Source organism: Pygocentrus nattereri, chromosome 9 (genome assembly GCF_015220715.1).
Source record: "Pygocentrus nattereri isolate fPygNat1 chromosome 9, fPygNat1.pri, whole genome shotgun sequence".
Taxonomy (NCBI): domain Eukaryota; kingdom Metazoa; phylum Chordata; class Actinopteri; order Characiformes; family Serrasalmidae; genus Pygocentrus; species Pygocentrus nattereri.
This window is the reverse complement of record NC_051219.1, coordinates 27,707,929-27,780,017: the sequence shown is the minus strand read 5'-3', so window position 1 is coordinate 27,780,017 and position 72,089 is coordinate 27,707,929. Positions and strand designations below refer to the sequence as shown.

General features: G+C 40.2%; 1 protein-coding gene across 1 annotated transcript; it reads left to right on the top strand.

The window, feature by feature from the left end:
• The first annotated feature begins 43,361 nt into the window (after nucleotides 1–43,361).
• On the top strand, nucleotides 43,362–71,313 carry LOC108427744 (EMILIN-3). The gene is made up of 6 exons (XM_017698191.2): nucleotides 43,362–43,403; nucleotides 43,791–44,220; nucleotides 63,960–64,082; nucleotides 65,543–65,868; nucleotides 66,487–67,022; nucleotides 68,592–71,313. Exons 2-6 carry the CDS (start codon nucleotides 44,054–44,056, stop codon nucleotides 69,894–69,896), a joined length of 2,457 nt encoding a protein of 818 aa, XP_017553680.2. The 5' UTR covers nucleotides 43,362–43,403; nucleotides 43,791–44,053; the 3' UTR covers nucleotides 69,897–71,313.
• Nucleotides 71,314–72,089: the final 776 nt, after the last annotated feature.

The following is a 72,089-nucleotide window of genomic DNA, read 5'->3' as shown; positions in this document are numbered from 1 at the left end:
AGGAAAAGATGTTGCTTGAATGGCAGCATATGTTGCCTCAAAACCTGTAGTAACCTTTCAGCATTAATGGTGCCATTACAGATGTGCAAGTTACCCCATGCCATGGGCACTAACACACCCCCATACCATCACAGATGCTGGCTTTTGAACTTTGCGCTGATGACAATCAGGACAGTCCTTTTCCTCTTTGACCTGGAGGACACGACGTCCATGATTTCCAAAAACAATCTGAAATGTGGACTCGTCAGACCACAGGACACTTTTCCACTTTGCGTCAGTCCATCTCAGATGAGCTCTGGCCCAGAGAAGCTGGCAGTGTTTCTGGGTGTTGTTGATATATGGCTTTCGCTTTGCATGGCAGAGTTTTAACTTGCACTTGTAGATGGAGCGACGAACTGTGTTCACTGACGATGGTTTTCTGAAGTGTTCCTGAGCCCATGTGGTAATATCCGTTACAGAATGATGTCGGTTTTTAATGCAGTGCCACCTGAGGGATCGAAGGTCACGGGCATTCAATGTTGGTTTTCTGCCTTGCCGCTTGCAGAGATTTCTCCAGATTCTCTGAATCTTTTGATGATATTATGGACTGTAGATGATGAAATCCCTAAATTCCTTGCAATTGCATATTGAGAAACATTGTTCTTAAACTGTTGGACTATTTGCTCACACAGTTATTCACAGAGTGGTGAACCTCGCCCCATCCTTGCTTGTGAAAGACTGAACCTTTCAGGGATGCTCCCTTTATACCCAATCATGATACTCACCTGTTTCCAATTAACCTGTTCATCTGTGGAATGTTCTGAACAGGTCTTTTTTGAACATTCCTCAACTTTCCCAGGCTTTTGTTGCCCCTGTCCCAACTTCTTTGGAACGTGTTGCAGGCATCAAATTCAAAATGAGTGAATATTTGCAAAAAACAATAAAGTTTATCCGTTTGAACATTAAATATCTTGTCTTTGTAGTGTATTCAATTGAATACAGGTTGAAAAGGATTTGCAAATCATTGTATTCTGTTTTTATTTATGTTTTACACAACGTCCCAACTTCATTGGAATTGGGGTTGTACTTTTAATGTAAGTCAATGAAACCAGATATTTTCTCCAAGTCATTTTAGGCTGTTTCTTTTAGTCCATTCATCAAGGCATTTTCAAACTAAAACAAATTATGTAATAGATAGATAGATAGATAGATAGATAGATAGATAGATAGATAGATAGATAGATAGATAGATAGATAGATAGATAGATAGATACTATATTGCAAACTGGAAGGTTGCCGGTTCAATCCCCTTGGCTGACAGTCCATGACTGAAGTATCCTTGAGCAAGGCACCTAGCCCCCAATTGCTCCCCGGGCGCCGTGGATAGGGTTGCCCACTGCTCTGGGCAAGTGTGCTAACTGCCCCCTAGTGTGTGTGTGTGTGTGTGTGTTCACTAGTGTGGGTGTTTCACTGCACGGATGGGTTAGATGCAGAGGTCTAATTTCACAGTGTGCAAAACACAGTGACAAATGGTTATTAATTCTAAAAAGTATTTCTGTATGCCTTCAATATGGAATTGAGTGAGATCCCATCCTTTTTTTTTTTTTCATTTTTCCCCATTTTTTCCCCAATTTAGTCATTTACAATTCCACTTAGGACTCCCCCAGTCACACGATACTATCAACACAGGCTCGCACTAACACGGATTGCCAGGCGGAGAAGTCTCCACTGCTCTTGAGTCCAGTGGCGGCGTTTTACACCACTGCATTCAACGCTTTGCATTGCGCTTGGTGATTTAAGTCCGATCACGGTACCACACTGGAATTCACTGAGTTCCTGAGAGCGACCCATTCTTTCACAAATGTTTGCAGAAACAGTCTGCAGGCCTAGGTGCTTGTATATGTTGAGTGAATACCTTTGGAAATATAGATAGATAGAACTGTATTGGAAAATATAGTGTGTATATATTTATATATCTAAAGTTAGCTTGACAGGATGTTTTTGCTTGTGAAATCACCACAATTTTAGGAAAAAAGCAAATAAACATAAATACAGTAAAGGGAAACAAGATCCCAGCCATGAGATTTGTATTTCTTTTTTGTAAAAAAATCTGTATTTGTAAGTCACCAGCACACTTGATCAGTGAAGAAGTATTGATTACCCCAAACGAGGCATTGGACTACAAATAATACCTGGCTTCCTTGAGGAGATGTTTTGAAATGGTTAATTGAACACATTGACATGCTTACGATTACTACTTTCTGTATTAATATTATTTGTATTGTAATAGCATTTTTCTGAGCACATAAATGCACTACTACCAAGATAAATAACTATCGAATAAAATCTAATTTTCTTTTTCACAGTACTCCACATCCTCAAAAGTTAGAAAAACAAACTTGTACGCGTGTCTGTGTGACTATGAGCTTTGGTGTAGGGAAGTTTGGAAAACCCACTACAACATCTGCTAATGATTTGGCAGATGTGAAAAGGTGGGGAGGGGGCCTTTCCCGGACAACAGGAGCCGTATTGTGTTGAGTTTAATTTGCGCGCTACGTTGGGCTTTTTTTTTTTTTTTTGGCTCGCAGCGTCGAGGCGTGTTCAGCGTTTGATGGCTCGTGCTGAAGGCCTCTGACAACAGCCTCAGAGCCGCACACTGTTGTTGTAGCCTTTGAACCTTTTCTCACTCCGCTCTCAAAATCCTATTCATATAGTTTAAGGTCGAAGGTCAGCTCTGTGGCTCAGCCTGACAGGCTGTTGTAAATAGCACTGCACTCCCGAAAATGAAATATAATGAAAGCTAAAGCCAACTTTCTGACAAAACATCACGCTTAATGTTTTATGTTTGAGCTACTTTCACTGTGTGCTATGATCTAAAGTAGTTACGGGAATGCGTCACACAAAAATGTGTTTGTTGCGCTCTCGTTCTTTCATTTTCTCTTTATGTGGTTAGAAATAAATGACAGCTAGCATGGGCCGGTTAGCCTGATCTCATTTAAATCATGCTAACTGACCCCTACTTACTTTCAGCCATGATTTGCAACATTAACATTTTTATGTGAAGTTAGACCATATTTTTTATCAACTGCTTAACAAAAAAAAAAAACTCTTAAATTAATGTGTCTATTTAAGATGATGCTAACTGACCCGGACCAGCTTTGGAATGTTTGCGTTTTTGTGTGAGATTTTTGGTCAGACCATGTGGCCTCATTAAAAAAAGCACTATGGAAATAACTTCTGGAACAATACCCCACGTTTTTTACATATAGGTATGTATGGGCCAGAGGTTAGGGAACCGGCCCTGTGACTGGAAGGTTGCCAGTTCAATCCTGAGAGCTGACAGCACATGACTGAGGTGTCTTTGAGCAAGGCACCTAACCCCCAACTGCTCCCCGGGTGCTGCGGATAGGGCTGCCCACTGCTCTCACTAGCATGTATGTGGTGTCTCACTTCACGGATGGGTTAAATGTGGAGGTGAAATTTTCCTGTTGTGGGTCTGATAAGGGTCACTTAATCTAAATCTTAGTCTTAATAATTTGTGCTTGTAGTGAAGTTTTTGCTCAAATCAAGTGGTCTGGTGAAAACCACTATGGGTTGTGGGGGGTGCTGGAGCCTATCCCAGTATTCATTGGGTGGAAGGCAGGAAACACCCTGGACAGGCCAGCTGTCCGTCATAGGACATACACATTCTCACACACACACTCACACCTAGGGGCAATTTGGCATTTTCAATTGGTCTGACTGCATGGCTTTGGACTGTGGGAGGAAACCAGAGCACCCCCACACAGACACAGGGAGAGCATGCTCCACACAGAGCAGACCCTGGTCGCCGGCCAGGGAGGAAACAACTTCTGAAACTCCAAATTTGCTTCATGTAGATATAATGCTAGCTGACAATATCTGAAAAACATCTCTGGAAAACATCTGAAGATACCTGAAGCAGTACTCCTTCTAATTCTACACTTTTACTGTGTATTATTTATGTGTATCATTAACTGACCTCCACTCGCTTTAATCACTGCTAGCACTAGCATTTTTGGGTGTCTCAGCCCATGTTGTAATGTTTCTTTATAAACTGTTGTGGGAAATTGCATCTGAAACAATGCCCTAAATTGGTCTCATGTCAGTGAATTAGAAGAAAACCATCAGTCAGGCCTATTCAGTGAAAGACGTTGAAGAGGAGGATAAAGAGGACTGCGAATGGTCGAAAGGGGAGTGGACGCATTGCTGAACTCTAGTGTCATGATGAGCATGACTGCCTCGAAGGACATTGGAGCCCCTCTCATTTGCATGATGATGGTGACGTTTAAGCTTTTTCCTTCTCGTTGGGTCAAAGGCCCATTGTGTCACACTGTGTTGAATATGGGGGTCAAAGAGTTGGCACAGAACTTTTCTGCTGTTTCTCATGAGAATGTCATTGCTGCCAATATAGACCAATAGGAATGGTCCAAATTACTTAAAAATGTCTCATTACATTAAAGTTATAATTAATGAGGAATTCAGCTTTCTACATTTATGCATAGTTCAAAAAATGAGATTGAGAGTCATTCAGAGTAGTCTGATGTGATATGGTCCATTATAGAGAAACATACTTGGGCTCAAATTTCATTACAGTGGTGGTGATAGGAAGCAGACATCCCCCTGTCTAATACAGCCACAAATATATGCATTATATATACTTTCCAAAATGACCAGTGAACCAAATGTGTCTTCTGAGTTTTTGTATGTAATGTTTATGAAGGCAAAATCTGAAAAATAAGTTTTCTTTCAGAATTATTTTTGCCTCATTACCTCTCCACCATGAATTGACTTTCCCAAAGATGTTCTATTGGGTTGAGGTCAGGACTCTGTGTAGGCCAGTCAAGTTCTTCCACACCAAACTCACCCAGCCATGCCTTTATGGACCTTGATTTGTGCACTGGGTCAATGTCATGCTGGAACAGAAAAAGGCCTTCCCCAAACTTCCCACAAAGTTGGAGGCATAGAATTGTCCAAAATGTACTGGTCTGCTGAAGCATTAAGATTTCCCTTCAATGCAACTAAGAGGCCTCGACCAACCTCTGAAAAAAGACCTCATAGCATTATCCCTCCTCCACCAAATAAAGTGTTTGTGTATGGGGACTGCAGGCTATGTGCTTAATTTTATCCACCCATTAGCAACAGGTGAAAAACCTAAACTTAATATTAACGAGGTATGTCCCAATACCTATTGCCTAATGGATTTAGATCATTGGAATGTCTATTTGGGATTTGAGCATCAGGGCAGTTACTAAACATCTGTGTGCTTGTCCTACAGGGCACCTTTGAAGCCAGACAAGCAAAGTTGGTGTTTCTTGGACAAAGATGAAGAGTGAGCTCAAGTCTCTTTCAGGGGTAAAATCATCCAAACCTGATACCTTTTAATGGTGCTTTTTGAAGTTATGAAGTCTCATTTTTCATGGAGGTCAAAGATTTTAGCTTAAACAAACAAACAGATGTGCACACCCTCTGCAAAGTGGTGGTGTTTTGGAAGTAAATATTGTGTTATATTTTTCTGATTTGTCCAAGGCCAATATTATACATTCTTTATTCAGTGTCTACTTTTTTCCTACAATTCAAATAGAATTTTGTTCCCGCCTGGGCAGGGACTCTATGTGCATTTGCGAATGTCTGTGCATGCTTGTGTATGTGCAGAACTGACTCTGGAGTACACACAGGTGCTTCAGGTGTAAAAACACATTCTCCAATGGAATAATGCTATTTTCCTGCTACCTGCTGAGACAGGATAATTGCCCCAAGCTGGTTAGCCTGGCTTTTTTCATGTACAAAGCAGTGCCATTAAAAGTGAAGTCATAACTGGACATTTCATTCAAGCCTGTGTTACTGCTTCCACTAAGCTCAAGGCAAAGTTACTACTGAGCATATTTTTAATGGTGTACTATTCCTACATCTGTATGTTAGTGTGCTGCACTCTCAGTGCCAGAGGGCCTCCTAATTACAGTTCAGTGCTTTAGTACACCTGATCAGCTACAGTAATTATCAGGTTGTGCCAGGTTTATCCAGCTTTAGAGGCCAAGTTTCTCCGCAGATCTTAAAATTGACTTTTCTTTTTGGAACATTAGGTCTTCCAAATAATGTTTCAGTTTTACATTTACAGGTAGATCCATATATATTTAGATATTTGGACATTGACAAGGTTGTCATTGTTTCAGCTATCTACCACTGTATATAGGAGATTAAATTAAGTAATGAACATGAGCTCAAAGAAAGCAGTTTCAGCTTTAATTTGTAATATTTTCATCCATATTAGGAGAACTGTATAGGAAGCCATTCTCCTGAATAGCACATGAATAGCTTTCTATTTTTAGGAGCTAAAATTGATGAAACAGTTGGCTGCCCAGGTGTTCTATGACCAAATATGTGTTATTCCCCCACATTTCACTTACAAGTAAGCAGATATAAGGGGTGGGGAATTGATTTCAAATGTGACATTTGCATTTGAAAACCGCTGTTTTCAATATAAAGTCTAAAAAGCTGTCGCTGCCTGTGCAGCAAATCATCAGGCTGACAAATCACAACAAACCCCTTAGAGAGAGAACAAAAACAATACATGTAGCCAAATCTGATAACTCAGAACTAAATGATACATTAGTAACAAAAAAGACTGGACTGGTGAACTCAGAAACTCCAAAACAACAAATGTTTTCTCCAGTGTATTAAACATTTGTAGACACAAAATCTGAGTTGCTTCATGTGTTCCTGAGTGATGCAGTGGACTGAGCCATCTACCCAAAAGGAGATTGTGAGTTTGAGCCCCAGCGATGCCATAGCTATCCATGAGTGTGTACTCAATGTCTCGCAGGATGGTGTTATGGAGAGAGTCTTGGCTGGTGAAGAAGTTGAGTATAAAAAAAAGTTCATTTTATTTACATAACTGAGATGCAGTACTACAAGCTTTAACATAACTTTTGACCCAACTAAGAAATTTGAGTTGTGTGTCCTCGACTTGAGTCAACTCAAGAAAAGCCATGTAATCAGTTACTATATCATTTTGAGTTGAGCTGACCTCAAATCTTTTACAGTGTGGCAAGCATCAAAATAAGGGAGACTAAATTAAAGTTTGCCATTAAAATATTTAAAAAGGCCTGGACAGTTCTGGAACAACATCTTTGGTAAGATGAGACAAAGATCAACTTCTTTCAGAATGATGGGAGGAGAAGAGTATAGGCACAAATCATGATACAAAGCATCCCACCTCATCTGTAGTGGCATGTATGACTGCCAATGGAACTGGTTACCTTCAATTTATTGATGATGTGGCATTTGACAAAAGCAGCAGTTAGAATTCCGAAGTCTGTGAAGCTATATTATGCTTCAGTACACAATGGGATACTACAGAGTTAAATGACATTTTGAATCAATCAATCAACCTCAACCCAAACCCTAAATTTAACTCTTACCCTGGTTTTAATCTTACTGTGTTTCTTTATGTCAGTGCAAACAGCAGAGAAAACAGCAGCAATAAGCAGTTCCATGTTTGTTTATTTGTGCATCCTAGTAACAAGAGTTCACATGATGTTCATGCAGGTTCAATGAGTTCCTTTTGGTTCAGCATCAGCTTAAAAGTGGAGTACTGTGTAATCCCTAATCGTTTAGTGTGCGATCCCCAATATTTTAGTCAGCCAAAAAAATCTGCAACAAATAATTGGATTGTGTAAGATGCCCAGTCTGCTTATAATCTGAGAGCAAAGTGGCCTTTTTCTCCTTCCCAGGCAACAACAACTGAAGCTAACAAAGCAAGAGGGTAACCCTTCTGAATTCTGACCACATTGTCCTTAATAAGGTCTTACAGACTCACTCCTTCCCTGTTTGGTCTTGCATTCTGTAATGTTGGAGATGAGGAGGTGGGATGCAAGTGCGAATTGCTTATTTAAAAGCAAATTTTACAGGAACTGAGTAGCAGGGCTTGGTACAACAGACAAGTCCATAATGAAAAAAAAAACCTATTAACAAGATCAAAGAAACCAAGCAATGGGGTAACATCCACAATGCAAGACAAAGAGACTGAAAAAACGCAGGGATATAAATGCACTGAGGGGAAACAAGAAACACATGGGACCAATGAGAGGGTGGAGCTACAGCTAGGTGAAGCAGATAAAAAGGGGGCAGGACCAGGGAAGAAACACAGAACAAAACAACAACAAAAGCACACGGCACACAAGAAGAAAGTCTACAACACAGGGAAAGAAACACACATTGAGAGGGACAATGGGGAAACAGTGACAGTTATACTGAGTACTGCTGGTGGTGTCAGAATGATCCATTATAAACAATGCAATATTTGGCAAATGCAGCGCAATGGGCTAATGTTGTCATTATAGATCTATTTAAATATGCATCGATTGGCTTTATTAATGTTCTTTGAGATCAAATTGAGATGTTCCCTGGAGTTGCCCTAAATTCAACAGTGCCTTCCAGGACTGGTAGTAAAGAAAAACACACATCTGTGACATTAGAGACAGCTGTTGAGTTCCATGACCAATTTAATTCTTTTTGGTGTTTTGCCTTCATCAACAGGCCAGTACTATGTCAACATGGCTTTGCTGGCTTCCACCTCAGCCCTCTGCCTTAGCCTAGCTGTGGCGTTGTAGAACTGCTAAGTAAAAGTCAAACATTTGCAGCTGTGAACCGCCCTGAAATAGAGTCAATGAGCGGAGCTTTTTGCAAACCTTTAGACTAGATGGATTAGATTGTTAAACATGCGCTTTGAAAGCTCATATGAAAGAGTACAGAGTAGGAAAAACCATACATAGCACTCCATCACAGTTTAAATTAGAACAGATAATTCTGCCTTTCCTTTTCAATAAAATTCTGACTGCATTATGGCTAATGCGTGTTAAATTGCATATTTCTGCGTGTTTTCTGACCCAAAATAGACCACCTAAGTTATGTTATAAAATGTATGGTCTGTCTGCAGTGCTGGCGTTAGTAACACTGCATTAGTTCCTTTGTTCGCAAACTGGATAAAGACATGCACTTTGTGGAGTCTGTGCAACAGCCATGTAATGACAGCCATTCTAGTCCCCCCATTAATATCACTAAACCTCAGACAGTTGTTATGGTTGCCAGATTTTGCACTTTGTGGTAAGGTTTAGGATCCCATCAGCTGCTGGCACTACACGCTTAATGTAGGCTGCTGTGCCGCACTCTCTTTTCTTAAATTTGATCGTCAGCCACAGAGATGACAAATGATGCCACATGCAGAGAGGAAAGAGAAAAAGCAGCCACATGTGCTTTACAGGTCTGAGAGGAATTGTGTAGCCCTATTTATATTCTAGGGTTTACTAGCCTGGACCCCAGGGGGAGAAGGAGAGTGGACCGTGTGGTCCAGTGGACTCCCATATGTGTAAATCATACCAGAGCTGTTCTTTTGTTAATACCTACAAGACAGCATACAAGCTATTGCAGTTACTCAGATAAAACAGGGAATCAATGCAGTTATGCTCATCAGCCCAAGGCGAAAGGTTCACTAGACTAGATTAGAGCCATGGCATGTCCTCTGGCTGCGGACAGGGGTGTAGTTTTGGTTTTGTTGGGGTCTTCAGATGAAAAGGTATTATATTTGTGTTGTATTTTGTAATATAACATGAAAACTTATATCAAGATATTTCATTTTCAAAGGCGTATATAGGTGCAAAAACAGCAAAGAGCCAATATTTCTTTACACACGTTTTTTACTGAAAACATCTCCTATTACCATTTTCCCACCTGCTCTGCATCCTTCAGAAATAAATAAACTGTTTTTAATTACTGTAACTTTAAGACTAAAATATGTAAATGAGCACTGTTCTGATTGGCTGTGCTGTACTGTGTGTTATTCAAAAAGCAGTCTAGGCTGAAAGACTCTATATAGCTTCAGTGTGAATCAATGCAGGGGCATATGTGTAGAGTTCATTTTCAAAAATCAATGCCATCCTTTAAAAAATGACCTGACTGTTGTGAGTTATTCCTAACACATTGCACATTCTGAGCCCTAAATATGTTTATTCACAAAAGCTGTCCTCATGAAAGCATTGCAAGCTCACGTTTTACAGCAAAAACAGTCAAATATCAGCGCTGTTTTTGAACAAAATCCATGAAATCCATTCAGCGAATCAGCGAACAGCATTGCGGTCAGGTGACGCAGCACTGCCACAAACTGTTTTAGGTAGAATCTCCCATGGCTCCTTTCTCTCTACAAAGTGCAGCATGACTTAGCCTGAATCTCAAAAGGCTCACTGCTCCTTATAAGTGCACTATGTGAATTGTGAAAATTTGGCTTTTACACCTAAATATTGCACTTTGTGTCTGGTGTGAATTGTGCTCACATGGCTGAATCTAAAGTGGCTCTTGTTAGACACACTGAGCTCTATTTAGGTTTAGGTGCAGAAGCTCAATGTATAACAAAGTATATATAGTATATATGTAGCATAATACAATAGTATAATGTTGCCCATTAATGGGCTGTTTCTGTTGCCATTTTTCATGTTACAGAATGTTAAATGTTGCACTTAAAAGAAACTTCCATTCCATTCCTTTGTTTAACTCATAAAATAGCCATTGGAGGTGTCTGCTTTTGCCGAAAAAAACTCAATTTAAAAAATCAATAGTGTAACTTTGTATGATACCTGTTTTTTATTTTTGCTTATTCAAAACAAATCAATTGCAGTTTTATAGATATTACCTGTAATACACAATAAAAAATATGAATTATGAATTCATTAACTGATATGTAGATTGTACAGACTTGGGAGTGAGTGGTACATTGAGAAGCTTTAACAATGCTTACATACTACATCAAGCTCTTTTATGTAAAACAACATTGTTTTCCATTATGTGGGTCATTGCCAAGCTTTTTTATGCTAATGCCAACGAACCCACTTATGATTGACGTGCTGGAGATGGATTTTCATCAATTAGCCCATGTTAAAATTAGCCCAACTGTATCATCTATATTACCAGAACTAGATGACAAGAATTTATCTACCCTGTTTTTTGGCCTAGTTAACTTTTAAAGTGTGGGGTTTTGAAATGTAGGGGTGACACTTATCCAGTCTTGACAAATTAAGTGTTTTCCAAATGTTACTACACAATGTTCAACAAAACTATCTAGTGAGGCCTTGATATGAATTTAATAAGGAACAATACAGTCAAAAGTTTAAAAACCTCAGTCAAAATTTTGTTGAATTTCTAAGGGAAAGTCAACACATCTAAAGCTTGGATATGAATTTTTCTTCAGGTTTTAGTGCAAATCTTCTATTTATTTGCTGAGCTTAACTTCTTGAAAAAATAAATATGTATTCATGCAATATAAATGTGCCATAAATGTGCCACAGGCCACACTTTATATTTGACTTTTTCTCCAAGTACGGTAAAATCAGTAAATAAAAAGTAATTGTGCATTAAAATGTGCAGAAGTCTGTGCTCTGTATGTGTTTAGGTATTTTCATTTAGAAAACCAACAAATCAGGGGAATCCAAACTTTTGCACACAACTGTACAAGATTTGTACTAGATAATGCCAGATTTTTATAATTACTGTATGAGGCTGTGTAAGTGTCCATATCTCGCATAGTCTAAGAAAGAAAGACACAGAGTGGGCAGTTGGGTATAGGACAGAGGTCCAGACATCTGGAAAAAGTGATGGAAAATGAACGATGAGTGCCAAGATTGGCTGGTTATATAGAAATATGCCTGGTCTCAGTGGGACTGACCACTGGGACTCTGCTTTACTGGGCAGTGCAGGGCTAAACATTTTACTACATCCCCTCTCTCACCTCATTTAGAAAAGTTGGATTTGCCATTTGGTTCACTTCATGCACAGGGAGGCAGGCCTGTGTCAGGTCTAAGCCATTCAGCAGCCATTTAAAAACACATCGGAAACACCTGCAAGGGGCCAGTGGAAAGCGCACATGACTGACAGTAAGTGCACATCTGTGTGAGTGAATTACATCATAGTTGCTCATAATGGCTAGATGCTGAAATTGCACAATGCTTGTTACAGTGAAATGAATGAGACACAGAGTTATAATAATATAATAATAAAACCTTTCAAATTGTTCAGTGGCCATTACTTCAAACATAGTCCTCCAGGAAATCACTTTGTCTGCATAAAGCATTGGTTTCTAACTGGAGTAGCCCTTAAAAAAACTGAAATATGACCAATAACAGGAGAGGTGAAGGACGTGTTTATTTGATTTGTTTATTTTGTCTCTGGTTACCAGACCTAACGTCCAACTAACCAGCTAATTAACAAGTTCTTCCTCAGCTGAGAGCAGAGCAGAGGGAACACTCAAATATGCCGAACAGCAGAACACCTGGACCAGGATTGGGAACCAATGTATATTGGTTATATAGAATGACTTTGGCTATATGTAGCCAAAGTAATTCTCTAGGGGGGTCCCAAAACTTCTCATGCCAGTGTATGTCCCAATCCCACCAGACTGTTTATTAAGGTAAATGTAATTATAATATCCTGGCAACACTATTTTGAGTAGTTCTTTGTGGATGATTATTAAATTCAATAGAGTTTTAGTTACATATCAGTGAGGTAGCAGTGGTGAAGCATGCGCATACACTGAGGTCATCTTGAAGATACTTCTGTACTGTTGATACAGTACTTACATTAAATGTGGCGTGCTGGGTAGTGCTGTCGCCTCACAGCGAGGAGGGCCTGGGTTCGATTCCCAGGCCGGGCTGCCAGGGTTCTCTCTGTGTGGAGTTTGCATGTTCTCCCCGTGTCTGCGTGGGTTTCCTCCGGGTTCTCCGGGTTTCCTCTCACAGTCCAAAAGACATGCAGTCAGGCCAATTGGACATGCTAAATGCCCCTAGGTGTGAGTGTGAGTGACTGTCTGTGTCTGTCTGTCTGCCCTGCGATGGACTGGCGACCTGTCCAGGGTGTATCCTGCCTTCCGCCCGATGACTGCTGGGATAGGCTCCAGCACCCCCGCGACCCTGACGGAGAAGCGGCTTAGAAAGTGAATGGATGGATGGATGGATGGATGGATGGATGGATGTTGCTTCCAGTTAAGCAAAATCTAACCTTCCCAAACATACATAAACTTAACCCTAACCATTGCCCTAATGTTAACCTCAACCCAAAATCTAACCCTAAATCTCACTTTAGCCCTAATCCTAACCCTAACCTTGACTTCAACCCCAAACCTAATCATAACCCTCACCCTGGCCCCAATCCTAACCTTAACCTAAAACCTAATCCTAACCGACACCCTGGCTCTAATTCTAAACCTAACCTTAACCTCAGCCCAAAACCTAATCCTAAATCTCACCTTGGCCCTAATCCTAAACCTAACCCTGGCCCTAATCCTGATCCTAGCCTTAGTCTCAACCCAAAAACCAATCCCTAACCCTCATTCTGACCCTAATCTTAATGTAACACCTACACTATTACATATAGTGGAATCCAAACGCTTGAGACCACTATTCTGCATTCTTTTCTAATTTAATGCAATGTTTTAATTACAAATACTGTTTGCTTACCAATCTGAGTGAAAAGTAGATTTGGTAACATTTTATGTATATGTACTTTCTTTAAACTATTGCTATATCTTATAACACTGACATAACCATTCCAATTCCATGTCATAGAAAATGCCATATGTTTTCATGAGTTGTCATGATAGATGTTGTTCAGTAATATATATTCAATAATAATCTTTAAAATGCAATAACATGAATCTTAGAGTTTCTTAGTGTTTGGAAAATTTTGTCCCCCTTTAACTCTAATGACAGTATGGCAAGAAAGCTGGAGGATTCTGTGAAGCTGGTCATGATGCGAGTGACAAACAGCAGAATGTTGTACTCCTAATAGCATGTAGCTCACAGAAAGCTGCAGAACAATAGCATCAAAGCTTTGAGCACTGCAACTGCACAGCACTCAATGCAGAAAGCACAATTGCCATTTGTGCACACAGGAGCGCTCTGCATAATGCATGTGATTCTATATATACATGGTTTTCCAACTGTGGGTCACTGATCTGGTGGACCAAAATAAAGGACCATATGGCTGCCCATCCTGATCTGGACCTGCACCTGAGCTGGGGACAGCTACTTCTACTAGGCCTAGTAGGCTGACCTAGGCTATTCCATTTTCTCCTACGACCAGGTCTGATCCAGACCACCTTTTCTTCTTATTGCTGCTTGTGCTGCTTCCGTAAGTGAGTTTATACTCTCTTTGGCTCCTGTTGGTCGTTTGAAGCTTTGCCTTGACTTCCTGCCTTTACTCCCTCAGGTATGCCGACCTGGCATTCCAGGAAGTCTCAGTTCGGATTGTAGCCCATATGAGCTTGCTTTATAAGGCTTCACTCCACAGGAAATTGAGAAAACCTCTTCGCTACGTCTCCCTGCAATGGGGCTGTTTTGATAACTTTCATGAGGCTCTTCCTCTCTGTAACTTGGAAGGGTTTTCTTTTCCTGCAGTTTGAGCACATCACCTGTTCAAGGTCTATACTGACTCCCTGAGGGAGTCTATACTGACTCCCTCACTCTGAGAGAATGTCACCATTTCTTATGGCTTGCATGCTCCAAGGTTGATTCAAGAGTTGTTGAGCAAATTGCATTCACACAGTAGCACAACGCTAATACACTTTAGGTTAACTGACTAGCAAGACACATCTTCAAAGTGATTTCAAATGAAATGATAATTGTTTAGAGAGGCAGAAAGATATTTAGCTTGGATTATTGTAGACACCATGACTTTCTGACTCTTTGCTTGTCCATGAATTGTAAGGCATTCTCTCCGTTCCTCTCTGTTTTGGAAGAGGAGTCCAGGCAAACATACCTGATAGAATTGCTGGAGCTGAACATCCGTGGCCAAGGACTTTGGGTAACACTTTACTTGAAGGGTGTCTACATAACACATTCATAAAATCATACATAAACACTTAACAACATGAATGAATGTCTAAATCAACATTTATAAAGGATGCATGTTTTACATGACATTAATATGGACTGCTATGTCATTTTAGGCATGTTTTACCTATTCTTTCAACTTCTAGCCATGTTTACATGCAGCCTGATAATCGGTCTAGTCTAACTGAGGCCATTTAAAAAAAAAAAAAAAACAGTAACCATGTAAACACTTGTATCTAATTACATACTCAGTTGGAAAGTCTAAGGACGTTCTGTGAATGTGCGTCAGATCATTGTGAAAGTATATAATGTTCAATATGGCAGGAGCAGAAACTGGTCTGCAGAGGAGATGAAATTTATGCTCTGATCTTTAAAAGACGATGGTGGAACGGGCGTCCAGCTAATGTGTCTCAAAACAAGAAGTCTTCCTCTCGGCCTTCTTTAATAAGTACATGTGAAGTACATTTTCAGAGTCTGACATCATTTTAAAGTAATGAAAAACACACTGCTTACTGCTGCTCATCTCACTCTGACTGGACTCACGCGATGCTCGTTGTCTACACTAAGTGGTACTCTATGCATGTGCATGATATTGGATATGATTTCTTGTAGTTTGCATGTAAATGGAGATTTTCCATCAGATTGTTGAGTAGAGTGAACATATATACACCTCAATCTCAGAATGTCTTCGATCGGATTGGCAAAAATCTTTGCATGTAAACACTGTCAATAAGGTCATTTTGTAATCATTTTGTACACAAGCTCTAGCTTGGCAAATAGATGGTACTGCTCTAGCTTCTTCAGCAGCTTTGGAGTCAAACCCTCTGTTTATCAGATAGCGTAGGAGAACAAAGTTCTGGAAGCTATGACAGAACATGCCATTGAGCAGATTTCTCTTTGAGGAGACTCCAACCATGATCCCTGCCAAAGGGGTTGGTTTTGCTCTTCAGCTGTGAGCTTCATGACTGCTTAACCCGGGTTAATGGTTGGGGCACCTTGGGTGGCAACCCTCCATTGAAATTGCTTAAGTAGCTTTGCTGGTTGGTCAAAGACTACAATAGAAGAAAGGCGACTGGGGGGTAAAATCCACCCATCTTGGAATCAGAGACGAAGACTTGGAGGTCAGATGGCAAAAAGACTTGGCATTGATCTCTAAAGTGGTGGGGAAAAAAACGCTACTAACTGGCAGTGAGAAGAAAGCCTGTCCAGGCCAATAAGGGGAATTAATTCAGTGCGGTTAAAAGATGCTCTTGGGAGCTCTGACAGTATTGCCAGGACCAAAGCTGGAACAAGTTTTCTTCCAGTTAGCATAACATTAAGATGTTTCCACAATCTGGTCTCACCCCAGTTCACCCACGGTGGTATCTGGTGGCAGAACTTTAGCTTGATTGTACCGCTCCAAGACCTGGTCCCTAAAAACCACAAAACAAGCAAACCCACACAACAAACCCATTGTGTGTTGCTGATAAGATAGCCAAGCCGCTATCAGACCAAATGCTGGTCTTTTTGTGTATTTTTTTTTCTCTAATGTTAGATAGCATAATCGTAATGATTACATTAATCAAAACACAGCAGCTATCTTTTGGTTTGCAATGTGGTTTCCAAGGCTGCAGTTGGGGAGGTGCAGATTTTGAGTCATGACTTGGACTCATTTAGAAGATTGTCCTCTGTGTACTATAATTACAGCTACTACCGCTTGGTAACAGTGGTTTGAACCACTTTGAAGGATTTTAAGGGGCTGTGGAGTCACATTAAGAGCTACGCTCGCACTCATCAATAACATTTCCGATGTTATTGCAGGACTTTGATGTTGATGTTTTTTGGCACCGGGGGCTTTGATTCATTGTCAACTCACTGTTCTTCTGAAACGATGCAGAAAATAGATACTGTGTGGTTTATTGCTGTCACTTTTTTTTAACCTTTTTCACTCTGTGTTGCTTTTACCTTATTTTGATACTTCTATGACTTTACTGTATACTCAGCACAGCTTAGAGTTCATCCCATATGTCTCTGCACTACTCAGCACTCGCTGTCAAATCTACTGTTATCCTTTGATTCGAAGTCAGCTTTAGTATCCTCAAGTCAAAACAAACTCACCTTACTCATATCAGCAAGGTTGGTGAGATATTGGCCCGGTGATTGAAATAATATTTTGCCTCATAATATTCATTGCATGAAACATTTGTTAGAGGTATGATGGAGAATAACATTGACTTTTAAGCACAGGAGTTCTAGATTGGCCCTCCTTGTTTCATTCTGGAAGGTCTACCATAGCAGTGTTCCAAAACTCTCTTGGGAAAGGAGATCGACGTGTAAGAGTGGGCGATATGGCAAAAAAATACAACATCATAACTAGGTCCATACCTGGTGATGGTGAACTGAGTTACTGTGATAAAAGCCCCCAGTGATGATAAACACTTTACACTTTTCTAAAACCCCACTTTAAAGGAAAAAAAATTTGAAGCATTAATTTGTTGTATATGTTTTAGGACATTCATACCACATCATCAGATTTCAGATATCAGAAAAGCAGCTTCAGGTCTCAGACAAAACATGTTTACATGCACTTAAAAATCTGATAACAGCAGAATATCAGATAATGGGGAAACCCTCATAGTAAATTGGATTTCAGCTCTGCAACTGGCCCATACTGCAAAGAAGACATGACATAAACTTCATGTAAAACTTAAATGCTGTGTCATTTTTTTGAACGTTGTGCCATTTTACCTAAAAACATGAACTTGCATCATCTAGAAGATGAAGAAAATTGAAGTCCTTCATTTCATCAAGTATGTAGTTGATATCAGTGTTGCTTCAAAAGTGGTCTTTCGCCATCTTGCGACAGTACTGCTCGTTTACTTCAGGTACCGCAGTCTGTTTTTGCAAATGCACAGACTGAGAAATCTGAAAGAAAGCAGAGTAAGAGTTTACATTTACTAAGAATTCTGACAAATCATAGACAACAATATACTATAACCTATAACCAATATACTGTAACCTATAAGCTGTGTGATTATTATGTTCTTTTATTTAGCAAAGATTAAAGGTGAATTCAACTGATTCTTGAGATCGTTGAGTCATTCAGAGTGGTTTTATGTGAGATGGTTCATTGTAGAGGCTCACTGTACAGACTGTTGGCATTTCTTTATAGTGGTGGTGATAGGAACCAGGGGTCACCATGATTACAACACAACAATAGCCATTTTACTTACTGTCATTTACTACCAAAAGCACCAGTGAAACTATACTGTAAACTTAAATTAGTTGACTGAAAAAATCACGCAATCTTATTGCCTCGAGAAAATGAAGTCAATTATCAGATTCAAGCCAAACAACATTATATATGAATTATATTTACTTTCTAATTTTCAGTGATCCACACTTCTGAAGCAAGTAAGCCCAATAATTATAAGCGGTTGAATCTTGAATCAAATACTCTTTGTTGTGTATTGAAATAGCATCAATGATAATAATTACAATACATTAAATGGACTGTTTCATGATATAATGAATAAATGGCTTATATAAGACTAGAAAATACCTATTTCTGAAGACTCCATCCATCCATCCATCAATCATCTTCTGCTTCTCCAGGGTTCGGGTCACGGGGGCAGCATCCTGAGCAATGAGGCCCAGACCTCCCTTTCCCCAGCCACTTCCACTAGCTCCCTCGGAAGGATTCCGAGGCGCTCCCAGGCCAGCTGGGCGATATAGTCACGCCAGCGTGTCCTGGGTCTTCCCCGGGGTCTCCTCCCCGGTGGACTTGCCTGTGACACCTCCCAAGGGGGGCGTCCAGGAGGCATCCTAACCAGATGCCCGAACAACTTCAACTGGCTCCTCTCGACGTGGAGAAGCAGCGGCTCTACTTTGAGTTCCTCCCGGATGACCGAACTTCTCACCCTATCTCTAAGGGAGAGTCCAGACACCCTGCGGAGGAAACTCATTTCGGCTGCTTGTATTCGCGATCTCGTTCTTTCGGTCATTACCCAAAGCTCATGACCATAGGTGAGGGTGGGAACGTAGATCGACCAGTAAATCGAGAGCCTTGCCTTATGGATCAGCTCTTTCTTTACCACAACAGACCGGTAAAGAGCCCACATCACTGCTGACCCAGCACGGATCCGCCTGTCAATCTACCGCTCCCTTGTACCATCACTCGTGAACAAGACCCCGAGATACTTGAACTCCTCCACTTGAGGCAAGAGCTCATCCCCAACCCAGAGAGGGCTCTCCACCCTTTCCCGCGTGAGAACCATGGCCTCGGATTTGGAGGTACTGATCCTCATCCCAGCCGCTTCACACTCGGCTGCAAACCGATCCAGTGAAAGCTGAAGTTCACGGCCTGATGTCCCCAATAGGACCACATCATCTGCAAACAGCAGCGATGTGACCCTGAGGTCACCAAACCGGACACCCTCCATCCCCTGACTGCGCCTAGAAATTCTATCCATAAAAATTATGAATAGAATCGGTGACAAAGGGCAGCCCTGACGGAGTCCAACTCTCACTGGGAACAAGTCTGACTTACTGCCGGCCATGCGAACCAAATTCCTGCTTTGTTTGTACAGGGCTTGAATGGCTCGTAGCAAAGAGCCATGTACTCCGTACTCCCAAAGCACCTCCCACAGAATACCCCGGGGAACACAGTCGAATGCCTTCTCCAAATCCACAAAGCAAATGTGGACTGGTTGGGCAAACTGCCATGAACCCTCCAGAATCCTGGAGAGGGTAAAGAGTTGGTCCAGTGTTCCACGACCAGGGCGGAACACACACTGCTCCTCCTGAATCCGAGGACTCTAATAGCTAAAAGCATAGTTGCCCTTCTGTTAGCATTCATGGCTCTAGGCTGAAGTATAAACTTGAACACAAAACACCACTGTAGGGACAGTAACAATCACATGTAAAGTGCATCTAGACTTCACATTTAGCATTATGCTATAATGCACAAGTATCATTTTGCAAAAGCAATTACATTCATGAATTAGAAAAATAAGAGTTAATTAAGAGACACTAACGAAAGCTTTTTGGGCACAGGACTCATCGGTCTATACAGCTACGTCCACATTAGGGGCTGAAGTGGCACAAGTCTGAAGTTTTACCCCACTGTGACTATGTGGACACACAAATCTGATCTTTTTAATCCATCCTTAACCACTTTCATATGTGGTACTAGATTGGATATGTATCTAATCCGTGGACATGCGACCTTAATAAGTCAGCATTACCAAGGCAGCAGCGCCAAACAGGAGTTAAAGTCTGTAAATGGTGGAAAAGCAACACATCTCATCTTTTTCACCTTCATCTCGTTCTAATAATGAACAGTTGAGAGCTGTTCAGAGTTAACTGTCTTTGGACATGAGGCTTGTTCTGCTCATTAGTTAGTTTGTTGTTCATGATGCATGTGATTCGTTCACTGACTGATTAAGATGTGTACATGTAGGTCAGTTCAGGATGCTGGCTTGTTCACATTAATGACTGGTTTGAACTACTTACCTAAAGGAATGTGAACCATATCAGATGGATCAGATCTGAGCAAAAATCGGATTTGAGCAGTGAGGCTTGTAATATGAATGTAGCCAATGACTTCTCCAAATGAACTGTTTTAGCTCATTAACCAAGGATTATACAAAAATAGCATGTGCAAGTGTGCAAATTCGATGTTCTAAAAGTCCTGCTTATGATATGAAGAATGACATAATCCATCGTCTTAGCAAAATCATATTGTTATTTTGCCTTCCCCTTTGTATATGCAAATGCAATAAAGGACTAATAAAATGATCAAAGGGCCCAAGAAATAAATACTATATGTATTATTTGTCTACATTCATATGTTTTTAAAAGAGTGAAATTTATTTTAGTGTAGAAAGGTACCTGTTCAGACTTTTGCACCCCAAAGACACTATCTTTCATTTTCACTTGGTAATGAAAACCACATCTTATTTGGTGAGCACTGATGTCTCTCATCCACAAAAAAACATCTTTATTTCAGATTCTCAGAAAACAGAGTGCCAGTAGTGTCTTGCATTTTTGCAGTCAATCTACAAAGACAGTGGAAGAAATAACAGCATTATTGGACCCATATGCATATAAGCTATAGGCTATTTAACAGGCAGTAGTGACAGATTAAAGACCCAGTGTTTCATTGCCAAGTTTCTGGGCAATTCTCTGCCAAAAGACGTTCTTTACTGTGCTTTTGTAGTCTTTGCAATGTTTTTATTGTGCAGGTTTTTGTAGACATGCATTCTAAACCAGTCAGCAACCATTTTAATTCTAAACGATGTGAGTGTGAGCAGTTTAGTTCATTTGTTGTTTAGTTTGTTTTAGCAGATCAGTTTTCAATGCATTTGGTCACATAGTTATGCAGCGTTGCAGGAGGGCGAGAATTGCCCTGAGCACTGGAGCCCTCTAAGTCCACACTTTGATAATTTCAACAATGTGTGGACATAGAGAGCAATAGACCTCTGCAGTGCTGTGCTTAAAAGCATGCATTTGAGACAGACTGTTGCACCACACTGGCTAAGTTATGTTACAAACCCTACATGTTCTTCTTAAATTAGCAACTTTGCTCATGTATGGTGGCTTAATATAGATGATAAGCATAGTGCAGCTCAAACACAAAAGAAACATCTCAGGAAATTTAGAGTAACAGGCCACTCCTGAGTCCACATCGATATCTCCAGAGTGCTCTAAGGGCGATTAAACAGGGTTCATTAGTGCCCTTCTGAATGCTAAAATTGGGACACTCTGTGGCCTCGCAGGCACGTGCAAATGAGGTCTGCATGTGTGCCAAATGGGAACTTCTGCAGCCAAGTTGCCATGGAAGCAGCACGCTTTCAATTTGAATTTCCGTCACATGAATTTTTTGGTATGTAAATTACAACAGGATTGTGCAAAGGCCTTCGAGTCAGGCGGCTATAATCTGCAGGCCTGTATGCTTGCGTCAGTGAGCAGGATCTAAGCAGGATCTAAGGGTCTCACCTGTAAAAAACCTTTTTAATTGTGTTTGAGAGCAGGACTCATAAACATACCTCGGCTCACAAAACAAGGGCTTCGTTGTAGCTCCATGTGCATCTTAACGTACCTCATATTTCCAGCATGTCGCTCCGTCTCCCAGCCAACAGAGCCGGGGTCCACATTAAGCACTACAACAGGCCAAGCAACTGAAATGACAAGCATGTGTGCAACTTTAAGGCTAGCCTATACATAATGGAATGCAGCGCTGTTACAATTGAATTTATTGCTTGATGACTCAAGTAGAAGTAAAGGTAGCAAAATACCTTGATTAAATAATTCTCAGGTTTGTACTTCTGAAGTAATGAGTTCCAGCTTGCTTTACACAGTGAAACTTACATGCAACTAGTTGCATGTTAAGAGTTGCCTGCAGCACAATTTCCATGCAATTCGTGGAAAAAAAAGTGGCATGCAACACATTCCATTACACCACAAGTTAGCCAAATAAAAAAAGGTTATAAATGTGTTATGTCAAAGATGGTTCTTCTTTGCAGAAACATTTGGTGGTCATATGCAACATCAGTCATAATACTTTGCATGCAAAAAGAATGAAAAAGAATGCTTTACTATCTACAAAAAAATATAGCTATTTTTGCCATATTACCTACTTTTTGCATGATACCTAATGCAGTTGTTGTGTTCATTTGGTAAAATAATGTGCTCTAACAAAGCCATAAATTCATTTTGTGTCACAAACTACCATTTTAAACAAGAAAACAGATTAGTAGAAATGTAAATTGTACATCAGTCATGCTTTATTATTAATATAATGAAAAGAAACATCAATGGCCATGTTTACCTTTAGCCTAACAATCCATTAATAATCCAACTAATAGCACAATTGGAATTGACTATGTACAAGTATACATTTCAATCAGAATAGGCTATTGCGACTAAGGCCATTCGGAGTATAATTTCAATCTGATTGAACGAGGTGGGAAATCTTGTAAATAATCTGGTTAAGAGAAAAATAATAACCATGTAAATGCCTGTATCTGATTACATTCCCAATCAGAAAGTTGTTATGTTCTGCGCATGTGCGTCATGTCATAGCAGGAGTGTATAACATTCAACATGGCGGGAGCAGAAACTGGTCTTCAAGGGAGACAAAGTTTGTGCTTTGAACTTTAAAAGATGGCAGTGCGACGGGCGTCCAGCTTATGTGCCTCAAAACATGACATGCTTTTTTAATAAGAACATGTGAAGTATGTTGTAGAGCTGCGACAATTTTAAAGCAATTAAAAACCAAAAAATGCAGCTCACTGCTGCTCTTCTCGCTCTGACTGGACTCAAATGATGCTTGTTCTCATGGTAATGTCTACAATAAGCGGTGCTCTACGCATGCATGTAAATTTGGATCTGATCACTTGTATTGCGCATGTAAACAAAGATTTTCCATCAGATTGTTGAATAGAGAGAGCAAATAAACACTTCAGCCTTCATCTATAATCAGAATGTCTTCAATCAGATTGGTAAAAAATCTTGGCATGTAAACATCGCGAATAAGGTGTGTTCCCTGACATCCACTGTGTATTTTGTACACAAGCTGTAGCTTGGCAGATTGATGTTAAACCCTCTATTTATCAGATAACGTAGAAGAACAAAGTTCTGGAAGTTATGACAGGACATGCCGTTGAGTGGATTTCTCTTCGTGGAGACTCCAACCATATAAACACAACCAATAATAAGCTCTTGCTGAACTGCACTCTAAATGAGCTTGCATATTGGCTTGAACAAAATAGCACATTCAACAATAAAGGAAGCCTTGTGCATCTTTTACACAGTGATAGGAAACATGGCAGCTCACAGAAAGCTCTGCTTCTGCACATTGAGCTTCATCAAATAAATTTACTGTTAACAGGGATGTGTGTACACGGCAGTCTTTCTTTTCTTTTTTGGGCCTTGCACCAGGCTGTGGATGATTCATGTGGTTAATTTTGGTCAGGCAAGATGTGGGTTAAAAGGCCATGACAATAAAACAAATAGAGTAATTGAATGTATAAATAATAGCGGCTTGTGGGGGCCCTTGGTGGCTCCTAAGTGATTACTTACACCACTTATAGCTAGAAACTCACTCACTTCTGTGGCATTGCTCCAAAGAATGCTTTTTGGCACCTTTATTTTTAAGAGTGCAGCTGTTGCAGAGATTGCTGAAGTGAGAGGGTTTTAGCTGCAGGAGGGAAAACATAAAGTGAGGGGGCTTGGATGAGACAGGGACAGAAAATAGTAGATGGTTTAGGGCTTCTTTTTATTTCTCGCTCATCCAGGGGTTTGGAGAGAGAGCAGAGGGAGCGGTGGGTGAGGACTGGGGGGTTAAATGAAGAGAGCCATTGTCTTGGAGCTTGTGTGGAGGTCTATGATGAAGCTTGAGTTGAGTGCGCGTAAAGTTTGGGATAGTAATTATGGCCAGATGTTTTGCAGCTCAGCACTGTATACCCACGAGGATCAATGTATATATATATATATATATATATATATATATATGTATGTGTGTGTGTGTGTGTGTGTGTGTGTGTGTGTGTGTGTGTGTGTGTGTGTGTGTGCGCGTGGTGTGTATGTGTGTTATGTGTGCATGTACGTTTGTGTGGAACTGAAGAGACAACTTTGATTAAAAATCCAGTATAACCTCTTCTAGCTTGAACTATAGTGGCATAAGACAAATGTACTGCTGGATACATGATGATCTCATCCTTCATATGGATTGCATAGAATAACTGTACTGTTTGTAAGAGCCTGGCCAGGACACACACACACAGGCTGCAGTGATGCATGCATGCCTGCTATTCATGCCATTGGACGAGAGAGCCAGATTTTATTTTCTCCACAGTGAGCTGGACTCCATAAGCCATCTGGTTATTGTACACTTCAGGACTGAGCATGGTTTAGTTTTAAGAGCCACAACCTTCACGCTGAGCAATAGTCCTGCCAAAAATCTAATATACTGATCAGCCAAGACATGTTTGGTGTCTGAAGTTTGTATCTTTAGTTTTGCGCTGGAGATGTGAAAGTAATGTAGCTAATACCCTGCTCACACACCAGCACAGACCAGCATGTAGTCATTTATTCTGGACTGGTGCTGATTAGTGGTCAAATAGTGTGATCATGCTGCCTGACCAGCATAACATCCACGAAGCTACTGAAGTCAATAGTCACCCAAATCTTTTCCATAAATACATTCATGAAACCTCTCTCAAACAGCTCAAACTGGATCCAGCATTTTGCTAAGGTTGCACAGGCTTGTCCATGTAGTTTAGCACACAGCATGACTTTTTGTAAACTATGAAGCTGAGAAACTTCACTGTGTCGCTGAGTGCAGCCGGTAGCCTTTTTTTGACAGGTCTAGTGCTGAATTCGGATTCCTCAAAGGCTCTAATGATCTAAAAAACTGAAAAACAACAAAAATGGAGACATTAGGTTTTGTTCCAACATGTAATGCTGGGTTTCCGAATCAGACACATGCAGATAAAGATGAGCCTGGAAGATTTACTCAAATGGAGATGAGTGGGGTTAACACCAGACCAGATCAATAACCAGAATAGCCAAACACAATTTCTTAAGAGGGTCGTAACTAGAGAAACACATACACGAAACAACAAAGCCAAAATGGGAGCAATAATTGTAAATGGGAGAAAAAAAATGCAAGGTCAAACACAGAACAGCAATCAAAAAATCAAACTTAACCTGTCAAACTTAACCTCTGAAAGGGCTGTATCAAAAAATCTCAGCAAATCCGCGAGTCAGCTGTGCTTTTATTTTTACTTAACGTTTTGCTATGACCCCAAGTGGCTGTTGTTTATTCTGAAATCACAGTGGCAAAAAATAGGTACTGAATACTTGAATGATACAAAATTAATTTGTTTCATATAAAAAAATTACATTAGCTGTGGATAACTGTTAAACCTCTGTAAATGTCGCCAGTGTACAGCAGGCTTTTATAAACTGCCCATTCACTTGAACTAGACACCTTTTAATTTATTTATGTACTTATTTAATTTTGTGGCCCTGTCCCATAGACTGTTGTATTGGGAGGGGGTGGGACCACACATTATGTTGCAGTGCATGCCGGGAACTGTAGTGCAGCTGGTGGTGAAATGGACTAATATTAAACAGAAAATCAAAATATATTTGTGGGCCATGGATTGTGCCATGGGTCTGACTTGGCAGGCCTTGTGTTTGGCACATTAACATGTGTTTTGTGTCTAGATCATATCTGGATAAGCTTTGGCTGAATTAATTTTACACTTTCCTCTAAAATGCATCCCCAGTGTGACCATGATATCTGATCGCCTTTTTCCCATGTGAAAAGCGCATCAGTGCATTTTACTTTTATTTTCTTTTTCTCAAGTCAGCGAGTCTGTGTCAATGGCTGAAAGTGCAAGAAGGAATTTGGTTTGTAGCAAACTTCATTTTTGTGTATCCTCCATAATTTGTTTCATTGTTTATCTTCTCACCTGCTGATAAGATAATTGTACACAGATAATGTGGTCAAAATGCATCTCAGACCACCTCAGACTATGGTTTGAATGCCTTTCTAGAAAAATCAGCATAGATCAGCATGCCTGGTCACCAGCAAAACCAGCATATGTTGTGCTAACGCTGCACTGAACAAGCTGTACAGTGCTATCAGCGACCTCCAGAACACAAACCCAGATGGACTATTTATTGTTTCTGGAGATTTTAACCATGCCAATCTGAAGTCAGTACTCCGCAAATTTCATCAGTATGTGGACTTTGCAACCCGTGAGGCTAACGTGCTGGATCTTGTTTACACAAACATCTCCAGCGCGTGCAGGGCCGAGCCCCGCCTCCACTACGGCTACTTGGACCACATCTCTGTGATGCTCATCCCAGCATACAGACCGCTCATCAGACATGCCAAACCAGACCAGAAGCAAGTGATAACCTGGCCGCCAGGAGCAAACTCTGCTCTTCAGTACTTTTTTTTTTGAGCACACTGACTGGGAAATGTTCAGAGTAGCAGCAATTACCGGTGACTCCATCAACCTGGAGCAGTACACAGAATCAGTGTCTGGCTACATCAGCAAGTGCATTGATGATGTTACTGCCTCCAAACCCGTCACAACTCACCCCAACCAGGAAACATGGATTACTGCAGAGGTGCGCATGTTGCTGAGAACCCGTGACAAGGCTTTCAAGTCAAGGGACAAAGCAAGCCTCAGGGTGACAAGAGCCAAGCTCTCGGGCCATCAAAGATGCTAAGTGTGCCTACTCAAAGAAAATCCATGATCATTTTCAAAACACTGCTGACACAGGGCGCATGTGGCAGGGCATCCAGGCCATCACCAACTACAAGTCACCTCCACCTGCTTATGACAGTGATGCCTCCCTTCCAAACATACTTAACAACTTCCATGCTCAGTTTGAGGCACAGAACGGCACGACGGTGAGGAAAACCACACCTCCTTCAAGTGAACAGGTACTGTGTCTGTCCACTGCTGATGTGCGGAAAACTCTACACAGAGTCAACCCATGAAAAGCACCAGGATCCGACAGCACACCAGGCAGAGTGCTCAGAGAATGCACTGAACAGCTGGCTGATGTTCTCACAGACATATTCTCTCTCTGAGCACTGCAGTCGTTCCAATGTGCTTCAAGTCTACCATCACCATCCCTGTGCCGAAGAAGTCTCCGGTGTCCTGCCTCAATGACTACCGTCCCGTTGCCCTCACTCCCATCATCATGAAGTGCTTCGAGAGGCTTGTCATGAGGCAGCTTCCTCCTTCACTGCACCCACTTCAATTTGCATATCGCCCCAACTGCTCAACAGACGATGTCACCTCCACCACACTCCACCTGGCTCTCACCCACCTGGAAAATAAAGACACCTACGTCAGAATGCTGTTCCTAGACTTTAGTTCAGTGTTCAACACCATCATTCCTCAGCAGCTTATTGGAAAGCTGAGCCTGCTGGGCCTGTACACTTACCTCTGTAACTTGATCCTGGATTTCCTATCTGAGAGGCCTCAGTTAGTCAGGATAGGAAATAACATCTCCAGTGCCACCACACTGAGCACCAGTGCCCCTCAGGGCTGTGTTCTCAGCCCACTGCTGTTCACTCTACTGACTCACGACTGTACTGCATCATCAAGTTTGCTGATGACACGACTGTGGTGGGTCTGATTAACAGGAATGACAAGTCAGCATACAGAGAGGAAGTGCAGCGGCTAATGGACTGGTGCAGAGCCAACAACCTGTGTCTGACTGTAGACAAAACTAAGGAGATGGTTGGTGACTTCCGAAGAGTGTGAGGTAACCACCCCCCACTGAACATCACTGGCTCTGCTGTGGAAATCGTCAGGAGCACCAAGGTGTCCATATCACAGATAACCTCACCTGGTCCCTTAACGCCAACTCCATAGCCAAGAGAGCCCAGCAGCGCCTCTACTTCCTGCGGAGACTGAAGAAAGCTCACCCCCCCCCTCCCATCCTCACCATGTTCTACAGGGGGACTGTGGAGAGCATCCTGAGCAGCTGCATAATTCGCTTGGTTTGGGAATTGCACCGCCTCAGACCGCAAGACCCTACAGCGTATAGTGAGGACAGCTGAGAAGATCATTGGGGTCTCTCTCCCCTCCATCATGGACATCTACACCATACATTGTATCCAGAAAGCCACTAGCATTGTGGATGACCCCATCCATCCCTCCCGCACTTTTTTCACTGCTGCCATCTGGCAGAAGGTACCGGAGCTTCCGTGCCACCATCGCCAGAGTCTGCAACAGCTTTATTCCTCAAGCAATCAGGTTTTTAAACTCACAAGGACTGAGCTAACCTCCACCCCCCCTCACACACATACTCCACACACACAACTCTTTTGATGCTCTACTTGCACTATCTGGCACATTGCTGCTACACTGTGTTTTCATTGTTTTACTAATTTTTTTTTTCTACCTCAGTAACTGCTGTGTTTATGTATGTCATCTCACTGTGTTACTCACAGATCACAGCATGTTTAATATCTCTGCACCTTATTCCACTACCTCATGTCCAGAATGAGTGCTGTGTCGGTGCTGCACTGTCCTGTCTGTTTACTGTGTCTAATGTCTGTTTAATTTATTGCATTTATTATTTCTAGTTAAATTTTTTGTTTGCACACTCTGTCTGCACGTTCTCACTTTGTACTTTTTTGTTCCTTGTTGCACCGTGTTGTTCCTGGAAGAACGTAATTTCACTCCGCTGTGTACTTGTATATAGATGGAATGACAATAAAAGCCTCTTGACTTGACTTGGCTGTAATCGTATCATATGTTTGGCTTTTGAATTGGTGGTTAGATTTGAAGGCTGCATGCAGAACACAAATACAAAGGGCTTCTGTGTTTGGCCCCACTGAATGGCCCACACATCATCAAAACATACACAATATTAAGCACAGGACATGTCCAGAAAATCCCCTCTAAAGCCAAATGAAATAAAACATTGACCAGATGTTTGATTTACAGAGGGTTGTGAACACAAGCTGGCTTAAAGATGGCTTTTGAGTGAGTTACTGCTGATTAACTACTGTCATAATTACTGCAGTAAGCATAAACACCCCCCTCTCTCTCTCTCTCTCTCGCTCTCGCTCTCTCTCTCTCATGTAGCCTCTTTCTGCAGGCCACCCAGTGGTCACTCTGCCAGCAGAATGAATGGAAATTGACTTAAATATTTTAATGAACCTTTTAGTAAAGCAGTTCTCACTCTCTCCAGTGGTCTGTCCCAGGCTGCAGCTGTAGAATGTGATTGGTATGCAGTGTCGGCTCCACATCATGTGTAGAAATCTATGCAGAATCAGCAGGTTACAGGTGAACAAGATCACATTTAGTAGGTATAAGTAGCTCTTTTTTTGCATGTTTTAATGTTGTGGTAACATTAAATGACATTGAATCATTTTTGAACATTTAAACATGAGAATCCAACCTTGGGTGCAGCCACAGTTGTTATATATTGTTGTATATAGTCATTAATAACTTCATTCTGGATACGATGACAACTGTTATACTGGGATGGTTAAGGAAAGATGGTTACGATATTGCGCTGATCCACCACTGGCTGCACTGTCATTGGAGCTTGCAAACATGCATGCAAAAGGGTCATAAGAAGAGGCTCATGGGAAGTGTGAGCCCTCAGTAAAAAGGGACTTGTTGTTTGTTAGTTTGGGACGTGTGTATTAGTTTACTGTGTTTATGTGCCGAGTGGTGGGTTTAGTTAGTCTAGTTAAGTGACTATTCCAGAGTTGAATGTTGTGGCTGACCATAGCTATTTAGTTTTTTTGGGAAAGTGGCTTTACTGATGTGTTAAAAATAAAAGGGCACGTTTGGGCAGAAGTTATGGCCTCTTCTGACTCCTCTTCTGCACGACAATGCAATATCTTAAATGAATTGCCAATAATAATAACCAATAATGGAGGCCTTTTACATTAGACAAACTTTGGCTAGCATACTGTAGCTGTGTAGCTGAAGGGGTCATAGCGCAGGGGTCACTAACACACAGCTCTAGAATACTCTGTGTATGAAATGTTTCTCTGTGTTGAGCTGCTAATGAGCAATGTTGGGTGAAATGAGAGGGGTGAAAACCCCCTGCTGTGAAAAATTATTCACACCTTTCCACAAAGACGCTTTCTTTATATTAAAAAAATACTGTACAACTGATGCAATTAAAAACAGTTTATGAACGCAATATAAACACTTTTGTTTTGTTTTGTAAACGCTGACTTCCTCTATGAAAACAAAAATCCAGTTCTTCTGGTTTTATGAATCACAGTTTATATCAATTATATTATTGAAGAAAAATAATGCATTGTGTATAAGTTGCTTTTTCATGGCAGCTGTGAAAACTGGTTAAAAGAGAATTCTTTTTTTTCACTTCTGCATCGTTCAATAATTAAGATGTAAACAAGGTCATGTGGTCAGAGTGATTTGATGTGAAATGGTTCATTGCAGAGAAGCTTACAGACTTCTTTGAAGTGGTGATGGGAACCAGGGGTCACTGTGTCTACAACACAAATATATCCATTTTATTTACTAACCAAAACCACCAGTGAACCTACACAATTCTCCTAATTTGATAATGCTGATGAATGGTATTGGAATCTAAGAACCTTCATAAAACAATGTCTCAGACATCAGACAAACATCAGAGTATGTTTATAGCATAACAAATTAATTATGCACATGCATCCCCTTTAAGGGACCTCCCATACTGTAGTTCACAGGGAAGGCCAAATTAAGACACTACAGCACACACTCTGTGTCTTCTCTGTGGACTGTGATGACACTCAGCACACACTGGAGGCCAAACTTTGTAGCAATTAATCATCAGAAGATGGAGGCTGTTAGTGAATGAGTGACTGATGCTATTGTGTCAGCTGTACAGATCTGCGCTGTCTGAGAGGCAGCGTGTGTATTTCTCACGGCTTCTAAACATTCCTTATCTGAGCGGAGAAGTAAAGAGAGGAGTAAACTACTATAACCCCCCCCACCCCCCACCCCCCTGATTGATCTCTCTCTCTCTCTCTCTCTCTCTCTCTCTCTGTCTCTCTCTCTCAGCTGCTTTTTTGTTTCTAAATGTATTTAGTGCCTGATTGCATGTGTTCTGGGTGGAGTGGCACACACAGAGTGCTCTGTATACAGGTTTTGTATGAGTGCAAATGCTAACATGACTAGCAGTAAATAACAAAGCAACTTTTAAAGAGCCATTAAAGACTAACAAAACCTCAAAAAGGTTCTATATAGAACCATTTACAACACGTTTTCTATCAATCTGAAGAACCGTTTAACAATGCACAGAACCTGTAATCATGTAACATATTCTTGGTTCTGTATAGAACTGTTTTCTTTACTAAAGAACCCCTGAAGAACCATCTTTTTTAAGAGCATAGAAAAACTTAGAGTCAGAATTGTTCACAGTGGTGGTGATAGGAACCAGACGTCTGACAAGTCTAAAGCTCCTTCACAGAAATAGAAGAGTTATGAACATGTTGCCTGGTACATGAGAGGTGATAGTTTTGAGAAGATTTCAAACCTGTTTTTCAACCCATCCGTGGTGTAAGGGTGCAGGGTTTTGTGAGGCAAAATATTTTCAGATTTACCTAAAATTTTATTTGACCATTATCAACATTAAATATTAAAACACAGAATCTTTACTAGTCAGTTTGCACAGTAGATGCAGTGTCTACATTTGCATAGGCATAGTGACCCCTGGTTCTTATCACCACCACTGCAAAGAAAGAGTCTGTTTCTCTGCAATTAACACTTTCAAATTGAAATACTCAGAACAGTGTTATTGTTATCGATTTACAATGATGGGATTATGCATGTGTTTTGATAACTCATTTAATTTGTCCTCTAATTTATACATTTTTCCCTTCGACCAAATGTCGACAACCAGAAAAGACATGTTTAGCTTTGAAAGTTTTGAAATTACACTACAAAGCTAACGTGGCTAACAAGTAATAGAAGCTTATAGCCTGTAGTTATCACAATTGACACTGTATGACATATTCATCTCAGAATCAAGCAAAAGTAAAGACAACATTCACAAATCATAGCTGTTGCTTAATATATTAGCCATGCTATGAACTATGTAGTTTTTTATAGATAATAGTGTGTCAAATTGTGATGTAGGTGTGCAGTTTACATGATAGGTTGGTCTTCCATTACTTGTTAGCCACATTAGCCAATTAGCTTCATTGCAAAACTCAAAAACAAACATCATACACTAAAATATCTTGGCTGACTATCACTTTAAAAGATGTTCTCCTAGGATGCTAACATTAGGTCCAGGTGGCTCATGGAGAGCAGTGAATTGCAGGTTTTTGACAAAGAACAAAAATTGAGTCTTTTAGTTTATGACCTATAACTAGCTGCTGAGGGCAGCTGATATGACCTTTGTGAGGTGAGGCAGATCTCTTAAAACCAAGGACAAAAAGTCTTAAACCTTTTCTTTAAAAGTGTATTATTAATGCCAATTATTGAAATATCTTCCATCTCCCTCTTTCTCTCTGTCTGGAAGGTTACTAACAACAGAAGTTAGTAAAAAATCAGGCTAAATTTATTGCTGTCCATTCCAACTTGTTAAAGACAGAGATCTAATTTTACAGCCAGTGTCAGATGTTAATGGATGAGGTTTATTGTGTAAATGTTAAGCCACTGACCATTGGCCTCCTGGGAGAGCACACAGTTGGCAAAGGCATAAAAACCTTTCTCTAAACTCATCACTTCTCTGGAATCACTGCTGTTCATGTATTTTGGCATCAAGTGGTCCACAGGCAGGTCTCGAAGAGCTGTCCATGCCTCCAGGCCCATTGATTGGACCTAATTGAAAGCATGTGTGTGCCTGGCCTCTGTTTAACCTGTGTCTCCATACCTTAGCTGGTAAGGCATCCATATGCCTATGAAATTCATATTTACCACTGTTATTCTCTCATTTCTCTTCACTTTTACTGAAAGGTAATATTCCCAGGTTAGCATTTTCAGAAAGCACCCAACACATCTTCTGCTAAACTACTTATGTACTTCCATCATGGTAAAGTTTTCATCAGCTGAACTCAATAAATGACAAAAAGTAGACAGCATTGACAGTAATAGAAAGAAAGAGCAGAGGTCAGAGCTAGCGAAAGTGGCTACAGTGTGGGAGTGAAGGGCCACTAGGCTAACAAGGTTTTCATTAGAAGCCATCACTCAACACTTTCACAAGAGAGATCAGCTGTGTGTAAGGCCTGGTGTGAGGCAGAGGGGGAGGTTTTCCTGAGCTGGGGATATTGAGGTGCTGTTGTTGGCGTGCAGAGATCAAAGCTCACTAGCAAAAATTACTGCCCCTCAAGTACACTGTCTCCTAGAGTTGACTAGCTAAAGTAAATATTGATTAGCTCAAGTACTCTGCCCATCAAAAGTTGACTAGATAAAGTAAAAGTTGACTAGCTAAAGTAAAAGTTGACTAGCTAGTATACACTGCTGTTGAAAAGTTGACTAGATAAAGTAAAAGTTGACTAGCTAAAGTAAAAGTTGACTAGCTAGTATACACTGCTGTTGAAAAGTTGACTAGATAAAGTAAAAGTTGACTAGCTAAAGTAAAAGTTGACTAGCTAGTATACACTGCTGTTGAAAAGTTGACTAGATAAAGTAAAAGTTGACTAGCTAGTGTACACTGCTGTTCAAAAGTTGACTAGATAAAGTAAAAGTTGACTAGCTCAAGTACACTGCCCCTAAAAAGCTGATTACCTAAAGTTAAAATTGACTAAAGTACATTGCCATTCAAAAGTTAACTAGTTGAAGCACACTGTCCCTAAAAAGTTGACTAGCTAAAGTTGATGAGTTAGAGTACACTGCCCCTCGAATGTTGACTTGGCAGAGTAAAAGTTGACGAGTTAGAGTACACTGCCTCTCAAAAGTTGAGTAGTTAAATTGCACTTCCCCTCAAAAGTTGACTAGCTAAAGTACACTTCCCCTCAAAAGGTGACTAGCTAAAGTACACTTCCCCTCAAAAGGTGACTAGCTAAAGTACACTTCCCCTCAAAAGGTGACGAGCTAAAGTACACTTCCCCTCAAAAGTTGACTCGTTAAAGTACACTTCCCCTCAAAAGTTGACTCGTTAAAGTACACTCCACCTCAAAAGTTGACTTGTTAAAGTACACTTCCCCTCAAAAGTTGACTCATTAAAGTACGCTTCCCCTCAAAAGTTGACTAGCTAAATTACACTTCCCCTCAAAAGTTGACCAGCTAAATTACACTTCCCCTCAAAAGTTGACTCGCTAAAGTACACTTCCCCTCAAAAGTTGACTAGCTAAAGTACACTTCCCGTCAAAAGTTGACTAGTTAAATTACACTTCCCCTCAAAATGTGACTAGCTATAGTACACTTCCCCTCAAAAGTAGACTAGCTAAAGTACACTTGCCCTTAAAAGTTGACTAGCTAAAGTACACTTCTCCTCAAAAGTTGACTAGCTAAAATACACTTCCCCTCAAAAGGTGACTAGCTAAATTACACTTCCCCTCAAAAGGTGACTAGCTAAAGTACACTTCCCCTCAAGATGTGACTAGTTAAATTACACTTCCCCTCAAAAGGTGACGAGCTAAATTACACTTCCCCTCAAAAGTTGACTAGCTAAATTACACTTCCCCTCAAAAGGTGACTAGCTAAATTACACTTCCCCTCAAAATTTGACTAGCTAAATTACACTCCCCCTCAAAAGTTGACTAGTTAAAGTACATTCCCCTCAAAAGGTGACTAGCTAATGTACACTCCACCTCAAAAGTTGACTAGCTAAATTACACTTCCCCTCAAAAGTTGACCAGCTAAATTACACTTCCCCTCAAAAGGTGACAAGCTAAATTACACTTCCCATCAAAAGTTGACTAGTTAAATTACACTTCCCCTCAAAAGTTGACTAGCTAAAGTACACTTGCCCTTAAAAGTTGACTAGCTAAAGTACACTTCTCCTCAAAAGTTGACTAGCTAAAATACACTTCCCCTCAAAAGGTGACTAGCTAAATTACACTTCCCCTCAAAATTTGACTAGCTAAATTACACTCCCCCTCAAAAGTTGACTAGTTAAAATACACTTCCCCTCAAAAGTTGACTAGCTAAATTACACTTCCCCTCAAAAGGTGACTAGCTAAATTACACTTCCCCTCAAAAGGTGACTAGCTAAATTACACTTCCCCTCAAAATTTGACTAGCTAAATTACACTCCCCCTCAAAAGTTGACTAGTTAAAATACACTTCCCCTCAAAAGGTGACTAGCTAATGTACACTCCACCTCAAAAGTTGACTAGCTAAAGTACACTTGCCCTTAAAAGTTGACTAACGTACACTTCCCCTCAAGATGTGACTAGCTAAATTACACTTCCCCTCAAAATGTGACTAGCTAAAGTACACTTCCCCTCAAAAGTTCACTAGCTAAATTACACTTCCCCTCAAAAGGTGACTAGCTAAAGTACACTTCCCCTCAAGATGTGACTAGTTAAATTACACTTCCCCTCAAAAGGTGACTAGCTAAAGTACACTTCCCCTCAAGATGTGACTAGTTAAATTACACTTCCCCTCAAAAGGTGACTAGCTAAAGTAGACTTGCCGTTAAAATGTGACTAGCTAAAATACACTTCCCCTCAATGATGGCTGAGTTGGCCATTTTTCAATAATCTCCTGCTGTGTAGTCTATTACAGTTTGAGTTCTTGTTAGTGCAGGATGTTATTGAGGGAACAAATGTCAGATACATATGTAAGAAACTGACAATCTTTTGCCGTAATGATAGCCTTTATCCTACATTTAGCTTTAGCATAGCAGTCTGCTAGAGGGCTGTTTTGTCCTGCTCCTCCATTAGTCAGCTGCATCAGACAATGGCATGCTCTTTGGCCTGGCCTTGCATCAAGCTGAGAATACGCAGTTCAACAGCAGCTACTGACAACATGAAAGACTGAAATATTTACTGAAATTTGTTTGACTGGAGCTCCTTGTTCATGTATTAATACGTTAAAATGAAAGAAAGGAAGGGTGGAAGAACGCCTGGACAGTAAGAAAGAAAACAAATAGAAAATCAAAGATAGAATCATAAATTGAATTAAACTAAACTTGAGACTATAATCGCTCCATCTACTTCTTTCTAATCACCGCTGCTGGCCTGCAGCCAGGCACAGTGAGACAGCAGACGATTAAATAAAGGCAGTTGTACTTGAGACTTGTGGATTTGCTCTAGATTCACTAACAGGAAGCCGCTGACTGGGCAGTTAAAACTTTGGACAAATCGGCACAGTAATTGGTTGGCAGTTGAAGGCCGCTGCTGTAAATCAAATTCTTCACTGTAAGCATCTCTCCCAGAGACCCCTGATAGAAAACAGCAAACACATGAGCTCCCTCTATAACCACAACACTCTGATGCCTGTAAAGAATTAACGTTTTTCATGAGGTGTGCAAAACCAGGAAAATACGTTAATGAAATCACGTCTCTTTTTTTTAAATATAAAATTACCTTCAATGTATGGAAGCTATTTGGTGAGATAGATAAGAGTGCTTATCTTAAAACATTTGCAGATGTTCTATGCTTCATGTGAGAGAGAGGAATTCAAGCCTGCATATTAAAGTGATCCACAAATCCAAATTGAGGAAAAAAGTACAGAACACCATTAAACAATGACATTGAGAAACGCAGTAGGCTTTTAATTTCATTTTGGTTCCATAGCTCATTGTTTGTTCATCCCAGTGCAGACGAATTAGATTAAGATAAAAGTAATTTAAGTTAACTCCAAATTGCCAACAATCAAAAATGCACTGGAGAAAAAAAATAAACCATGCTACTTTTTTCTGCATCTGGAGCTGGTGGAACTGGGATAAAGGGAGTTCAGAGCTCAGGCAGCTGCCAGTGATCATCTCTGGCCTGGCCAAAAAATATGGCTCCCCCAGGAGCTGCCCAGGCCAGAAAAGACACGTTTTTAAGAAACGTGATTTCCTCTTCTTGTTTGCCACGTCTCTGACGGTCGTCTGCTGTCACCTGAACCCTCTTTAAGTGTGATTAGTGGAGAATGGGTGAAGGAGGAAAACACAGGCTGTGCTTCACAGCTCCAACATTCATCATTTGGCTCCAAACCCTAGCACTTAGCCTCAACCTCTATTACTTAGCTCCTTCCTTTTACTTCCTTAACTTGGCTCTAACCTCCACCATTCATCTCAACTTTTTATTATCTAGCTCCAACCACCACCAGTTTTTTTTAACTTCTATTGTTTAGCTCCAACATTCACCACTTTAACTTCTATGATTTAGCTCCAACCTCCACCAATCATCTTCAACTTGTATTATTTAGCTCCAAATTCTATCACCTATATTTAACTTGTATTGTTTAGCTCCAACCTCCACCACTTTCTTTCTAACTTCTGTTGTTTGGCTCCAACCTCCACCACGTCTTTCTAATGTCTGTGGTTTAGCTCCAACCCACACCCATTTTAACTCCAAGTTCCACCACTTCTTTTTAACTTCTATTGCTTAGCTCCAAGCACCTCCACTCATCTGTAACTTCTATGATTTAGCTCCAGCCTCCACCAATCAGTGCCAGAACTCCACCACTTATGTCTAACTTGTGCAGTTCAGCTTCAACCTCCACCATTTATCTCTAACTTCCATTATTTGGCTTTTGACTACATCACTAACATTCTCTAACTTCTAGTTCATACCTCCACCATGTATCTCCAAGCTTCACTACTCATCTTTACCTCCTATTATTTAGCTCCAACCTCCACCAATAATCTTCAACTTGTATTATTTAGCTCCAAATTCTATCACCTATATTTAACTTGTATTGTTTAGCTCCAACCTCCACCACTTTCTTTCTAACTTCTGTTGTTTGGCTCCAACCTCCACCACGTCTTTCTAATGTCTGTGGTTTAGCTCCAACCCACACCCATTTTAACTCCAAGTTCCACCACTTCTTTTTAACTTCTATTGCTTAGCTCCAAGCACCTCCACTCATCTGTAACTTCTATGATTTAGCTCCAGCCTCCACCAATCAGTGCCACAACTCCACCACTTATGTCTAACTTGTGCAGTTCAGCTTCAACCTCCACCATTTATCTCTAACTTCCATTATTTGGCTTTTGACTACATCACTAACATTCTCTAACTTCTAGTTCATACCTCCACCATGTATCTCCAAGCTTCACTACTCATCTTTACCTCCTATTATTTAGCTCCAACCTCCACCACTTAGCTCCAAACCCGCCAATTATCTCTAACTTTTATAATTTAACTCTAAACAGGGGTGGTCTTTGCACTAGGCTAAAGTATGTAGCCGCGCAGGGCCCCTGAGCCATCAGTCCCATGAGAATGCAAATTAGAAATATGTTTTGATGTTAAATAACTTATCGCTGCTGTCGGAAGAAAAACCTATATCTCTATTTTGACATTTTTCAGTTTTGAAAATACCTGTTGCCTTTAACACTGTGTGATTTAATGAAGAATGGACCAAAAGACAAGGCCCAACTTGCAAAAACGTCTGGTTCCATTGACTTACATTAAAAGTAAAGTACCCCCCACTTTCTGTAATGTTACCATTTTGGAGATACAAAGTATTAAATAGAGATTCTTTTCCATTATGTCAGTGCAGTTCCCTAAATATGTTAAATAATGTCAGAATATTCTTACAACATTCTTAAAGTATTAGAATATAGATATATCAACTCCCAGCCTTGTCTAACCTAAAAATGTGCATCTGGGGGCCCCACATTCCTGTAGTTCGCCTAGAGCACTGCATTCACTAAATATGCCCCTGTTCTATGCTCCATTACTTAGCTCCAACCTTGCCACTTCACCCCAACCTTCAGCACTTGTCTCTAACATCTTCACTTTGGCTTTGCGCTGTTATTTAGCTTCAACCTCTGTCACTTATCTTTACTTCTATTATTTAGCTATAGCCTCCACCACTTATCTTTAACTTCTGTTAAGCCCTGACCTCCTTTCATTATCTTCAACCTTATTAGTAAGCTCCAACTTCCTTTATTTAACTGTAACCAACATAATAGCACTGCCACCAACAGCTACAATCTCCTTTATTTTCCCCCTAAACCGTATCACTTATGTCCAAGCTATATGTTTTAGCTCTAACCTCCAACACGTATCTCCAGTCACCTGTATTTAACACCAGCTTACCAAAACCATGATTTACCTATACTTTCAATGTTTAGCCTTAAGCCCTTTAATGGTCAGCAGGCCTAAGGTTTTATTGCACACTTCTATAACTTAAGAATACCTCAGCCAGTTTGCGTTGAAGTCCCTGTAGCTAGTAAATAATAATACTTAGTATGTAATAAGTCTGGGATTTTAAGGTTTTAACCTGCACTACGTAGCACCAATCTTCAGGATTTAACCCTGTTACCCCAAGAATTCTAGTGGTGGCATTGTGACTTTGGCTTTGAACTTTCATTTGGTCTTCATTTATTTTTCAAATGCTCAAGAGTCCATTGAACATTTATTTTTAATTAAATTTACAATTATAACATTTGGCAGACACACTTATCCAAAGTGACTTCCAATTAAATTGTTTTTGTAAATTTTACCAGTGACGTTTGTGTTAGGAGTCTTGCCCAAGGACTCATATTGGCATAGTGTACGGTGCTTACCCAGGCAGGGCACTGAACCCCAGTCTACAGCATAGAAGGCAGAGATGTTGATTTTAGAAGTCAACTAAGTAGATGCAACAGGGATCCTGGTCCTGGAGACCTACCATCCTGCAGAGTTTAACTAATCTAAAATACCTATTAGAACATGTTGGATATGAACACTTAAGAGTGGTAGCTCTCCAGAACCAGTGAAAAGATTGTGAAGAAACACCTGAAAATGTTTTGGTGATGAGATACTCTCATGGATACAGTGGGGAAAAAAGTATTTAGTCAGTCACCAATTGTGCAAGTTTTCTCACTTAAAAAGATGAGAGGCCTGTAATTGACATCATAGGTAGACCTCAACTATAAGAGACAAAATGAGGAAAGAAAATTTAGAAAATCACATTGTCTGATTTTTAAAGAATTTATTTGCAAATAATGGTGGAAAATAAGTATTTGGTCAATAACAAACGTTCATCTCAATACTTTGTTATATATTCTTTGTTGGCAATGACAGGTCAAAGGTTTTCTGTAAGTCTTTAGAAGGTTGGCACACACTGCTGCTGGTATGTTGGCCCATTCCTCCATGCAGAGCAGTGATGTTTTGGGGCTGTCAGCAGGCAACATGGACTTTCAACTCCCTCCAAAGTTTTTCTATGGGGTTGAGATCTGGAGACTGGCTAGGCCACTCCAGGACCTTGAAATGCTTCTTACGAAGCCACTCCTTTGTTGCCCTGGCAGTGTGCTTGGGATCATTGACATGCTGAAAGACTCAGCCAGGTTTCATCTTCAATGCCCTTGCTGATGGAAGGAGGTTTGCACTCAAAATCTCACAATTCATGGCCCCATTCATTCTTTCATGTACACAGACCAGTCATCCTGGTCCCTTTGCAGAGAAACAGCCCCAAAGCATGATGTTGCCAGCCCCATGCTTCACAGTTGGTATGGTGTTCTTTGGATGCAACTCAGCATTCACTCTCCTCCAAACACGACGAGTTGTGTTTGTACCAAACAGTTCTACTTTGGTTTCATCTGACCATATGACATTCTCCCAATACTCTTCCGGAGCATCCAAATGCTCTCTTGCAAACTTCAGACGCACTCATCTGAAGTTTGAAGTGCCCGTCTGGCACTGCAAGATCTGAGTCCCTGGCGGCGTAGTGTGTTACTGACAGTAGCCTTTGTAATGTTGGTCCCAGCTTTCTGCAGGTCATTCACTAGGTCCCCCCGTGTGGTTCTGGGATTTCTGCTCACCGTTCTTGTGATCATTTTGACCCCACGGGCTGAGATCTTGCGTGGAGCCCCTGATCAAGGGAGATTAGCTGTGGTCTTGTAGGTCTTCCATTTTCTGATTATTGCTCCCACAGTAGATTTCTTCACACCAAGCTGCTTGCCTATTGCAGATTCAGTCTTCCCAGCCTGGTGCAGGCCTACAATCTTGTTTCTGGTGTCGTTCAACAGCTCTTTGGTCTTCACCATAGTGAAGTTTGGAGTGTGACTTTTTGAGGTTGTGGGCAGGTGTCTTTTATACAGATAACAAGCTCAAACAGGTGCCATTAATACAGGTAATGAGTGGAGGACAAAGAAGCCTCTTAAAGAAGAAGTTACAGGTCTGTGACAGCCAGAAATCTTGCTTGTTTGTAGATGACCAAATACTTATTTTCCACCATTATTTGCAAATAAATTCTTTAAAAATCAGACAATGTGATTTTCTGAATTCTTTTTCTCATTTTGTCTCTCATAGTTGAGGTCTACCTATGATGTCAATTGCAGGCCTCTCTCATCTTTTTAAGTGGGAGAACTTGCACAATTGGTGACTGACTAAATACTTTTTTTTCCCACTGTATGTTCTGTTTGGTCTGGTAGTTCTTGCGGTGACTCCTAAAAGAACCATACCTCAAATTGAGACTCTTTGTTCATGACAGTAACTTGTGAATGCAAAGCAAATGTTATAGTGTAAACTTTGAGTTCCTCTCACAGAAGTAAGAATTGCTTGCCTTTGTTGGTCAAGCAAACACAGAAGGGTCATTAGCAGCACCTGTCTCTCTCCCTAGGTGCTTCCATCTACATTCTGCCATTTGAATGCAGGGTTCTCCTCAGTCAGTCAGGGTCAACAATCCACCTCCCTTGGTCGTCACTGCTGATAACACATAAGTGTTGAAGACAAATGACACCTGTTGTGAATCCGCCTTAAAGCTGACTTGATTATCCAGTAGTGTGGGCCAAGCACACATAGGCAAGAAAATATATTGTAAAACCAAAAGTATGTGGTCAACCCTTCCAAATTATTGAGTTCAGATGTTGTAGCTACATTCATTACTAACAGGTGTATAAAATCAAGCACATAGCCTTCCAACCTCCATAGATAAACATTGGCAGTAGAATGGGTCATACTGAGGAGCTTAGTGACTTGAAAATCCCACTTTCATAGGATGTCACCTTTGCCATAAGTCAGTTCTTGAAAATTCTGGCCTGCTAGGTCTGCTCTAGACAACTGTAAGTACTATTATTTTAGCAACTTCAGTGAAGGAGGGATAGTGGAATATAGGTTTGATAGTAAGGTGTCTATATACTTTCAGCCATATAATGTAGCATCTAAGTAGGCAAACTATTGTCAACTGCCATAAAGCTCTAAGTAGTCGAACTTGGAAAACCTCACATGATGCTATGCTAATATTAGGACTTCTACAATGTTCAGTCTATGCAAGGAATCCCATTTGCCACAACCTGCACAAGGTCATTCTCTGAAAAACTGCCTATGTGGAAAAGGTTTGTAAAGGGTCTCGTGTGGCTTTGGATGAAGGAGTGGAACCCAGCGGTGAAGTGTGTTACCACCTCAGTGGTGGACAAAGTAGATGGATGTGCCTAGTGTTGGAGGGGAAAATCATCGCAATTTATCACAGTACAGTAAGTGTGTACATTTTGCTTTGTAACAGTACTTTTTGGGTAGAACTGAATTATAATGGTTTCATTTTTAGAAAGAGAGAAGGGCAGAGAAGGAGGGAGGGAGGGATGGAGACATTGAAAACAGTAAGGGGAAAAGAAAAAGAAAAGAGAGAAGGAAAAAAGAGAAAAGACAAAAGAGAAAGGGAGAAAGGGACAGAGACTTTGAAAGAGAAGGAGGGGGTGGGAAAAGAGACAGAAAAAGGAGAATAAGAAAGAAGAGATAGGTGAGTGAAAAGAAAGAAAAGGATGAAGGAGGATAGAGAAAGACTAGAAAGAGAGTAAAAGAGAGAGAGAGAGAGAGAGAGAGAGAGAGAAAGAGAGAGAGATGCCCTGTCCTGGCTGCTGTAAAGGGAGGGTCTATGCAGATTTGCCCGCTGTGTCAGCCGGCCCCCATCAGGGGGCTCTAGCACACGTCCACTCACTCACTCACACACTCATACACACACGCTGCTGAGCGTGCGAGAGAGAAAGACATCACGCTGCTGCTCCACTGTATGTACCTGCTCCTTCCTTCTCTACTCCTCTCATTCACTCATTCTAGCAGGGCTTTCTGTGCATCTTCTCCTCTGCATTTTCAGTTTAACTCAAATTTGTACTCAAGAACACTTTAGCAGTTTCATCTGTTTCACTGTAGTCATTAGCAAACAGGCTTGAATGTGTGAGTGTTACTGATCAGTGTTACTGTGATAAGAAGCTTAAAGGCTGTAAGCAGCACTTTGGCTCAATGCAAATTTTTTATATGTGTTGTACTCATACTAATTTACTTACACTCTCTCTCTCTCTCTCTCTCTCTCTCTCTCTCTCTCTCTCTCTCTCTCTCTCTCTGTCGTCTATGTGTCTCCTTCTGTTTTCTATATTCCTTCTCTCTCTCTCTTTCAGTGCACCTCTCTTTCTCTCCACCACCCCTCTCTCACACATTTCCTTGCTCTCCTCTTTTAAACTGCTGTCAGTTGTCAGATGTTGACAGGATGGTGCTGGTGCAGCAGACGTTTCGAATGGAGCTCTTCTCTTCCAGAAACTGAGGGAATTCACAGTAATTAACTTGAAAAACAACAACAACAACAACAATAAAACTCCACACTTTCCCTCATCCCGCTCTTCTCTGGTTCTGTGCTTTTGGCCTGCTTTGGCCCAGCCAAAAGATGAAGCACGCACGCTGTTTGGTGGCTCTGTTACCTTTTCTGTTGGGACTCCTTCTGACTTTTGCGGACGCCAAAGGAACTTTTTATGGAAACCCCTACAGATACAATCTGTACAAGGCTGGAGCAAACCCGCACTACAACCCTGGAAAGCCCATGAGTCGCCACAAGTGAGTAACCAGGCTTTCTCTGTGTGTGTGTGTGTGTGTGTGTGTGTTTGCGTGCGCATGTGTGGTCCTGTATTTACCTCTTTGTCGGGGCTTTATGTTCCTGGGATGATATCTGGGTTCTCCCCACAAGGAAAATGCACCCCCCCCCACTAAAAAAAAACAGCATTTTTAATTGCTAAGAATTTATAAGAAGCCAATCATAGAAGCTGATCTTATGAAGGAGGTTAATTCTTCTTAATTCATTTGTTCAGAGTGGTTTGATGTGAAATGATTTGTTGTAGAGAAATTAGATTTCTTAGTAGATTTCTTTACAGTGGTGGTGATCGGAACCAGGGGTCACTGTGTCTACATCCACAAATATATCCATTACACTCTCAGAAAAAGGGTCCATCTCAGTACCTGAAGACAGGGAACATAACTGTACCAGAATCCACTGAAATGAAATTTTCTAAGTTGTATTGTTTCCACACCCCTGTTTCGCCTCCAGGCTTTTTATTTTAATGCTCTGATTTAAAACATTTGGTTATGAAAAGGTACAAACATCTACTTTTCCATTATGTTTGTACCATAATGAATGAATTATGTACCTGTATGGTACGTTTATTTCTAACAGTGCATATTTACTATTCAAAACCACCAGTGAACCTGAACATGTCTCGTGAGTTTTTATGTGTAACGCTGATGATGGGAAAATAGCGGTTAATCCTAACAAAACAAGCTTTCTTTGGTGAGTGTTTTGGCTTTCATAACCATTTCAAGTAATAACTTTCTGTGAGGGAGCTTTTGGAAGCATTAAACTCTTCATACGTTGGGTTCCTACCACCCCCACTGTGAACAATTATGACCCTTAAAGTTTCTCCAGAAAGGAACATTTAACGTCACACCACCCAGATTTACTTTGTTTACATCTTTTACAATTTCACTGTGCTGAAATTTTGAAAAATGGGTGGAATTCCACTTTAAGGTTAGGTAGAGCATTACAGCCATACAAATGGACAAACACCTCAGAAAACAGAAACATGCCTAGATGTGTCCATAACTCTCTCATGTTCGTGGGAATTTATATGTACTTAATGTTGCATATATTTGGTTTTTCATCTAAAGGGTCTTCAGACACTCTGGTTTGGTTTAGACAGCCTAACCCGAACACATGCATGTGTTTACACTGCAGACCACACTAGATATTTAAGATAATCCCTAAATGGCTGCAATCATGCATGCGCATAAGTGACAGAGGGTATATTGCCTGCAGGACACAACTAGCACTCCTTAGTGTGGAATTCAGTATTTACAGTGCTTATAAGGAATTTTGGGACACTTCTATCATGATTTGCTGTTTAGAGTTAGGTTTGGTAGTGTAATGTGGAAACGGTGCTTTGCCTTGTTCAAAAATAGATAATTTCAGTTAAAGAATTACTTATAAATCAACACTTGGAGTCCAACTGAGCAATAAGCTAGCTAGAAATTATAAATCTGATCCCAATGTAACTTCTCAACAAATGTGTGGACACAAATCCAAAGATCCCCAACCCAACCATCCAACACACCTGCCTCAAAATGGTATTAACATCATGGATAATAGAAAACTAAGAAAACCAAAAATATCCTCTCTTGGAAATAAAATGTCTGTGATGTTCCAAAATTACAAAATCAAGAGTGGAAAATGTACTGAAGTGGTGGAAAGAGGCAGAACATGTTCAAAATCTGCCTAGAAGACTTAAAGCTGACCTAAACTACATCCTTAATACTGACATTTATAAAGTAATAATAATAAAGTAATAATAATTGGCAGTAATAATGTTTGTCCCGCTAGTGTTTAAGTACTTTTCCAGGCCTTTCTGAAGTCATTTTGAGAGTCATTTAGTACACCTGGTCATTATTGCTGGCGGCTGTAACTTTTCTGACGGATATGAATAAATAGGTGACACACTTTCATAGAAGGTAATAAAAAAGAAGCTAATTGTTGTATTCAGAGTCCTGGGACTTCTTCTGAGCTCTGTATGAACTGAGAACTTTGCAAACTCTGCTGTGTTGGTCTCTGAGCCAGCTAGCTCTGTTTGTTTTGTATGCTGTCTCATTCTGTCCCCCTTTCTCCCTCCGGTCCTCAGAATGGTTCCCATCATGCAGGAGTAGTCTGGACAGTTAGCTGATAATGTGTTAACCCATGGTGGGCTTTGTTCATGTGCAGTTCTTTCTCTGGGCCTCTGCAAGTATGAGACGGGTTCAACGAGTTTATTATGGCGCAGACTGTCACTGAAGAAAGAGCTGCACTGAATTTAGTTTTGATCCAAGTGTGTTCATCAAGTCCGGAGACACTACTGTGAAACGTTTTAGACAACTGAAGAAATTAGATTTGAAAAGCTGTTTATCTGGGTGGTCTGTGTTTTATTAGCTCAGAAAACACTAATATTGTGATAAATGCACATAATATTGAGATAATAGACTATTTCAATTATGTCTGTGTTTGTTTAATCCTCTCTTTGAGGAAGCCAAGTATTTTTAGCCATAATCCAATATGGGATTTGGGTAATCAATCATTTGTTAACTCACAACTCACTTTGCACTTCTACTTTTTTCAAACTAAGAAATCCTTGTTACTTTTTACTGTATTTAAGTTTATTTGCATCTATTCTTATGATATATGGTGCCTTTACAAGCAAAAACATACATGCATCTTATAGTCTGGTAGAAATATCATTAAAGGCCCATATAACAAAAAAAAACTTTCCTTTTTAAAATCAAAGTGTTTAATGTAAGTATTTCACCACAGAAATTGAAAGTAAACTGCAAAAATAGCTTGGACTTTGGAGATCTCTTTGGTGGAAATGTGGAAATGAATACAACGTGTGGAAGGTCACTTTGTAACGTGGGCTGTGCTTTGGACCCCTTCCCCGAGAGGATGAATGTGATGACAGCGCGTTGCAAGAGAATTCAAAGAGAAAACTTGGTGAAGGACGTGTCTTTTGAGGATGTGCGGATTGTCATTATGTCTTTATTGGTATATTGTTCATTTTGGATTTGAGTGGTAGTGGTAGTGATGCATGCAACTCAGCATCTCTTTTCTCAGTGCGCTTTTGCAGTCACTCTTTTCTCTTCTCACTTATTTTCCCTCTCCCTCTCCTTTCCTGCATGGTTTGCTCTCATGAGCTGTATTTTTTCAGACAGTTCTCCAGCTCACCTGCTGTTTGGGTGTTAACCCGCAGCCCTCGGCCCGCAACCTTGCAACAGGCCGTCTGCCCTGTGGACACACATTCTTCATCCATCCACGGCTTTATAACCTCCCTGTTTCTCTTTTTTTGGTCTTTTTCATACTGTTCTGCTGTCAGGAGAGGACAGTGTAGCAGTGATGAATGATGAGTTTGGTGGGGAAACCAGCATGAACTTGCTGACCTTATTAAGCTCCACTTGATATTTACAAAAATGTAATGAATTTAATGAATTTACTAGCAAAATAACTTATTACATACATATTGGATTGTGGCATATGGTAAAAAAAAATATTCTAGGCTATGATATTTATGCCAACTATTTGAGCTTAAAGGAAGGTTATTTGATTTTTCAACATATTTAAAAATGGTTTGGAAGCTAGAACACACTAATTATATGGTGGATCATTCTCAGCACTGCAGTAACACTGATGTGGTGGTGGTGTGTTAGTGTGTGTTGTCCTGTTATGAGTGGATCAGACTGAGCAGTGCTGCTGGAGTTTTTAAACAGTGTCCACTCACTGTCCACTCTATTAGACACTCCTACCTTGTTGGTCCACCTTGTAGATATGAAGTCAGAGACGATAGCTCATCTGCTGCTGCACAGTTTGTGTTGGTCATCCTCTCGTCTTCCATCAGTGGTCATAGGACGCTGCCCACAGGACGCTGTTGGCTGGATATTTTTGGTTGTTGTTGGACTATTCTCAGTCCAGCAGTGACACTGAGGTGTTTAAAACTCCAGCAGCACTGCTGTGTCTGATCCACTCAGACCAGCACAACACACACTAATCCACCACCACTAGATCAGTATTACTTCACTGCTGAGAATGATGCACCACCCAAAAAGTACCTGCTCTGTGAGGGTCCGTGGGGGTCATGACCACTGAAGACACGTATTATCAGTAACAAGAATTTTTATTCACAGAAACTTGGCATCAGTCACAATTTACCTATCAATCGGGCCGTATAATAAATACAAGGTGTTTGAGATTGAGTCATTTTTTAATGAAAACCACTGTAGCAGTGGAGGCACTGTTCTGCACCTGTCATCCACAGAGAACAGTTTCCACTAATAGTGAGTCTAGGTGTAAACATCTATAAGCATACTATTCTTTACCTGGTGGACTGCCAGTCAGTAGTGGAATAAGGTGGTGTGGCTGTTTCCCAAGCTGGAACCCTTTTCCCAAAACCTCTGACCGCTCCAGTCAGCAGCACACTTTACTGCTTGTAAAAGGCACAAATATCTGGTTTAGATTTAAAGTTGGACGTGGGGGCCGGTTCTGAGCCCTAGATCAGCCTATTTATCAAATCACACTGACATTATCCAGAATAAAAATATATCATGAAATCTAGACATCAAATATGTAGCCAGCCTTGCAAGTATCCACAATAATTTGTATCAGAAATATCAGAAAAATTTCAGTACTACTTACACCAATTCACCTGTCCAGACACCTGGACAAGCTTTACAGCATGTCAGGACAAACTCTAATCAACCTAATATGATCATTTAGAGTGAATTATTCATTTCAAATTTTTTAAATATGGGTGTGTTTTCTTTTTGTTATGCAGGTGAACTAATGTTACCATGGTAACTTCACTAGGCCAACCTGCTAAGCTTTGATTAGCTACAATAACATAGGGCCATTCTTACATACTCATCATTATATGGATCGCTGTACCGAACTGGTCTAAAGTCAGAGATCAAAACACATTTTAACTGACTTTTACTTTACACTAAAATCTTTTTGCTTTGAGTGACCCGATACTTTAATTTTGTTTTGATTTAAAAATTACATTTGCATTTACATCTACAGCATTTAGCAGACACTCAGACAATCCAGAGAGACTTACAAAAAGTGCTTTGTCTATCTAGAGAAGGTATCTTTGCTAGTTACCAATAGGTTAGAGAGAAAGCTAGTCCTGAGCTCAGATGCTGCTAGAAACAAATAGTCACTGTAGATACAAACAGGAAAAAAAAAAAAAAATTAAAAGTTTAAATTTAAAATTTTAAAAACATGATTAAACATTCCATTTTGTCACTACCAAAACAATCATAACACTCCCAAAATGTTTGGGGCTTGTTAGTGACAATTTTGGCTAATTTTGCACAAAACAAAAACACTAAAAATGAAATAGTAGTGAAAATTTCATTTTTAGGTGTAAACTGAGTTCCTGAGATCAGGGAAATCATAAATAAGAGCTAATTAGAGTTTCAGCATCTCAATTTTAAATAACCACAGAAAACAATTGCATCAAACTTTAATTCACGTTAGTAAAAAACTGCTATTAAAATTATAATGAATTGGAAAATGGCTTGAATTGCTACCAATGAGAAGTGAAACCTGACATCTAAAACAGGGGTGTCAAACTCAATATTAAAAAATCTCAACAAATCCATGGACCAGCTGTGTTCCCTCTAATTTTTACTTAACATTTTACCATGACCCCAACCGGCCATTGTTCGTCAAAATATGAGAAATCTGGAACAGCAAAAGAGGCTCTGAATATTTGAACTATTCAAAAAATAATTGTTTCATATAAAATAATAGACTGCATTAGCTACTGATAATTGATAAACCTCTGTAAATGGCCCCAGGAGGTAGTTTTTTTTTTTTTTTTTTTTTTTAAACTGACAATTTGTTTAAACTAGACCTGGTGTCTTTTTGTGTTACCACTGGACATTAGCTTGTTGTTGAAGAAATGCACATGATGTTGCAGGGCATGCTGGGGACTGTAGTGCAGTTTGACACATCGATCCTAAAGTTTAATCTTACAAGTTTAATTTTTTTATATATATGTAATTTTTTCTCTTTTAGCAACCACATTTTCTGGTGAAGGAGCTTTGTTTCTTTATTAAAAGTGAAATGGTGGTGCTTCGACTCCCACTAACATCTGGACGCTTCTTCTTTTTTGTGTTGCCTGCATTTGACAGTTGACCGCAGTTTGTTATCCATACCTTCTTCCATTGTTCACTTCTTTACCAAACAATTTACTATTTGTCAGCACTTCTCCCCTTCAAAATTGTAGCTCTCTCTCTTTTTCTTTGCATTTTTGTTTATGCTTATATCATCATGTCCATTTTGGCAGACTCGAGCATCACTGGGTGGGTGTTTAACATGTGTGAGCCCATTTACATGTGGATTTTGATTGTCTCTTGTGTAGGACTCTGGTTAAAATACTGCAGGTTCCCCCTTAGCAACTTTGAGTAGCTCTTGTCTATCATCCCACAGGTATTGCATGGCATCGTGATGTTACCTCCCAGTTTTATAGATCTTACCACTGCATCTAAGAAACAGTGTAGCAGATCGGTCATGTGTGGCCGATATCCAGTCCGTTTAAAAAGGCTGGTGTCAATGCTGATCCTTTATATTCGATTGATGCATCACTATGTTTTATATCTGTATCACTCAAGATTTTACTCATGATCTGTTAGTGTAGACAATTATTTGCATTAGCATCCCACTGCTCCTGCCAAAGCCTTGCCACACATCACGTTCAGCTGTGTTAGAGGTTTATCACTGTGAAGAAGCAGACTGCCTGCCAGCTCTCCTTACTATAACTCCTCATCCAACATGTCTCTGATGTCAAAGCAAATCAGGGAGATCACCTTTCTGATGACAAGAGTAAGCATGTTGTTTTGGCCTGGCAGCCTTCACTAATGACAAACTCACAGATCAGTGTGCTGCAGCTGTGCAAGTGAAGTTCTTGTGCAGCTGTGGTAATAGTGTTTACACTAATGTTTGACAGCTCAGATGGGGAGACAGAGTCTCTTCTAGTTACAGTGTGTATATATATATATATATATATATATATATATATATATATATATATATATATATATATATATATATCCATCCATCCATCCATCCATTTTCTAATCCGCTTCTCCGTCAGGGTCGCGGGGGTATATATATATATATATATATATCAGTGTGTTTGGTGAGTGCTGTGAAATACGTGTTCCCACTGTTGAAATTTCCCTTGATGTGACAGCTGCCTTGTTCAATACATTAGAATAGAAGTTTATAGGAATAGGTTTGTGAAAAGTCAAGTTTGGAAGATCATTTTTGCTTCTGTAGTTTAGTGCTGAATGCTGAACTGCCAAAAAAACACTAGAAGACTCATTGATGTGGTCTAGGAAGGAGATATTACTTACTCACTCTTACAATATGTGATGTGCATCAGTGAGCATGATAAACAAGCAGAATATTGGTGCAAGTGGACAACTGAAACGTCAGGTGTTTCTAGATTCAAAGAGCTAAAAACTGATGAAGCTGCTTTTCTGCACTGTTATTGTGAGACTTGAATTAATGTTGAATTGTATGAAAACATTTTTTGTTAAGTCAGTTATTTTATCATTAATTTTAATGACAAAATGCCATCACAGGCCCACTACAGACCACTGGGCCCTCTCAGGATAGGTCCAAGGACCACCAAGGGCTACTTTGAGGCCCACTTGTCCTCAACCCAGTGGTTGAGAAACCCTGGTTTAGGACACAGTATGATTTGCTGTGAACTATAAAAAAGACCAAAACATCACCATGTGGCTGAACAGGTATTGTGTTTAATTCTGACTCCTGCACATAACCACAACTGGAGATACATATTTATAATCACTAACGTAATGAAGCGTTTAAATGTCTGTTTAATGTGTGCAGAGTCAGACTCAGCGGGGGAATTCCACACAACACCTGTTCGGCTGCACATACTGTCATACTGTGTCCTAAACTGAATTGACACATCCCTTCAACTTTAACAAAGACCTGGATATGATATGAGTGGGTTGAGAAGTTTTGGGGTAGTATTTACAGAAAAGATTTGGGTGCCTATAGACTTCAAGTGTTTAATTCACACTAGCCTCAATGACTATAGTAAAAAAGCAAAGCTTGGATAGCAAACATGTCTTGGCTGATTTAGTACATCTGGGGTAAGTGAAATTATGTAAAACTTGATTTTTCACCAAACCATTCAAGACTTTATTATTATTCACTGACTGCATGGAATACAATGCAAATTGCCTGAGTAATTCATAGGATTTATAGGAGTGTGTAATAAAAATGTGGACTTGCTGAGGTTTGCTGGCCATTTAAGATCTTACTTACAGTAGCGATGACCCCAGTCTGTTGCCTTTACCTCCAGCAATCATTAGTAAATGCTGGACAATGCTCAACATGATGATTAGCATGATTTTTTTTTCCTTTGTTCACATCTATTCAAATATATATTAAAAAATATTCAGTCACATTACTCTTTTTATTCTAGTCTGGCTTGAATGGCAGTTCTACTTAATCATATATTCAATTAGTTAGCACAAATTGACAGAACATGTGCAGCAAGTCTAGTCTAGGGCTCAATTTGCCTAGTCTGATTCTGGGAAACAGGCCTGTAGTGTATTACGGGTAATCACATCATCAACAGCATGATGCATGATTATAACAAATTGTCTAATGTATTTATACTGTAGCACCATCCATAAAACATTCAGGGCTAGATGTACTAAAACTTTGCATCACTTTTAGGCACAAATATTATGTATTAAACTGGCAAACAAGTCTAAATGAGCCATGTACACAGTAACATTCCCCTCATATGCACGCATTTGATGGAGGATCATGCAAAACTTGGAATAGTCATCCACCCATTTTTATGTGATTCACCCACATTGTACATAATCCTCCCTCAAATGCATACATATGAGGCAGGATCGTGCAAAATTGTATGTGTTTCGCACAAATTTTACATGATCCTTCCTCATGTATTTATTTTTGTGTCTGGTTTTTGGGGACTTCCTTTAATATTTACATTTGATTTGAATACATACAACCTTATGTAATGTAACATTAATTTGCAAGTGACTATTGTGGCCATATCAAGGCTGAAATCTTGTAGGCCCTCGTTCTTCAGGGCACATTCACAGGAAGTCTCATGTTAGCGTGTGGGATATCAGCCTGCTGTTAAAGAATTGGCCAAGGGGTCATTGGCTTAGGAAGGTCATGACATAAGGGACTGCAGACAGATTCTGTCACTGGAGACCCATCACTCCAAAACCACCTTCCATCAGCCAACTCCCACAAGAAGATTAATTATTCCCTAAAACATGGCATTAGCGCTAGCAGCCTCTGGTGAGCCTGACAGCTGTGAGAACAACAAACCGAAGCAACATTGTAGTTGTGGAACGTCATGTGAATCAGCACTAATATGAATTAACCTAGCCCAGAGTTCAGCACTTCTGGCCTAGCATGAGTAACACTGGAAAAAAAACAGCTAATAAGGTCCCTAATTAAGTTATGATTTAACATTGCGCAGGCTGTCTCTGCAGGCCTACTCTATGCTTTCTAACCGCATCAATCATTTCTGTTCCCATGCATGCAAGTCTTGAGAGTTTGCAGAATTGCTAGTGTTTTATAGCTCCTGAATGGTGCTGGTGGAAAAAAAAAATGAAGGGATTTTCCTCACTAAAGTCGATTAGGAGGCACGGAGCATTAGGATGGAGGCTCTGAATGGCTGTGCCAGGCCTTCTTGAGCAAGTTAAAACTTTAAGTAAACAGGGGTTTAGTCACTTCCTTTGCCCTATTGAGCAGGGCCTGCTGTTTAGCATGTGGCTAGGATTGCATGAATGCAGGCTCAATCCTCAGGCTAATGTGTTTGATAACCCAAACACGTGTGACTGAGCACTAATGGTGAACTAGAGTCCTGTTCACAGTGTGAAATAGTAGTGAAAATGCTAGGTTTTAGGTCTGTGTTTGGCTGTGCTAACATAAAATATTCAGAACTTTTAATGTTCTATCAGCTGCTCTGAGCATGAAGCTCTGGTTAGTTCAACTTCAGAATGTAGATTCAACACATTTGGTGTTTTCAGAGCTGTGTGGACACATAAATCTGAGGTCTTCAATTTAGACCCAAGCTACTTCCACTGGTGGACCTGGATCGGATATGTAGGCAACCTTAATGAAAATGCTCAGATTGGAATTCATGTGTCTTTTTTCACTGCACATGCACCATAATTCAGTGTTATGAATCTGAAGTCAGTGCCAGTAAATAGTACAAAAGCGTCTGACCCTTAATTGCCTTCATCTTGCTCTAATAATGAACAGCTGAGAGCTACTCAGAGCATGTTATGTGCGCAAAGGCTTGTTTTGCTGCTTTGTTTGTTTGTTGCTCATGGTTCATTGATGATTTGATTTGATTATTGATTTTGGGAAAGAGATTTGTTCAGACTAATGACAGAATTAAGCCCCTTACCAACACGAATGTGAGCAATCAAGCTAAAAAAGATTGACTCTGAGCAAACAAAACTGAGCAATGAGCCCTCTGATGTGAATGCAGCCTAAGAGTATAGCCACTTCAGTCTAAGCTTCAAGCTACATGTGTAGTTTAGTACAGCAATGGTCAGTAGTTTGCTCGCTAGGCAAGCAGTGTTTGCTAAAAGGCTACCTACAGTGGAATATTCCAAAAAGCGAATGAAATCTGCCAATAACTGTTAGCATAAAATATTCTGAAATGTTATGCTTGGTTATAAATGTAATAAATAAGATGTTCTTTTAGCTGCTCTATGCATGAAGCTCATGCAATCTTACAATTTACAATTGTGCAACATTAATTCAGTTTTAGTTTGTTGTGGTTAATCCAATATTTTATATATTTTATAATCCAACAGCTGAATGGAAACCTTGGCTTGGAACTTCTAAGGGTTACCTGTTGCTGTTATCACCTGTTATGCATTGTTGTGCATTCTTATGACGAACCCATGACAGTGGGACATGTTTCAATTTTTCACTCATAATATTTGTGGTTTTATTCACCAAAAACAGTCATTTTTACATGACCATTTTCCAACCTCCATGTGCCTTTAAGACTGTTACATGTAAACAACCTCTGTTCTGATTGCTTCATTAAAAAGCATTAAGGACTGAAACACTTCTTATATCTTTAGCGCGAATGCATGGAGCTCAACTGCAGTAGACCGAACAGATGGGTAAATGAGTGGGTTTTTGCGACACCACAGAAAACATTATTAAAATCAGGCTATTTTTTCAGCTTAGTTTTCATATACTGGCTGTAAAGGGAATAAATGGTACATTTTGAATCTTTAGCACTGATAAAATACTACATAAAACTCTATTATTTCAAAATAATCAAAGAAGATTAGATTTTACTTTAAAGAATAAGAGGCTGTTCTAACAAACAGACGTCAAACTCCTCTGTAACCTTTATTGTGCATACGGTGGTAGATTTATGCATTAAGTAGATCCAGTAGTTTGACTGCTGTACGCAGCCTTTTCTCTCTCTTTCCTCTGTCTAATGGACCTGAAAAAGCTGCTCTCTCTTGGCTCCCACTCCTCAGCCTCTATATTTATATAGCGACTGACTGTCCTCTGTAAAGCTCGCCTGATGGCTTTGACCAAGACCTGAACTCTGTGGCTGATGAAAGAGCAGTCATGCTGGTGTTTGATAGAGAGAGAAAAGGAAAGTGAGACATTGAAGAGTGAGAGAGTATCTATCACATCTCTCGGTAAGCCCCATTAGCGGCCTCTTTTACCTCTCATCCCATGCTGACCGGGCAGGCATGTAGAAATCGTCGACCATTTAGAAGCACGTTCCATTAAAGCCTGGAGACAAATCTCGGCTAAGATAAGCCACTGTTAAAGTTTGCTATTATAAATCTGACTATGATCACATCACAGCTGCAACAGGTGAAAGGATCAGCATGTGAGTATCACTATTCAGCAGAGCGAGATGAAAACTTGGGTAGGGCTGCATGACTTGGACAAAATATTTAGCGACTGTATTGCAGTGCAAGATGGCTGAGCTATACTGTAAACTTTACAGTCAACAGTAACCATTTATTGTAATGAACAGACGTGTAATATGCATAATAATACACTTCTTTCTTTACTGTAACTAAATTCAAATAGAATCTTATGGTGAGGTGCCGAGAGATTCCCACCCCTATAGATAAATGTTTGGTTGGATGAATTTCCATAAAATCAAGCAGAATATATCACTGTTGTCACAACAAAACCTTTTTTGACATAATTTGTAAAAGGTAGTTGCCTTTTATGTTGTGTCAAAACTTTATGAAGAAAAAGAAATAGTCCAAAACTACTTGGAAAAAATAATTTTTTCATTTAATTCCATTAAAAGCGAAGAATGTTTTTCCTTGTTCTATAAAGTTGCATTTTTGGAGATACAAGGTTTTGTTCCAACCGCAGCAATATACACATAATTAGGTTATTTTTGTACATATTGCAATACCAGCACTGCAAAGGTATAACAATTCACAATACACTATGCAGCTGTAGCAGTGAGGTGACAAAGGCACTACAGCAGGCAGAAGGAAAGATTGTTTTGGTGGAGGTGGTGGAGAGAAGAAGAAAAGAGGGAAAGGCATCCTGACAAAAACTGAAAAGGAATTCTCTTTCTCTCCTGGGATAGCCGGAGGGGATTTGGTGACCGAAACCTGATCCTTTAAATATTTACAGTGGAAGCAGACTTCTCCAGGCCAAAAGTGAAGCCAGGGCAGGTTTGATGTTCATGAGTAGAGTGTGAGGTGTGAGGTGCAGCTTTCTTCACCCTTTTTGATGAGGTTTAGCATCTCATCTTCCACCACCTCATCTTCATTCTTCATGCATTACACTTTTCCCTCACAACCCAAAACCACCTCAAACTTCCAGAAATAAGCTGCTAAGAATTAGTGAAGAACAGCTGAAAAACATCACCACTACCACTCAGCGTATACATTCTTTCAACTTTCCGAGAGCCTAGCAACGGGCCGCTCGTTCTTTTTCTTGCTGTGCGGTCTTAGCAGTGGGTCTGGACGTCTAATGTTCTCCTTGTGTCTTCAGGTCCTCCAAACACATCCCCAGAATGTTATATGTGCCTCTTGTTTCCCATAAAATCCTGGCAACGCGTGAACCTGTCATTCAGTGTTGTTTTGTGAAGCTGGCTACTCAGGGGATACAACAGGAGCCAATGTGACTGGGAGTGGGTGCCAGTGGCGAAGTGACATCTGAAATGACCCTGATTGGATCTGCTCACTTGGGATGGTTTATAACTGAAGACCAGGTTTGAGGACATTGAGCAGCCCTTCAAGGAAAAGTTCCACATTTTTGGTGTCTGATGTTTTAGTTTTATATTGGAGCCAAGAGGCAAATGTATTATGTATATAATGTATATAACATAACCTCAAACAGCCTGCACTTAAAATCCACCCCAACGCAATTGCAGTTTTTCAAAAGTTCCTGCCACATTCATAAGCAGAGGGATGTTTTTCCATCTTTAAACCAGAAAATCTCACTCACCCTTCACCAACTTGACTCGGTCTGAGGCAAATGCACACTAATGCTAACTAGCAGTGTATAAGCTTTCATTATTTGTTACATTAGCCTTTTGGCTCCAGTGCAAGGCTGAAAAAACAAACTTTGGAAACTAATATTGTGTAATTTTTTTTTTTTGCCAAACTGTTCCTTTAAAGCAGTCATAAATACTGTAGCTAAGTATTACTATGAGACTCAACCCTCTGTCTTTCTCTCAGCCATTTCCCTTCTGCGCTTCTCATCACTGCTTTACAGACACCTGCCTGGATTGAATGTCACTGGCAGCTCAAACAACATTGGCAGACACAACTAAACGGGGACTCAGTTTGTGTTTGTGTGTTTGGGGTGTAGCGACAGTTCCACATCTGGATCTGTCACTCTCCGTCTGAAGGTCATAAGCTCTCTCCAGATGTGCGCTCTCCTGCCTCGCACTGGCTCTATGCTTCTCTTCAGACTGTAAACCCATTCAGCTGTCGCTAGCTTTCACTGCCTCAGCAGGCTTCACTCAGTGCTTACATACAACACGTTGTAAATGGTGTTTACATTATGAGAAGTTCTCAGATTCACAGAGCTGACAGAAAGAACAAACCACTTGGGATTGTTTCTGATGCCAAAACATAAAAAATGAAAATGAACTTTTTGGTGAAATGATGCATCTTTGCTAGGCCACTCTGAAGTTCTGCAATACGCAGCAGAGCAGTGTCAAATTCATTTTTGATAAACTCTAATGCATGACTGCATCCTTTGCCAGTAGTGCTACTGCTCTGAAGGGCATGTTTATGCACAACCCTTTTAACAGTTTGTCCACAATGGCTATTAATTGGAAGATGTTTTAAGCTATCCTTTGATGGCAAAGCTGGTGGTCCATTGGCATTTTGCTCAGCGTTTTCTGGGTGGCCTACCTGTGGTTGCTCATTTTGTACTCAGTCCAATTGACTTATTTTTCCTTACTACCTATCTTTAGCAGATATATACAGCACATATTCCTAGCATATTTTCATCTCGTTTCATTGCTTTTATGGTTAGCAAGTTAGGTTTAAGACCAGCCATTGCAAGACATTTTGCAAGGCATCGTGCAACTTGAGTGCAACTTTGCTCCAGATGTACCTGATTAGCCGGGCCACGTTTGGTGCATGAGGTTTTTTCTTCTTCGATTTTGTGACGAAAGTATGAGGCTAATATAGCTAAGTGTTGGTTGCTTATGGCCATCAGTTAGCACTGTGTATGTCTAAATCATCACACAGCCAGATTAAGTTGTTAAGTAATATTCCAGTCTATTTGAGATTACTTAGTAGATTGACACTATTTGAGACAAGTGTGTGATAATTTAGGTATGTGTTTTGCTAATATGTGTCAATAAGCTTCAATTACTTGTTAGCTACATTAGCCTCGTAGCACCAGTGCAAAACTAAAGAAGCAAGCTTCAGACACCAAACGCTGTCATGGCTGATCAACCACTTTTGGAGAAAAAGGAATAAGCCTAACTTTTCACTGATCTCTTTAAAGCCTATCATTGTGATTAGAATCTAAGATGATGCACTGCCCTGAGCTCTCTCCTGGCTTTTGAATAAAAGCTGTACTGTTACAGCATGACAGGCAACTGCTCAACAAACAGCTGCCGTCAAGCCTCTCCCAAGACCTTATCGGTGAATGGCAATGACACTGCCAAAAAGCTAAACGGCTGCTTTCATCTCTTCTGTATTTAAGTTTGTTTGGCATTACTGCTTGCTCATAGATTGCTAAAAAGATTGACATCATGGAAAGTGAAATATTTCTTACTTTTTTTAAATAATGTCATATGTAAGCATTGCAAAAGTTTTAAAATGTACCATTCGTACAATCCAAATCTGAAAATTACACTGCAAAAACGGGCCATTTTGAATACATAGTTTTCAAGATGTCTTAGTCAACACATTTACATATATCCTCCTATCCAACCTATAGCACTTTAGCTCCTCCTATTCACACTGAATTTACAAGGAATGTTTCAGTCCTGCCTGCTTTATACTGGCAGTTACTTGCCTGACTGCACTGTGCCAACTGTAAAGTTTGGTGGAGGAGGGATAATGCTATGGGGTTGTTTTTCAGGGGTTGGACCTCTTAGCTCCAGTGAAGGGAAATCTTAATGCTTCAACAGACCAAGACATTTTGGACAGTTGTATGCTTCCATCCATGTAGGAACAATTTGGGGAAGGCCCTTTACTGCTTCAGCATGACTGACCACTGCACAAAACAAGGTCCATAAAGGCATGGCTGGGTGAATTTGGTGTGGAAGAACTTGACTGACCCACACAAAGCCCTGACCTCAACAGCATCAAACACTTTGGGATGAACAAGTACAGAGATTGTGAGCCAGGCCCTTTTTAAATTTCAAGCATTTACCAGCATTGTGAAGTATGAAGAAACTAGTAAATGAGATATTCTCACATATTTGCTGATGCACATACCAATATGAGTCCTGCAGGCCTGATTTTTCTTGTAGCCACATTTTGAAAATGGCCTGTGTAATGACCTTATATAGCGTGCAAAACAACAGTCTGTAGTTGGGTAATTTGTCCATCAAATGGCCCTTTCCTGTCAAATAAGTCAGTTCTAAGCCAAATAACCTAAAGTGACTGGATTCCTAATGAAACCTGGTGACATTTCCAGTTCGGCAGTCAATATATCATTATAATATCCAGTGTTTTGATCTATGAAGTAGAAAAGAGAGTACAGTTCCAGTTTCATGTATTTTGAGCAGAGAAGCTGCTAACTGAGATTGACCTTAACATTACTCTGAGCAGCATGCATAGGAGTAAATTACAGTAAGCCCATATAAAACGATTTTTTGCTATTCCCATCACAAGATTTGTTGCTGTTGCTTTTCAGAAATAAACTCACTGAATAAAAAGGGTTATACATTTTTTTAAGGGGGATATGCTTACTACAAATGATTCAGGGGTTGTATGAGCCTATAAATCATATTTAAATAAAATATTTTGTCAGTATAAAGAGACCTGTGGCTGCACTTTTGGAGAGACAGAAACGACTGCTATCATATGTCATATATAGATGGCTGAAAGTTTTTTTTAAATGATGCACGGTTTGTAGATGGTAGATTGTACATTCAAGTAGATTGTATGTCTATACAAATCAGCCTACCTATCACCTGGTAGTATGATTCAAGACTCATAACTCACCCCTGCTTATTATCCCTTGAAAAGGCATTTTTGGTGATGTTGTGGACTTTACACCTGCCACGTTCTGGTTGAGTTTTACATAGCAAACTCTACTCTAACTCTAAAACTAAGTGAGCAGGTGGTAAAAGTGGTTAGGAGATAGCAGCACCAGCCCCCTCTGTTGGCCAAAACAAGCAAAACAAGAGACGTCTGTCCATCTGCTGTGCTGCAGGTCTATTCTAGGACCTTCCAAAGTGTTTTTAATTCACAGTTAAAATGGGGACATTTCTGGGTACAGCTCCAGTTGGAGACAGGCCACCAAAACATGGATTTTTCCTGGAAAACGCGGACATCTGGTCACCCCTTTTTCACAGTTGCTTTTTAGAGGCCCAGTTTTTGCACACTGAATGTTTTTTTCCAATAACATTGATGGAATATATGTATATGAAAAACTGTATGACTTACCAAAACAGTGAAATGGGTTTTTATCTTCACAGGTGACCATGTAATTCAACATTTATGAAAGCATTTTTATTGTGTTTAAATGCTCATCAATAAAAATTATTTGATATCAGTTACATTGCGGTACTGCCCGTTTTATCCAGGTACAGCTGTCTTTGTGAAGCAGTGTAAATTGTTCTCATAGCTCAGGGCCCTGACCCCTCTTTCTCCACCCCTTATTGCTTGTTAGCAGCTCAAGACAGTTGCAACATTTTACCAGTGTTCTAGCATGGCAGCTATATGCTTCAGTTATTTCTTAGCTACGATATTGTCTTCAATGCAACTTTTAAAACAAGCAAACTATGGACAGCACACACGTCTTGACTGACTGACCTTGTAAATCTGCTTGTTGGACAATCCTTTTGTTGTAACTGGCAATTCTACTGTATTTAGTACTAACATATCGAGGCTCCGTGAGATTTAGGACCTTTTAATCTCATCACAAGCAAACTTGTGCACATTTCCAGTCTTGGACTGGCTGGACATTCGCCTTGCGTGGGACAGCTGTGGATCTCAAGTGTGTGGATCTCAGGAGCGTTTCAGTACAAGCTGTTTTTGTGTCGAGGCCAGATAACATTTAACAGTTGCTATAGCTGCGATTCACATCTTAAACCTGATGAATTAATCTGTTATTGGAGTGGTGGGAGGTGGAGAGCATGAGGCAGTGCTGGACACGCTGTGATAACTGATCAAGTTTCAAATGTTTGTGTGCATGTGACAGATGTGCAGCCTGATGTGTCTCATTTAGCACTGACCGTGAGGTCTGGTCCCTCTAGGCCTGCTCGTTGCCTGGACTGGAGGGGAACATCCTGTTATTGACTGTTCTTTTTGCATTTATTCCTCTGTCTTTTCTCTTTTGTTCTTCATTCCGCTCAGTGCTGCACTGCCTTGTCATTTACTGTACTGATTTCTGTGTATGTTAATATGAGTGTAGCAGTGGTAACCAGTGTATTGGAGGACCTGGAGAGAATTAGCATTAGCAAATTTAGTTATTTAGTGCTTGCTGGAGACCTATGGATAAATCGACCAGCAGCAAACACATATAAATTTGACTGAGAGCAAAATTCTACAATCATATATGATGAGCCACTGACTGTGTACATGATACATATGATATACTGTATACCAGGGTGTTGGCAATCCAAATGTTAAGAAGGGCCATTCAGTCCTTTCAATAAAAATCAAACCACTTTCAGAGCCAAAACGTTTTGTGTGTGTTTTATTGAAGTAATGTTTTACTATCATGTCTGGAAATTTGTCTTAATATGTGCTGGCTAATTTCCTAATATAAACTAAAATATATACACACAAATGCAGGCTTACTTTGCTCTGCTTAAAGCTTTATCTCAGGTATAGCCACTTTTCTCACATCTCTGGCAGGAAGCTTTTTCTCAAAAGTAGAACAGGCTTTGTAAAATGTCTCTCAACTCTTTTTTTTTTTGTTCCAACTTAACTGACACCTGAGTTACCAGAAAACTATTTAAGATGGAACAGGAAAATTCAAATAAGTAGCTGGTGATTTCAGCTTTGTGACTCATGTTTGAGTTTCCAGATGCAGATTAAACATTTCAGGTAACCAAATGGAGAGATTACAATTGCAAATAAGTCAATGTGTCTCCAAATTATCAACATTCGTGTTAAATCTCTCTCTTTGCAGTTTTGTTAGCTACGAGACGAGAATGTTGTCTGCATTGCTATGGTGACTAGTAGTCTGCACACCAACCTTCAGGGTTGAAGTGTGAATTAGCAGTTCTACATTAACTCCAGCATTTAAGACCATTCGTTGTTAAAACTGTGTTTGAATGATCAGCAGAGATTTATTTTACTGCAGAGCACTAAAGATTTTACCTAAATATCTAATTCTATTTTGGAGCTGCAAAAGGGCAGCAAGAGATGCATGTGGCTTTGAAAATGGGAAACTATGTACACTCCGTCAAAGTCATGGAATTTTCATGCTCAGGTTCTGTGTTAACACAATGAAAGTAATGTTATTTAAATATTGAAAGTAGTGAGTTCATTTTGATGATGCACTAATATAGCAAAAAAATGAAAAAAAAACTTCCTTTGGGGTTAGATTTGAGCAAATTAGACAAATGCAATCAATTGCGAGTGACTGCACAAAGTGATGTGATTAACTGTGATTGCTAACTGTGACAGCCCTAATAAAAATATTGAAATGGGTTCATATAACAGTCACAAAATGAGAAATATTAAATATATTGACTAGATTTAAGATCATTTCACTTGCCAAGATGCCACTGCTCTGTGTACACCAGATGCGTGCTTCATTGGGACTTTTCTTCCAGCTCCAAAATTTGAGCCAATGAGTTGTAAATTTTACGTGACTGTACACTCTACAAAGACAGAGATTTGACATATTGATGATACTGATTGGCTGATGGAACTGTCTTCAAGCTGGTTGTCATAAAAAATTACAGCTATGATGCTCTGTGCATGACCAATGATGGTAAATACAGGAGAAAATGAAAAAGAAAAAGAAAATCTTGGGATTTCACTAAAGAGCTCCCCCCCCCCCCCCCCCCCTTCTCTCACAGAAACTACTGTGCCTACATTGTCCAGAAGAACATCACCTGTACCATGCAAGACGGAGTGGCCACTTATGTCAAAGCAGATTACACCACCAAGTGCATCTGGGGACAGAAATGCCCTGTGTTAATGTAAGTACAACCCTGTTCAGTGCTGCTCAGAATATGTGTATAATATCTATAATTCTGTCTGTCTGTCTGTCATTTTAACATCATTTAAGACCTGTTCTTGGTGGTGTCATGACGCAGATTCACTCTTATGGTTATGTTGTTCAGATCATGTGCTACAGCTGCCCTCTAGTGGTCTAATACAGAGAGCAACCAAAGGCCTTCTGTTTATTGCTTATGTACTGCGATTTTTCTTAAGTGCTCCTGTTTCTGCATGATCTGTGTGCTTCTGCCCAATGTAGGTCATTTTTGAAGAGATCACTATGTGACCCATTTTTCTTCAAACTACAGAACGTTCCATTAGAATCCACTGACATTATAATCCACTCTGTCAAGACTGTGGTGTTTTACTTTTAACCCCACTCTCTCTCTCTCTCTCTCTCTCTCTGTTAATAAGATTTTATCATCCTCCATAGGCACTTATCCATGCCTTTCTCCCCAAGAGTAAGTGACAAAAGAGAAAGAATGTCTAGTTTCCACTTGAAACAAACAAGAACTTTTCAACAGAGAAAATAAATGGTAGAAGTGCAGATACTGGTCATTACAAAGTTGCCTAATTTGCATTATTCCAAGAGCATCACCCATCGCCCTTGTGTAATCTCCTAATCCTAAACAGCAATCCTGCACCGTACACATAATCTCCTAATCCCCCCACTGTCTTAATCCCATCATTGACTCCTATGTGATTAAATAGATACTTTTGTGTAGAGCTTGTGGAGCTCTATACAATGATGAGATTCATCATCATCATCATCATCATCATCATCATGAGATTCATCATTCTTCTGGTTCAAATAAAATTCAGAGTACAGCCATGGCAAACATGGTTCTATATAATGTTATATAACTTGAAACAATAGTGGAACCCTTTTTAGTGACATATAGAACCATTTAATAAAAAGTTCTATAAGGAACCATATACAGCAAACTTAGAGAAGAAGAGAAGAACCCTTTAACCACACAAACAACCATGTATGCATTCAGAGAGTTCTGAGTGTTCGTTGTTCTATATAAAACAATTGCATTTACTAAAGAACCTTTGAAGAACCATTCAAAAGTTTGGAATAACTTGTCACATTAATAATCATCATTTTATAACTTAGTCTAGAGAGAAATAGTAGAAATAGTTGAAATTAATATATGAACTAGAAGGCTTTTTAATGTTCATTCAAGTTTTATGAACAGCAGGAATTATAAGAAAAATAATATACTGTAAGTTATGCAAGTTTACTGCCTCTAAATTTGATCACTACTTTTCAAATATAATATATTCTGGCCATTTATTTATAAGTTCTTTTTTGATGAGCTTTTAAGGAATTCTCTACAGCTCCATTCATCATTCTGGACACTAAAATCAAGAGTTTGCAAATAATTTGAAACCTGTAAAGTCCACCATATTGATTCTTAACTTCTTGTCCTTATAGGTATCGGACATTCTTCAAGCCTAAGTACAAGATTGGCTACAAAACAGTGACAGAGCTGGAATGGCGCTGCTGCCCAGGCCACTCTGGAGAGAACTGCCTTGATGGGTCTGCGTCTGGCTCAGATGGCATGACTCCTCCATTTAAGGGCTCTGTTCAAGGACCCAGGCCTCCATTCAAGGGCTTTCCCCATGGTCAGCCCAGAATCCCTCCAGACCACACACTCATCCCTGGGTCAGGGCTGGAGCCTGGCAAACCCTTCCCTTTCCCCCACAACAGACCCATCCCAACTGGAAATCTGCCTTCTGGAGGCCCAAAAACAAGTTATGGTAAAACATATATATTATGATTATTTATATTAGAGTTGGTATGGATCTATTACAAGGTATTGGGCTGATTTCATTACAAAATGCTGGATTAGATGGGGTAGTTAAATTTAATCCAATCCAATGCTGTAACAAATCTAGCCTGAAATCGCAAGAAAAAAAGATTTTGTAAAAATATTTGTTAGCATTAGTAAGCAGTTAGAATGATTCTATGATTTTATGACTTGTGTGATCAATTATTATTTATGTAATAATCAATGACTATATTTGTTCAAGTAATCAGCTAATTGATTAGACTTTCTGTGGCTTTATCTCAGTTCACATTTATGCTTGCATAATTTTCTCTATTGTAGTGCAATGGAACAGTGGCCACATTGCCCTCAACCCTTCCTGTAGTGTATTGCAATTTGTTGGAATGATTGTTATAGAGTGCTTTATTTAACACAAGATGCTCATTTTTTTTCAATAATTAGCATCATCAATGAATAATACACATCATTGTAGCCCTAGTTTGTTTCATTCTGATAGATTGCAATACACTATGGGAAGATAAGAGGGTGACATGACTATTGTTTCACTCTATGACTTATTCATCTTCCCTCACTTATCTGTTTGATCCAGGCTCAAAGGCTGGCATCTCTGGCGAGCGTCTGGACCGTATGGAAGAGGACCTAAGGAGACTGTCTCAGGGTCTGGATACCCTGAACGGTTTGGTAGCCGGCTTAGAGGACCGTCTTCGTGTCTCTCTCCGTGAGGACACTACCAAGATGCTGACAACCCTGCTGGGTGCCCCCCGCCGACCTGACTCTTCTGTGGGATTCGGTGTTATACCTGAAGGCACACCCGATGTCCTGGGCAGCAGTGAGGGTTTTCCTGTGCTTGGTGAGCTGGTGGGCAGAGTCACAGAAGTCAAGGACGAGCTACATGCCAAGAGTAACATTTTGGACGAAATTCATGGCATGGTGTTGGACCATGACGGACAGCTGAAGAAACTGATGGAGGCAGCCGTGGGGAGGCCTGTTACTACTGGGGGAAGCCAGACACTGCTGGAGGAACTTCTGGATGCCAGGCTGGCTGGTGTGAGGGCTGAGATCCTGGATGGCTTTGAGAGAAAGCTATCCAGTCTGGAGAACCACTGCGATGAGCAAATTGGACAGGTAACATAATGGGTAGAATTCTCATTTAGGGGTCAATTTTTCTGGGTGGTGTTTATATAGAGTTATAACTTGCACTTGTAGACAGAGCGACGAACTGTGTTCACTGACAATGGTTTTCTGAAGTGTTCCTGAGCCCATGTGGTAATATCCGTTACAGAATGATGTCGGTTTTTAACACAGTGCTGTCTGAGGGATCGAAGGTCACGGGCATTCAATGTTGGTTTTCTGCCTTGCCGCTTACTTGCAGAGATTTCTCCAGATTCTCTGAATCTTTTGATGATATTATGGACTGTAGATGATGAAATCCCTAAATTCCTTGAAATTGCACATTGAGAAATGTTGTTCTTAAACTGTTGGACTATTTGCTCATGCAATTGTTCACAAAGTGGTGAACCTCGCCCCATCCTTGCTTGTGAATGACTGAGCCTTTCAGGGATGCTCCCTTTATACCCAATCATGACACTCACCTTTTTCCAATTAACCTGTTCACCTGTGGAATGGTCCAAACAGGTGTTTTTTGAGCGTTCCTCAACTTTCCCAGTGTTTTGTTGCCCCTGTCCCAACTTCTTTGGAACGTGTTGCAGGCATCAAATTCAAAATGAGTGAATATTTGCAAAAAACAATAGTTTATCTGTTTGAACATTAAATATCTTGTCTTTCTAGTGTATTCAACTGAATATAGGTTGAAAAGGATTTGCAAATCATCGTATTCTGTTTTTATTTGTTTTACACAACGTCCCAACTTCATTGGAATTGGGGTTGTACATATAATATTGGTCTTCCTCGAGGAGAGGTTTGAAAATGGTTAAACAAACACACTAACATCCATAAAATCACTATATATATATATATATATATATATATATATATATATATATATATATATATATATATATAATGATCATTATTAATTAATATTCTATAAATGTTTATTCAAATATTAACACTTTTCTCAGCAAATAAACACATACTACACAAATAAATAGATTTTGAAAATGTGTCTTAGGTGCCTAAGACTTTCACACAATACTGTACATCTTCCCGTACCTGCTTGATTGTCTTACCTAGAGTTGCAACATATAGCAAACAGTGTTGTTTATTAGCTGATGACAATGATTATGGAAAAATTCTGTTATTTTTTTGATGATAAAAGAAGAAATTGCTTGTTTCACAGACAGATCTTTGAATAACAGTGGTGGCAAAGCGAGAGGAGCAAAAGAATTCATAATGGTTAGATGAAACAATTAATTGAATAATAGTAACATACTTGTTAGTTGTTGCCCTAGTGAAAAGCCTTCCCTCAGCCTAAAATCCTAACCAGTCAGTTCTAGAAGTAGTCTAAATTAGAATAGTCATCAATCTGGACCCTGCTTTTTCTTGGAATATTTAATCGCTGGTAGGTATGGCACTGTGGCCAATCAGTTACATTGAGAGTTAACTACTAGTGATCACAAGCTGGATTCAAGGTCCAGAAAACCTGGTGTAAAATATATTTTTATTGTATAAGAAACAAGAAACTATGTATTATTTTATGCATATGGGTAACACTATGCTTTCCCCTGCTCTCAGGTACAACAGCAGTGCCATAAAGAGCACCTGAATGGGCAGGAACAGCTACAGCAGTCATTGGACGGCCGTGAAACAGGCCTAAGGAAGGAGCTGAGTAAGCTCCAGACTCAGATCCAGGGCCTTACTGTGACCGAGAGCTGCTGTGGCCAGGTCAACAGCCTGTCCCACCGCGTGCAGCTGCTGGAGGAGACGATCAAAGACTTGACAGAGTCTCAGAGGCAGTTGCAGGTAGAACTGAGCGAGCAGACACATCACTTGGAGACTCTGCTGGATGTCCGTCTGATGGACATGGAAGGTCGGCTTAATGCCAGCGAGCGGGGCCAGGGAGAGCTTGGTGTACTTGGGACAGCGGTAGGATCCCTTGATGGGTTTAAGACCCTTCTGGATGATAAGCTGAAGAGCTTGGAAGAACGACTGTTTGTGGCAGTGGAAGAGCTGAGCAATGCCACAGCTCCAGCTCTACTGGAAGGTCAGGTGGTTCCAGCACTGGAGACGGAAATTGACAACATCCGGAGGCAGGTGGAAGCTGGCCTGGATGGTTTGCAGAAGCAGCTGACAGACCTTGAGCTTCTCTGCACATCTGCTTGCTCTCCTGCGCCCAGCCCTGAAGTTGCCCTCATTCAGACAGAAGTGAACGAGTGCAAAGAAGTAGAGAAGAAGGTGTCCAACCGGTTAGATGTTCACTCAGACATGTTAGCCCGCCTCAATGGGACACTACAAGGTCTTCTGACTCAGCTCGCCCAGGAAGACCAGGAAGGTTCCCTACATGGTGAGATCACACTTCTCAAGATCAATGTAAACTCTGTAAATCGCACGTTGAAGGGACTTCGTGATTCTGTTCAGTTTTTTGCTCGGGAGGTGGGTCAGGCCAACTCCACCTGGCAGGAAAGTGAGCAGCGGCTGAGCACACAGGTGCAAGGAATAAGAGACCTAGTGGGCCATCAGACGGACCTGTTGGGGGCCGGAGAGCGCCGGTTGATTCAGCTGAAGGGTGAGCTCCAGAGTCTGAGGAGGAGGCTGACCGGAGAGTTGCAGGGATGCCGCAGCACAGCACTGGGCGTCCACCGAGAGATTATGGGCGTCCAGAGCCGCGTCAGCCAGGTAGAGGGCGAGTGCGGAACCCTGGGTGAGCTGGCTGATGAACTGGAGAGGATCCGAGGTGAGCTGGAGAGCCATTCAGACACCTACCTTGCACAGGTCAACAACACCCTAGCCAGCCATGGCCAACAGCTGGCCCAGCTCAAGGATGGACTCCAAGAGTGTGCAAACAAGGCAGACCCCGATACCCATCGGGGTGACCAGTAGCCGTCTGGTTACAGAGACGCTTCAAGGCCCAAGGTTGTACAAATTGGAAATAATTCTTTCCTGGTTTGATTGTCCTTTCTTTTTCAACAGGGCATTGTCTTCTTCTTCTTCTTTATATTCGTTTATTTTTTTTACATTTTATATTGATTCTAACTGATATTGTTAACTTATATGAAGAAAAGCTTGACTGTATCGATATATACTGTACGGTTTAGACCAGTATTTCCCAGTCTCTGTCCTTGAGCACTTGGGGTGCAAAAATTCATTGATTTTGGAACATAAGAATCGTTTCAGATTTATTCATGAAAGTAACCCATCAATTTCTGATGAAAATGTAAAACAATGTCTATTTTTAAACATAATAGTTCAAAAAAGCTGAATCTAATGTCATCATTATCTATATACCACTGCAGTGTAAATATTTCCTCCAGTGACATTTCATGAGATTTCATGATGCAGAGAATAGATTCCTAAACAATCGTTGTCAGTCGCAAATACTAGGGTGTTATATGATTAATAGGATGCCCCACAGGGAAATTAATCACTTCAGTGCCAGTGTAATTAGCTGGTTTACTATTTTTATGAACAATCAAGTTTCTGACCCCGAGTCATGCCACTCCACCCACTGACGTTAACCTAAATGTTTACGTTAGACTGCCTATTTAGATCTCAGTAATTAGTTGCTATATTTAGCTGTCTGACACGCTGCTGGCCAAATGAGAAGGTTACATGGATTCCCAAGAACCTGTACAGTTTTGTATAAAATAGACATTTTAGTATTTTATTTGTTCATTTAAGATTTTAAAGTTATAAGTATTGAAGATATCATGTTGAGGGATCCATCTGAAAGCGGTTACTATTGATAAGCTGCGTAATGAATAACAGGTTGTAGATACACATACGTCAGTCCCATTTGTTTGTTGTTGGTTTAAGCTATCCACTGAGGTATGTTAGTATCCACTGTGATTGCCCCCGCTGCCCACCCAGTCATTATGCTGCTTAATGCATTCAAATTCAAACCCTCCTGATTTCCAGCAGTAACACACCTGATTGATGACCAGCAAATACCTTCATGACCCGAATCAAGCATGTTAAATCTGAGAAAATGTGAGGTGTCAGTGCCAGGGTACTCCAGGGCCGAGACTGAGAAACACTGGATCAAGTGATTTGTGAAATCACGCATAACACATCAAAACAAACGATGTCTGATCTATAAGCTGCTACGGACCTCTAATGGCAAAAGCCCTCCACTCCTGAACCATCTCTTTCTCTTTTTCATCTCTATTTTAAATTACTGTGTGTCAACATAAATGGTGCTAAACATATTTTGTAAACGTTTTGTGGTGCGCGAATGTGAGAAATGTGTCTCATTACATTGTGATTGTATTTTTTTCTAAGAGATTATAATATTTCATGATTAAAGATGGATTTTTGAGAAGAACCTGAACTAAGTGTGGTTATGCAATAGCTTGGCTGATCACTCCAAAGACGGATCGTTTGTGGAAGGTACTGACATTAACCAGCAGAGGTCAGTAACATCTCCAATAAACAGATCACTATTAGGTTTCAAAAGTTTACCTCTTTTTAGGCAAGAGCCAAGAACTTCTCACATGTCCATATTTTATCATTTTAGAACATGAGATTTAGGGAAGGGAATGACCCAAGAACAAGGCTGATTTCATAGAATGGCGATGTCATAGAATGTAAAAAAATTGTTAGGGAATGAAAATCTAGTCCAAATATCTAATATTTCTGATTTGAGATGGTTGCAAGAAAGGTATGCAATTATTTAACCCCTCAAAAGTCCCAGGATTTTTACATACAGATTCTAGGCATGCTGGTGGACCTAGGCCATTTAATGCTTTAATTTATTATTATTTTATTTTTTAGGTCATTTTATCAAATTCAGTGTCTTCTTCTGGTGGCAGATATTTTTATTTACTTATTTATTTAAAAGAGTTGTGCCCATAGAACAAGACTCTTTCACCAGATGCAATTACATAAAACAAGTGGGGGGGGGGGCTAAGCGAAATAATCTCAAAATTCTTAGAATAATCTATCTATATATATATATAAGATATATTGTCTGGATTTAAGTTTTTAAGTTGTTTTAACATTTGCCAAGACATCATGCAATGTAAACACATCAAGACCATTTTTAAAAACTTATTATATTTTTATAAGAATGTTGTC

Coding starts and splice junctions, on each gene's coding strand:
- LOC108427744 (XM_017698191.2), top strand. CDS start 44,054: ATGAAGCACGCACGCTGTTTGGTGGCTCTGTTACCTTTTCTGTTGGGA. Junction 65,869..66,486: donor AGGCCCAAAAACAAGTTATG/GTAAAACATATA, acceptor TGTTTGATCCAG/GCTCAAAGGCTGGCATCTCT. Junction 67,023..68,591: donor GCGATGAGCAAATTGGACAG/GTAACATAATGG, acceptor CCCTGCTCTCAG/GTACAACAGCAGTGCCATAA.